The 72,089-nt window shown below is 35.3% G+C and overlaps 2 protein-coding genes and 2 long non-coding RNA genes across 6 annotated transcripts in view; 2 read left to right on the forward strand and 2 right to left on the reverse strand.

Moving 5' to 3' along the window:
- Nucleotides 1-1,698: 1,698 nt before the first annotated feature.
- On the forward strand, nucleotides 1,699-4,276 carry LOC125674971 (uncharacterized). Its single transcript, XR_007370299.2, has 4 exons — nucleotides 1,699-2,677; nucleotides 2,988-3,114; nucleotides 3,366-3,604; nucleotides 3,948-4,276. It is a non-coding gene; the product is annotated as an uncharacterized LOC125674971 (long non-coding RNA).
- A 1,404-nt stretch (nucleotides 4,277-5,680) lies between these two features.
- LOC125674974 (uncharacterized) lies at nucleotides 5,681-7,403 on the reverse strand. The gene is made up of 4 exons (XR_008803119.1): nucleotides 7,202-7,403; nucleotides 6,439-6,597; nucleotides 6,220-6,272; nucleotides 5,681-6,029 (listed from the first exon to the last, which is right to left on the reverse strand). It is a non-coding gene; the product is annotated as an uncharacterized LOC125674974 (long non-coding RNA).
- Nucleotides 7,404-23,163: 15,760 nt separating this feature from the next.
- Nucleotides 23,164-33,017, forward strand: LOC125674964 (coactosin-like protein). Its single transcript, XM_048912380.2, has 4 exons — nucleotides 23,164-23,365; nucleotides 25,912-25,994; nucleotides 30,503-30,660; nucleotides 32,409-33,017. Exons 1-4 carry the CDS (start codon nucleotides 23,292-23,294, stop codon nucleotides 32,514-32,516), a joined length of 423 nt encoding a protein of 140 aa, XP_048768337.1. The 5' UTR covers nucleotides 23,164-23,291; the 3' UTR covers nucleotides 32,517-33,017.
- Nucleotides 33,018-69,062: 36,045 nt separating this feature from the next.
- LOC125674948 (synaptotagmin-1-like) overlaps nucleotides 69,063-72,089 on the reverse strand; it is a 12,453-nt gene continuing 9,426 nt past the window's right edge. For all 3 annotated transcript variants that reach the window (XM_048912349.2, XM_048912366.2, XM_048912356.2), the window contains 2 exons: nucleotides 71,169-71,286; nucleotides 69,063-70,994 (listed from right to left, as the gene is read on the reverse strand). In XM_048912349.2, coding sequence (XP_048768306.2) covers nucleotides 70,684-70,994; nucleotides 71,169-71,286 — 429 coding nt within the window. In that variant the 3' untranslated portion in view covers nucleotides 69,063-70,683. The remainder of the gene's footprint in view (nucleotides 70,995-71,168; nucleotides 71,287-72,089) is intronic.

Below are 72,089 nucleotides of genomic sequence, written 5' to 3' on the forward strand. Positions count from 1 at the left end.
TTTGTACTTTTATGATTCAAATGTTACATGGAGCATGGAAGGTGAAGATAACGAACAATGATCAATCTCTAACTCTTATAAGCAATTAAAAAAAATTGAGAGTTGGGGAAACACGGACCCCTGTATATGCCAGAGGTGGGATCAGGTGCCTAGGAGGAGTAAGCATCCCCTGTCGACCGGTCACACCCGCTGTAAATCTCATATCTTGATCAGGTAAACGGAGTTATTCGTAGTCAAAATCAGTGTGCCAAGAACGGCCTAGCAATCGGTATGAAAAACGCCAGACAGCATTTGACCCAAGCATAGGTTGTATTGGCAAACTAGATCGTTATAACTTATAACATACATGCGCCCCAAACGGTATAAAACTCTGAATTCAAGCTTGGAGTTTCTTCATTAGCTGAAATTCTCATGGGCATTTGACCCCACCCATACTTTTACAGATCTGGAAACATATGGGCGATAGTAGGTACAGTTAAAACATTTAGGCTATGCTCGTATATTGTTAAGAACCTTTTAATTTCGTATTGTGGTAATTGTGCCCAATATCGACGATATTTAAAATAAAGATTAGTAAAATGTTTACTAGAACTTCTCTATCATGAAAACCTGTTAATGTTTGAACTCATTATTCTTCGCTTTATACAAAAGATCATATCATGTGATTCGGATGCATTGTCCAAGTTTTAGAAACATAAATAGCCTTCAACGTCATGTACTTTAAAGAAACACTACATGTATGTCACAGCTCATTTTGCGCAAAAATCATGAAATGACAATTTTCCCAGCGCTTTCTCAATTTTTGTTGCATTGTTGAATGTATGAACTTTGAGAAAATAACACTGATCTAAAGTTCAAAATTCTCGTTTTAACATAAAAAATTATACTTTTTGATGGCCTATACCAAAAATACCAAGTCTCCTCCTTTCGGTCTTCAAACGCATGCTCATTAACAGTAAACAGTGCAGCATGTCGTCCAGTGAGAGAAAGTGTAGCGGATAGATCCAGAATTTTGACAGATTCTGTGTGAAAAGAAGTAAAAATAGAATGAGATACATGTAAAACTCATACGTGAAATAGAATTGACCTTGGGATCAGTATGGCCGTTGGAGAACAAAGAGCTAGGAGAAACGCGTGTAACTCAGTGGCGGATCTAGGATTTCCGAAGGGTGATGTGAAAGTCAAATATTAGCCCAAGTAATCGCCAATCTGGGTGCAAAATTTGGATTTTCACTCACAATTAGTGGCAAAAAAGGAGATGGCGATCCTGCCCCCCCCCCCCACCCCCCACCCCCATTTGCCATTGGGACTAGCCGCGAAGGGTTTCAGTTGAAATAATGATTCATATAATTACTTATTCCTACACAACACCTTTGCTGTCATTCAAAACCACGTGATGTAAATAAGCATTTTAAAGTCCGAGTCAGCATGAAGAAACCTTTGAATTCCGAATGATCTTCAAAGCTCAGTTGAGAGTAAATTGATGCATCCAATTGTTCAAAATTGTCAGTATCGATATGATTTTTATCATTTTATCAATACGTGTTTTAAAAAAAAACACTTTATTAAAATGTGGAAAATGAGCTGTAGTGTCTCTTTAAATAGAGTTATTCGATACATACGGTATATGTAATTTATCTACCAGCGCAATAAATTTTGATAAATTGTATTTATTTATAAACACGTGTAGCTAAAAACCGAGGTCTATTGCCGCAGTGGCCGAGAGGTTAGAGCGTTCGCCCCACATGCGGAAGGCCCGGGGTTCGAATCCCGATCCCGACAGACCTAAGTTGTTAAAACAGATAGTGACAGTTCCATCGCCAAGCGCTCGGCATCAGGTGTGAATGTCACAGGTCCTCGGAGATGACCTTAAAAACGGATGTCCCGTGTCACAGTAGGTGTGGCACGCTAAAGAACCCTCACTGCTCAAAGGCCGTAAGCGCCGAGCATAGACCTAAGTTTGAAGCCCTTTGATGTACACCGGTCTTGGTGACGTCTCCATATGAGTCAAAAATTTTCGAGGGAGACGTTAAGCAAGATCCAATTCAATCTAATTAAAATCAATATATGCACCCAGGGGTGCATGAGCCGAGTTGCATGGGGTCTTCCTAACCTGCTATCCAACAATATAGCCAAGTTTCATTTGATTCAGTTTTAAACTTTTCGAGTTACTGTCCAGAAATCATATTTGTCTGAAGTTTTCAATCTATTTTCGGTCACTGTGACCTTGACCATTGTTCTCCAAAATCAATAGGGGCCTTGTTTTGCTGGTATCCAACACTATATCCAAGTTTCATTCGATTCAAAACTTCGAGTTATCCTTCTGAAACCAAAATTTTTTGGAATTTTAAATTTATTTTCGGTCACTGTGACCTTGACCTTTGATCTATTTTCTCCAAAATCAATAGTGTCTGTAAGTCTCGTCATGTGATTGCCGAGATTTAGCGAGAGTATTAACTTCCGGGTACATCAACATTTCAGATTGCACTGTGTAGAGAGTGGTATACATAGATATAGCGTTATCAATCGATTATGTGGAGGTTTTAACGAGATAAACATGGGAATTGAAGCATTAGTGGAGTGGTCGAGGATTCTTCGCTTCGTGTTTGACGAATTACGTGTAATAACCGCCAGTGTACAAGCATCGACGAGGGTACGTCTTGCAGATAAAGAGCAGGTTGGTAAAAGCATAATTTATGAACTAGAGAGATGTACGATACGTTTTTATATTCTCAAATCATTCCAATTGAAAGTATATTAATACTTGAAAATAAAAACAGATTATGCATAAAACTTGCTTTGTATTTATACGAACGTACTGGGGAGATCGGAAAAAAAAGGGGGGGGGGTGTATAACGATACTACATTTACGCACCTGCAGTGTACAGTTGTATATTCAATAAACAAAGCGCATTAAATATGCCTATCTATATCAGTTACATCACAGATGGGTTAAGATTGTTTAATATTTTAAAAATATTTTATAGATATGCCTTGAATCTGAGGATAAAGGTGTTGTGCAGTCATCATTAATGTGGATGTCTGGTGCCAGTATGCCCATAATGGGGCAGTAGAAGTGTCGATCTTCATATGACAGCAAATTTTCAAAGGCAGGTACACAATTTAAAGATAAAATAATGTCAATACATGTTTGGATCTATATCTATTATGATATAAGTTTATATGTTGTAAACTTTCTTTCTTTTTAGAAATTTCTTTCTTTATAAACTGTCTAGCTGTTATGCCCTCTGTGCCCAAAATTGGAATAAACTTATCTTATCTATACCCAAAGTAGGTAATAAATGGGTTCGAACTGTGAAGATAAAATTTTTACATGTAGATATGCATGTATTGGAATTTTTCAGATATAAGAAGGCAAATAAAACTGTTCAATGTAAAATACGCCAGTAGTTGGATAAAACATCCAAAGTCGGCATAGTCAAAGTTCACAACAACAATGGAGGAATTAACTGCATCCTCATTCCGCAGGGCAACAGGCCATTTTCAGCAACCCCTGAAATTCTTAATTGAGGCTAAGTGCCCATTTTCAGCTCGAACAATGACAATTAAATAGGCCTGTGCAAATGTTGGGATTTCCCTCTTGGTAAGTCAGCATTATAGATTGAACAATTATGTGTATGTGTACCTAATACATATACATTAGCTGTACATATATGTATTCATATATATCATTATGGATGTATCCAAGTTTATTTTAATTTTAAAGTAGCATTTTATGAATGAAATACAAATACTACTTAGGCTTCATTGTGATATTGAACTGCTAATGTTCTTTATAAACTTTACTTGCATCAAGTTTTGAATACTGCAGTACATCTATGTCAAAATAAGTATGCATATTGCAGTATAATACTTTCACCACTAATCAGAGCACTTGTAAATCATGTATATTTTATCAATACATGTAATGACATTTGCCATTTTAGAATGTGATGCAAGGGATGGTTCGCTGCACCTCAAAACAAAATTTGAATATTTGCATCAGATTCAAGGACAACACCACCTGAAAGACACCCAATGCTGTGATTTGCTAGTGTGGATTCCTAGTGACACTCAAATAATTCACATTGACAAAGATGTATTATGGTCAACCTTTTAAGCGTGATAGAGTTTAATTATAATAATGAAGTATTTTTGCAGTCTAAAACACACACACATAACCACATGTACATATACCTTATTATGATATCAGTGGTGCATCTATCAAAGTTATGTAATTACATGTATATTTATTGAATAAACATTATAGACAGAGTTTTTCTTATTTTAGATGAACCAAATTACATGTATGTATAGACACAGTGTCCAGCTTTACAAAAATCATTCAATTACATGCATTTACTAAAACAATGGATTTTACTTCTTTTTTAATAATGCAGATTTGAAAATCTTCAGAATGAGAACAAAAGGCTTTATGTTTGATTGTATATTGTTTAACGTTCCTCTCGAGAATATTTCATTCTGATGGAGACGTTCCAAAGGGCTTTATATTCATATGAATATAAAAGGCTTTATATTTATATAAATATGTAGAAAAGTTATATTGCATTATGGTATTCATTACTTTTAACTTTAAAAATTCAATGTGGCAGGTATGTGCAGATTTAAGGTATATATATACATGCAATTAATCTAATAAGTTTGTAGGATTTATCTGCAATCTCCTTCAAAAGGGGAACCTGCAATTTCACATGATCCACACAAATCTGAAATATTTTGTCAGATCAATATCTATACTATGATAGAATATGGCTAAGGAATTTAAAAAAAAAAATATTCTCTCATTTTCCCATCCAACATGGATTCTGCATCTGGAAATTTTATAGCAAAGTTGTGCATCCTGTTTTGAGAAGTGCGATTTATTTGTAAGAAAGAATGGGATATTAAGTGTTATGTCGTTTGGAAGTTTGTCAAACATACAAAATCCTTTGTCCGCCAGGAATATATCACCAACTTGCAACTTCTCTAAAATGCCACAATGCCAAATTAGATTTGTATCCAGCATACAGATTGGAAATAAGCTGCATTAGGTGTAATACACATTAAATCAATATTATGGAACATAATAGCATTTATGTTTAAAGCGTATATATGTGTCATTTGCCCTATTGGGGACCTCGTATAACTTTACCCCGTTGGGGGCCTCAAGTTTGTTAGCCAATCAATGGCTTGGATAGGCACGCGATAGCTTGTGTTTTGCACACGTTAGCCTTTTCATATACATGGGATTCAGTAAATACAAATTGTAAAGCGGATCAAAGTTTTTTCATTTTATTCAACCCTCCACCACCCCAACTTTCCGTCCTCAATATGGAGGTTTACTCCGGTGCTATGCAATCTTTTTATATAGGCTTTTAATCATTTGGGTTGGCCTTATTTGTTCGCCATCTTTTTGCTCTGGGTTTGTTTTGATGAATTTTTATTTGTCATCTTATAGCGTAGCATTATTTAAGTTATTTTGTCTTCTTTGGGGGAAATCAGACTTTGAGTAATTTAGCTTTGCAGGTACTTTCATGTAGAATGTATTATCTGATTTCCCCCAAAATCTTATGTTGAAGATTTCTTTCGTCATTTGGTATTGTAATAAATGACAAAGGCCTTATTTGTTCGCCATCTTTTTGCTCTGGGTTTGTTTTGATGAATTTTTATTTGTCATCTTATAGCGTAGCATTATTTAAGTTATTTTGTCTTCTTTGGGGGAAATCAGACTTTGAGTAATTTAGCTTTGCAGGTACTTTCATGTAGAATGTATTATCTGATTTCCCCCAAAATCTTATGTTGAAGATTTCTTTCGTCATTTGGTATTGTAATAAATGACAAATTTTCAATCGTAATACACATTAAGGTCTTTTCTTTGTGGCGACTCTTGTCATTACTGCAAGCGAAAAACTGGCTATTCATATCAATTTGGTCATATTAGGTCACTTCTGTTGCATCCATTGCAATCTTCAATTCTTCTGACTTTTATATTTCAGTTGAATGAACACTCCCAACAGTGTTCATGATCCCTTCAAACACAATTTCATGAATATATGAAAAATATCCACAGAAAATGGTGTATACAGCAACATTTATACCCCCCTAAAATTACTAGGTAATTGAATATTGTGAAATCTGCGCTGACCTATGAAATTGATAACTAGTCAGTGTATAGAAAGTGCATTGTTCATTTTTCCTTAACGAACCGCTAAAACATACCTTTCCAGGGTCTTTCAATTATGATGTTACCAGTTGTCAAGGATGGTTTCAAGCTGTAAGAACAAAAGCAATACCATTATAGTATTTGGTGTGCATATAAATTTAGATAACACTGAAATGTGAATGAAGAAAATACAGAAAAACCACCTGACACTAAACTTAACAACCGTTGTAACTTTCTGGTTTGATGTACTAGAATACTTGTATCGTACACTGTACCTTTTTAAATGTTGAGGGTTTGGTGCTGTATATTCGTGATCATGTAGATGCACTTCATTGTTGTCTGGTACAGATATATTGGTAGCAGTATCAACTTCGGTTCCTACATGTACGTTTGAAGCAGATGCTTCTGCTTCAGCAGGTTTCGTAACTTTGTGTCTATGAAAAAAAAAAGTCATATACCATAAGTTGCTGTTTTTATTGACTTAAAGTGGCTCACTACACAACAAAGTTGTAGTTTCTGAAATAAGCACAGAATATGAGTGTTACAATCATTCTTTTCAAGGCCATGTGTCACTTTTAAATAATTATACAATAAAGATATATGTCAGTTCTCTTGAAACACAATACAAAATTTAATCATGCAGGAGCCTATATAAAGGCAAGTAGTATCAAGGGTGTCCTGTCAACCCTTTCCCCTTTTCCTAGCAAGGTTATTTTTTCTATATTGATACAATAAATAAGTGTTCCTTCCCCTTTTCAGACAGAAGGGAATTATGTAGTAAAAGATGTTAATAAATGTTGAAATCAATAACGAAGAAAAACTTACCCCCCCCCCCCCCCCCCCGCCCATTTATGAAATTGTAGTACATGTAATTTTTTGCTCTTATTATTTTATTTTTATCAGTTCGTCTGTCAAAATCTGTTGTAGGCCTACCCCCTCTGAAATATCTAAACAACACGTCCAGTATATTCTGTCAGTTTATACACACGTGTGTTAATTTGACATGATTATTCGTTGAATTGTGATAATATTACGTACCTACATCTTTGTATCCACCGCTTCCTTACTGTAGCATCGACTAGGAACCTAAATAAACTACATGGCAGGGTTTTCCCAGTCTCATGTATGAAGTCGATCGCTTAACAATACTCCAAATTACATATTAGTGCCGATTCTCTGTTACGACTTTATATATTCCACATGTTGTTGTACCCGGAAGTAGTAAAACCGAAAGTGAAACCAAACGAGACTTACAGACCCTATAGGAGTCTTCCTTACCTTGTACATAACAATATCTTTAAGTATCATTTGATTCGAATTGAAACTTTCTGAGTTATTATCCGGAAACGAAATTTTTCTGAAATTTTCATTCTATTTTCGGTCACTGTGACCTTGACCTTTGACCATTTTTCTCCAAAATTAATAGGGGTCTTCCTTACCTGGTACCCAACGATATCTTAAAGTTTCATTTGATTAGATTGTAAACTTTTTGAGTTATCATCCGGAAACCGATTGTTGACGCCCAACCGCCCTCCCAGCCGCCCGCCCGCCCGCATCACCAAACCAATAGATGAGTTCAACTTCGTTGCAACTCGGCTAAAATTAGATGTTAGATCCGCTCGCGTACTTGCATACATACGAGTACTCGAGCGGATCTAACATTTAATTAGATTGGATACAATCAATCAATACAATCTTTTCAACGTTAAGTGTAAATGTTTGACAGATTGATCGTATATTGTTTATATCCTCTCGAGAATTTTTCACTCATGTGGAGACGTCACAATTGCCTGTGAAGGGCTGATATTATGTTATATTACACTGCATATAAGGTGTACATGAGATAAAAGGACCATAATAGGTACATGTATATAGTTTGATTGATTGAAAATTGTTTAACGTCCCTCTCGAGAATATTTCACTCATATGGAGACGCCACCACTGCCGGTGAAGGGCTGCAAAATTTAGGCCTAGATGCTCGACGCTTACGGCCTTTGATCTGTATCGTGCTACACCTGCTGTGACACGGGGCTCCGTTTTTGAGGTCATATACAAGAGACACGTGACTTTCGCTTTTAATGCTGACTATTTGGCGAAGGGGCAATCGCTACCAAAAGTTTACGTCTTGGCGTTAGCGGAGTCAAATTCACGACCTCCTTGTTATGAAGCAAACCCTCTACCACTGAATTACCGGGACCGGTCAATAGGTCAAGAACACGTGCTTATCGATTTACATTTTCGTGTAGTTCGACAAGCAAACTCCCCGAAAATTTTCGCGGGAGTCGCCATCATGTCTGTCGTCCGTTCATCTGTCCGTCCGAGCTCATATCTCTTAAACCTTTGATCAGAAATTAATATAATTGACCACAAATGTTCCTTAAGACAAGGACTTTTGGACTAAGATTATTTTCGAAAGGTCAATCAGAAAGTACAAAGTTCATTATTTCAACAGTTTTTGAACAGGTATTGATCACATATCACACAAATAAGTAAAAGACGAATGGATTTCAGAGAAAGGTCACTCAAGGTCATTTTGTAAAAGTGAAGGTTACTCGGAACACGTACCTTATATATGAAAGAAATACTTCATTTCAACAATATTTAAATATTTATTGATCTTTGAGACCAAGGTCTCTCAAGGTAATTTTGGAAGGGTCAAGGTCACTCGGGACATGTACCCTGTATTAAGAAAACGTGTCTTTACTTATTTCAACAGTTTTAACAAGTATTGATAATATATCACATGAATAAGTGAAAGGGAAATGCCTTTCAGACAAAGGTAAGTTGATTTTGTAAAGGTCACCGTAACTCTTGTTGAACATACCTTATAAATGAAAAAGAAATCTTCATTTCAACAATATTTCAACAGTTATTGATCATTGTGCGAGTAATTCGTTATATGAAGTAAAAAAAAATTGGTTAGATGCATTTTGGAGAGCATTTATCAGTTCTTCTGATATTCTTGTTTAGAATAACACGTAACTACTAAACTAGTACTAATTTACCAGTTCATAATCAACATCGTTTCTGAAGTAACTGCTTCTTTTATATATCATGTGCAAGAAAAGGATTAGGCTACATAGGCGAAGTCTGTCACCTATAATTGTGTGAAATAAAATAGTGTTAAACTTTATTATACCCCACGCAACGAAGTTGCGAAGGGTATTAATACTGTTTTTATTTTGTCAGTCTCTCAGTCCCTTTATTTCTTCAGCTCAACCTCTCTGAGACCGCTCAACAGAATTTCGTGAAACGTTGTACATGTAGTTAATAAGGACACACTGTGTAGATATGCAATGTCCCAGGAAATTCTGATTCAATAATTTTTCTGGGACTTTCGAACTTAAAATTTCAAGCCTGTCTGTCTTGTTCTTGTCAGCACAACTCCGACGAGGCCGCTCAACCGAATTTCGTGAAACTTTGTAGTTAATAAAGACACACTGTGTAGATGTGCATCTTCCCAGGAAATTCTGATTTTTCTGGGAGTTATGTCCCTTTTGAACTTAGAATTTCTTTCATCTTATTTTGTTGAAATATATTTTTTGACATACATGTACATGAATAAGAATTGCAATTCTGCTTTGTTTTTTAAGGGAATCGAGAATGTCATGATAGATTGGGGCACCATATGTAAATATATCCTGTTCTATTGGACCTGACCATTCTTTATTCAAGTTTAATGGCATAACCATCTAAATAAGATGAATAGTTGAATAAAATTAATGTAATTACATTTTACAACCATTTCATATAATAATGCATTTCGGCGAAAATGATCCACATGAAAATACCACAGTAACCAAAAATATGTTGCCAAAATTACCAGTCATTCCATACCTAAAAAATGTTTGTAAGTTCAGATATTTTCATGCATGAGCTTTTATTTTGCATGCAAATTGAATTCCTTTTCAAGGTAACAAATCAAATGTAAGTATCTTTGTTTATCCTCTTAATAACTTGAAGATGCTGCAAGATGTTTGACAATACATGAATGTATGTTAATTAAATCTAAATGTCTGGTGTATTTCTATGTGTAGTCTATTATAGCTGTTTGTGTATTGCTGTTGTGTATTATTCATTGTGTGTTTGCACGTATTAATTTGCATAGTATTCACTTGTGTGTGTCTGTGTGTAGTATTGAATTGTGTGTGTTAAATTCATCCATTCTAATTGAATATGTAGTCTTTGTTTTGTTTTAGTTTGAGATTCACAAATATATTTTGTCTGTGCTGTCAGTGTTCGTCAAATTCTTTTAAAGCATATTTATCCTACTGATGTAGCCTGTTTTGACAACAGAATGCTCCATGACAGCACATGCATTTTATTTCATTTTAAAGTTATTTTACTGCTTTGCTCATATGCAAATATATGCATATAAATTAATCCAGCTTTAATTTCTATAGTCTGCACTAAAATTCTGTTTTAAAAAAAACGGTTTAAACTATATTCTTACATCAGCACCGCATACGTTTTCTTTCTGTGTCTTTTCTCACTAATCTGAGAAAGACGTTATGGCTTTTAAGACGAAAAAATTATGCCCAATGTGTATTTTTTCTTACAAAAAGTGCCAGGTTGTTTAGGTCTTGGTATTTAAGGAAAGATAACTCTTTTATCCGGAATTTTTGTTTAATGATTTTTCAAAAGTTGTATAGACCTTTGCATACATGTGCATTTTCTATTTATAAATGTTGGTACAGATTTACCTGCCAGTGTTCAAGGAATTGGAGTTTAGTGTAAATAATCAAGAACCCATTTTTCCAGAAATAATAAAAAATAGTGTGATATCAGTTTTGCTTTGTTGTATTTTAATTCAGACATGGTAAACAGGAATATCTCAAACGACAAAATGGGGAGTTCTGTAGTATATAATTGAAAATTTATTAAATTCAACTTCCTTTAAAAAGTGAATGATCTGGGGTCATTACAAGTGTTCTATAATGTACATGAGGAAACAAAATCACCTGGTGTGTCATTCCACCTAGCCGACAACTTTGTTGTTTGTTCCAGTTCAAAGGTTTAGTCTACACAAAAGACAGTGTATTGGGAGTTGAACTTTGTTCAGCTTCCTTAGGCAATCACGCACTGCGTGCATAACTATATTGCATAGGACTTCACGTCCTTGTCATGTTTGAAATAATGTATGGCCCAGAAACGTTCTACAAACAATATATTCCTATATTCAAAAGCTAAAGTTCTAATTTAAAAAGAGCTTATTTCAGATTATGAGCACTATATGAACAGATATGTTCGTTTTACAAAATGAAAGGAAAAGATATATTCATACAAGTTTTTATATATTTGTAAACAAGCTTTGCACATTAGGCACTATATGGACGAGTTCATCGAAGGGTTCAAGACTAATATGGCATGTCAAACGTTGCAATATTTGATCTTTTACATTTATATTTAACTTTTTTTTTTCATTTGTATTGTATGATTTTCCATTTATATTCTATATTTTCCATTTGTATTATATAATTTTTTCATTTGTATTGTATGATTTTCCATTTATATTCTATATTTTCCATTTGTATTATATAATTTTTTTATTTGTATTGTATGCTTTCTATTCATATTTGTATGATTATGTTTCCCCTTCCCAGAAAGGGGACATATTCTTTAAGTGTGAATTCTTCTTCTTCCGCTTCTCATACAAAATTTGTCCGGGCCATAACTTTTTTGTCTTTTGACATAGGCCTTTGATAAGACAGTGTGTCACGTGTCATTTGTGATGACCTTTTATATAAAGGTCAAATAATAGAATTTTTTGTCCGGACTATAACTATTTTGTCTTTTGACATAGGCCTTTGTTATTTGATATGTGGATTTACCATGATAAGACAATATGTCACTTGTCATTTGTGATGACCTTAAGTTTAACCTTTTATTTTAAGGTCAAATAATAGAATTTTGGGCATTTTTTTTGTCCGGACCATAACTTTTTTTGTCTTTGAGATAGGCTTTTGATATTTGGGTATACCATGATAAGACTGTGTCATGTGCCATTTTTGCTGACCTTTGACCATTTATATAACGGTAAAATAATAGAATTTTTTGGTCATTTTTATTGTTCAGACCATAACCTTTTTTGTCTTTTGACATAGGCCTTAGATATTTGGTATGTGGGTATACCATGATAAGACAGAGTGTTCATTTTTGATGACGTTTGACCTTTCATGTAAAGGTCAAATAATACACTGGTCTTTTTGTTGTCCAGACATAACTTGTTTGTCTTTTGACATGGGCCTTTGATATTTGGTATGTGGGTATATTATGATAAGACAGTGTGTCACTCTCATTTTTTTTACCTTGACCTTTAATGTAAAGGTCAAATAAAATGTTTGGGCTAGGCCATTGATATTTGCATTGTGGGTATACCATGATAAGGCAGAGTGTCACGTGTCATTTTGATGACCTTTGACCTTGACTTTTTTATGTAAAGGTCAAATAATAGAATTTTTGTTGTCTGGACCATAACTTTTTGTCTTTTGGTATAGGCCTTTGATGTTTGGTATGTAATTAAGTTTACTTTACTATCATAGTTGTTCACAACACTGTTCCTTGTTTGAAGCTCAAGTACATGTATGTGACTGTTATGTAGTGTAACTCTTAATTTTCCACTTTAAAGATGATCCCTAAAAATGTTTTTTTTTTAACTATGGAAAATGGAAGGGGAGACATCAGTTTTAGTATGCTAAAACAATTCATCCTAGTTTTCCATTTGTATTCTATATTTTCCATATATAATATGTAACTAATCATTTGTATTGTATAATTTTCGCGGTGGCCTAGAGGTTAGAGCATTCACCCCGCATGCGGAAGGCCGGGGTTTGAATCCCGGCCGCGACATACCTAAGTCGTGAAAGCAGGTGGTGACAGTTCCATCGCAAAACGCTCTGCATCAGGTGTAAATGTCACGGGTCCTCGGAGATGACCTTAAAAACGGATGCCCCGTGTTGTAGTAGGTGTGGCACGCTAAAGATCCCTCACTATTCAAAGGCCGTAAGCGCCGAGCAAAGGCCTAAATCTGAAGCCTTTCACCGGTCTTGGTGACGTCTCCATATGAGTGAAAAATTCTCTCTCTCTCTCTCTCTCTCTCTCTCTCTCTCGAGAGAGAGAGAGAGAGAGAGAGAGAGAGAGAAACGTTAAGCAAGATACAAGCAATCCATTTGTATGGTAATTTTTTTTAGTTGTATTGTATCCGAAGGATTGTTTATTTTGATTGTTACGAAAGATTTCATTTGTCAACGTCCCTTCGAGAATTTTACACTCATATCAATTGATGAGACGTCACCAACTGTAGGTGAAGGATTTTTTATTATAGAAATTGAATATCAAAAAAAAAAAAAAAAAAAAAAAGCATGTACGTGTATTTTGTCAGAATTCAGTAGTTTCAGGGGAACCCCCTGGGCTCCCACCAAGGTTTTGTCCTGAACTCACTAGGGGTCTCAAGACAGCCCCAGACATCCAGCCGTTTTCTCCCCCCTTTAAGAAATTTCTAGATCCGTCACTGGTTAAACACGAGGTTGATATTCAAGGGAAAGTTTGAATGTCACTATTCGCGATAGGCGCATAAAAGCGATAATGAATGTTTTCGAGGGTGAACTTCACACCATTGCATTTAGCTAATACGATACATATATTTTCCTGGGAAACGTGGCTCCTGAACTTGACCTCGTGTAAACCATTTTGAACACCTCTCGCAAACAATAAGCGACAAGTTAAGATTAAACCAATGCAATCATTTATAACAAGCCAAAATATACAATCCTCCGGATACAATACAAATGAAAAATTATACAATACAAATATTTAAAAAAAAAAAAAAAATGCAAATAAGGGGATATAGAATACAAATAAAAAAAATTATCTCTACAACAGAAATGAAAAATTATACAATACAAATGAACAACAAACCTAAGACGTTAAATTAGGTAGTGATTGCTCCTTCGCCAAACGCTTGGCATTTAGAGGTGAGAATCACGGGTCTTTCGGGTAAGACTAATGAATGTTTTTTTTTGTTTTTTGTTTTTTTCTGCAGTTATACAATCAAATGGAAAAGATTAAATATTGCAACGTTTGATATGCCTTAGGTTAAGACAAACTCCATCTCTGCATCTAGTATATAAATGAATATATAGATCTATTGAACTAGATTCTCTGTATTTAGTAAATAAATAAAGATACACATTGTAAATCCAATCTTATAACTGCGCAAATTTAGTGAAAATAAATAAATACTACTGAATTTTGAAAAACGCCAGGATTACTTTGATATATTCAGAAATTGATATTTTTTTTTTCTTTCAATATGAAAAAGTTCAACTCCCATTAGTACAGTGTACGTTCTGAACATTTACTTTTGTGGCAATAAGCGTGGATGTGCTTTAGTATCCAATTTGACGATTCCAGTTCGTTCATGAGTGACGAGTTTTCACCTTCACAGACACTTACAGGAATTACATATCTGTCGATTTTTTGCAAAGAGGTATAACTCGAATTCATATTCAAGTAGCTGTTAAATACTGAAGTTAGCAGCATATAATGATGCAATTTCTCTATTGTTTTTTGTGTTATTTATCTATCATAAAATATATATATTTCCTTTAAAAAGGTTAGATTGTGAACTTTCTGAAAAGGACAGTTAAAAAATTAGTTTTGTTGCCGTGCAACAAGAACTGAGTCATACTCTGGAAATTCATTTTGAAAGCTACATTTTAAGCTTTTTATGAAGCAAAATGTTCCAGAAATGACACAGTTGCCATTGATGTAATGGTCATTTGGTATGGTGCTACTTTAGTTGATTTATTGTGAGCGTGAGCCAGACGGGGTTAAGCTACAAGTACTACTCAGTTTATGCTAAGATGGTAATGATGTCACAAAAATTGATAAACTTTTAATTTTTTGATCAAAGGTCAAGGCCAGGGTTGTGATGGTGCAAATTGTTAAAGTCATGATAAAATGCCTATACATTAGAGATTCTAATGAAAATATATAATGAAATTGTGTACCTTTCAATGAAGCTGAGTAATTCCTCTCTTTTTATCCACCGCAGTATGGGGCAGAATAACATGGAACACTTTTATATTATTTATGCAATATTACGATGAACTGTCACATAAACTAGTGATAAAAATCGGTATCGTTTTCCAAAAGTTGACATTTTTATTAACTGTAATACAAACGACTGTGTTAACGTTGTCTTCCAAGAATGCAGTTTTTCTATCCATAAAAATTGGATTTTAACTTTTACATAAATATATTCACCCCCCCCCCCCCCCCCAATTAAGATGTGTTACACTTTATCAGACTAGTAAAACTATATAATAAGTTATGTGTTTACTACAAACGATAAACCTTGGTGAACAGAACAGATCTTTTACAGAAGTTTTACTTCAGAAAGAAACACACTAGCATTTTAATGAAAACGATCATCTTTTCAAGATCTTGAGTTTCTTTTCTTTTAAGTTTCTTTTTATTCAAGTAAGGAAAAGTTGTTCACAGCCGTCGCTCACAATACTTCTTTGTAAAATGGATTAATGGCTACAGTAAGTATGTAAGTAAGTAAATCTTTTATTATTTTGAGATGTGTAATACAACTTTTGTATTTCAGTAAGATACGTGTTATTATAATTTTACACCTGGCCCAACGGACCTATGTGTCACTTTAAACAATTTAACACAATAAACGATGTCTTCAAATGTGCAGTGATTTGGATGTATAGTACTATACATGTAGATACTTAAAAATTGTGTGGTACCGTAAGGGTAGGATTCCACATCTGAACATTGCCATGGTAGCTCTTAATAGGGGCATGGACACGATTTGAGCTGGAAATTTTCAATTTTTATTTTTCCATTTTTAATGTTTAAAATGCTTAACTATGATATTTCTAATGGTCAGCAAAAAATTGAATGTCATTTGTCGAGGTACATTGGAGATACAGAGCTCACAATTCTTTGTTATGTAAACAAAGCTCGTGCCATGTTTTTGTTTACATATAAGCTATATATACCAGTAAATGCTCGTTTAAAGCAGATTTTCCAATTTGCAAGTCAATTATGAACATAATTCCATAGTTTCTAGTGTTTAGCACATCTCATTTTGTTTTAAACAGGGTATTTTCTATCACGCAATATAAGTGTAAAGAAAAACATGGCACGAACCTTGTTTACATAACAAAGAATTGTGAGTGCTGTATCTCACTTGTAACTGGTATTCAAATTTTGGTTGAACATTAGAAATACGTTAGTTAAGCACTGTAAACAATAAAAATGGAAAAATAAAATTTTAATGGTTTTGGAATGTCCAATGTTAGTTTTCTACATTATAGCAAGATTTCAAAATGGAGTAAGTTCAGAGTTTTGGAACAATTGTAGCAAAACAGAAATTTCATGTACATAGTTTTACAATCTTGATTTTAACTTTATTCATATACATGTATAATTATGCAAGGTAAGTGAATTGATAAACAGTTTTACAATGTAAAACTTTTACGGTACCAATTATGATGCACCAGATGCGCATTTCGACAAATAATGTCTCTTCAGTGATGCTCAGCCGAAATGTTTGAAAATCCGAAATAGCAATGAAGTTTTAGAGTTTGTGACAATGGCAGATTTAAGACAATGGCATTGTCTTATATTTTTACCAGTCTGGTAAAGTGTAACGATGAATTTTTTTTTTACAAATATCTTTAATTAGAAGACAATGGCATTGTCTTATATTTTTACCAGTCTGGTAAAATGTAACAATGAATTTTTTACAAATATCTTTAATTAGAAAGTTATTAAAAGTGTCTGTGTTGAATTATTCTATATTTTCCTTAATTAACTATATTTCCCGCCAAAATCATGGTGATCGATTGGTTGATATATGACACATGACTTGGACCGGTGGACAGGTTTTACTAGTTTTCTTGGGGAGTAGACACTTTGTCCCGTGCCACTTGATAGAAAGGCAGTAGTCATAGGCGTAGCTTGGGTTCGAATATTACCGAGGCAGGGGGTCTGGGGGCGCAGCCCTCCAGAAGCTATCGACATTTTAACAACGTAAAAGGTTTTTTTATTTATTTATTTTTTACCGAGGCAGCTGCCTCGGTTGCCTCAATGGAAGCTACGCCACTGGTAGTAATCTATTCCAATAGGAGTTTGATGGACTTCTATATATATTCAGCATTTGGGTATGTTTGACTCTCATTTCTATTGTGCGATATTTATTTGGTGACGACAGAATGACATAATCCATCCACATTCCCCTTGGACTGCCAACAACGGGGTAAAACGATGAACTCCGAGGAAGTATATTAGCGCCCGGTTTTGAATCATCTCAATGCAGTGATGTTTCTTGTATCCCCAAACTAAGCTGCTATAATCTAAGACAGGGACGACACAAATGTTGAATAATTTTTCGAAAGAATCCAATAGATTTAATTGTATGAATTTTCGGGATGACTAAGACCCTTAACAACATGTAATAACTATTTGCTTGTGAATTCAATTCATTTTAGGATGCTTCCGGTAAGTTTGTGTTACGAGTTTGCAGAGTTTAAGTGATACTTTTACGTGCAATGCGCCATCTGTGATTTGATAATGTTTTTTCAAAGCAGTAGAAACTTCCATAATTCACGGGTGTTCTTACATTGTAAAACGAATTTTAGGTGAGGAAAACATGGTAGTTCGGCAGTGACGACATTTCCCCCAGAATACTTTGGGTAATTCCTAGCATTTTTCAGCTGATGAAGAACACATCCCTGACTCACTTGTGTTATCATCGGGGCGAGCTCTGTAACACGAGCTTCGATCGCTATTAACGTGTCATTTGCAAACCAATCGTACTAATGTCTTACGTAAGCCTCTCGGCAGTTGTTCGATTAAATATTAGTTTCCCCTTTTTATTGATAAATAGAAAAATCCTTTACATCCTTTGACATGTACTTAATAAATATTATAAACTTGCTTTTACCAAGTTGAAATGGAAATGCCAATACAAGTTTACTTACTTCAACTTCAAATAGAACTCGAAACACACATATATGTAAGAATAATATGCTCTCTGATAATTTATCAAAAAACGTACACTCTGTGTCCAGAATGTATATGTCTGAATCTCGGCACACTTCCTAGTCGAAGTGCTTCCTCTGCCTTTTCCCTGCCATCTTCTAATTCTGCCCCCTCCTCTGTCTCATTCTGTTCTTTATTTATCCCCCCCCCCCCTTTGTCCTTTGTGATGAAGAGGCTTTATTTTTTTTCTTGGGGACTTCCTAGAAGCTTTTCCTTTCGGCGGAATTTTATTAAAGAGACACTACAGCTCATTTTCCACATTTTAATAAAGAGTTTTTTAAAACACGTATTGATAAAATGATAAATATCATATCGATACTGACAATTTTGAACAATTGGATGCATCAATTTACTCTCAAATGCGCTTTGAAGATCGTCCGGAACTCAAAGGTTTCTTCATGCTGACTCGGACTTTTGAATGCTTATTTACATCACGTGGTTTTGAATGACAGCAAAGGTGTTGTGTAGGAAATTATTTAAATTCCCCTTCAAGGGGGTCCACACTCACCTTTCAAGTATAAGATTATTCCCTGCTCCTTATAATAAGTAATTATATAAATCATTGTTTAAACAGAAACCATTCCATGTTCCAATTGACCGATGTTTTTACAACTAACACGTGTCGTGTTCAGATAAAAATAGCACAAGTTTACTTTTAAAGCAGTGTCTTCGCGGCTAGTCCCAATGGCAGATTTAGGGGGAGGGAACAGGATCCCCCTCCCTCTCGCCACAAATTGTGAGTGAAAATACAAATTTTGCACCCAGAAAGCCGATTACTTTGGCTAATATTTGACTTTCTCATCCCCCTTCGGAAATCCTAGCTAGATCCGCCACTGAATTACAATCGTTTCTCCTAGCCCTTTCTTTTCCAACAGTCATACTGATCGCAAGGTCAATTTTATTTCACATATTAGTTTTATCTCATTTAATTTTTACCTCTTTTCTTACAGAATCTGTCAAAATTCTGGATCTATCTATCCACTACACTTTCTCTCACTGGACGACATGCTGCACTGTTTACTGTCTATGCGCATGCGTCTGAAGACCGAAAGGAGGAGACTCGATATTTTTTGTATAGGCCATCAAAAAGTATTAAATTTTACGTTAAAACGAGAATTTTTGACTTTAGATAAGTGTTATTTTCGCAAAGTTCATACATTCAACAATGCAACAAAAATTGAAAAAGTGCTGGGAAAATTGTCATTTCATGATTTTTGCGCAAAATGAGCTGTAGTGTCTCTTTAAATGTTGCTCTATGCTATCATTATTTTGGTACCGTGCACGCTTTTTATAAACGCACAAGTGATGTCCACATGGTGTAAGTATGCCGTAGGTTTACCATGCGTTCAGTTTTATTGGTAGGTGGTGAGCATGAGCGACTTGTAGGAAACGTATGTCAAGTGAGATATCATTTCGTCATTCGTACGTGTAAATCATGTAATAGAATTTATTTCACATGCACTTCCAATCCGTGACCGAGTGGTTAGAGCATCGCGCTCAAAATCACACTGCCTCTCACCTCAATCTCTACCCAGAGTTGTCGTTCCTTGCTCTCACTTATACCTCTGTTAACGTCTCAAAATAAGCAATGTTATTCCACATGTAAATCCACTTTTTTTACGGCTAATAAAACTAAGAACTATTTAATAAAATATCAGGAAAATGTAGGACAAGCAACTATTTGTAGATTTTTTCCCCATTACTATATATTCTTCATGTACCTATGTATAGACCTGGTGCAATAGAACTACCCAATATCCACGTTTCAACCCAAATCAATGCTTCTTGTGTCACAAAAAGACTTGACATCTGCTCAATATTTATTTATTTACGTATATTTTTGTAACTGAAGTCAAAACCATACTTTATTTGAGCATACGTGCCATTTTACAAAAATCTTGTAAAATCTTTGAGACGTTGACAGAGTTGTAAGTGGGTGTAAGTAGCAACCACCACCCATTTTTTAAAAATTACCCAAAACAATAAAAATCAGGTGTAATTACCAATTTTGAGTATGCTGATTTCAAATCTGGATTCCTTTTACTCCAATTTCTTATAGAAAATGAGGTATAGTGTCTTAAACACCCCTACCGTCAGGTTGCCAAAAACGGAAAATGTTTCATTTCGCATCAAAAAGTGACCCAACTTTATTTCTTGAAATACCATTACCCAAAACAATAAAAAGCAGGTGTAATTACCAATTTTGAGTATGCTGAATCCAATTCTGAATTCCTTTTACTCCACTTCCTTACAGAAAATGAGGTATAGTGTCTTAAACACCCCTACCGTTAGGTTGTCAAAAATTGAAAATGTTCCATTTCACATTAAAAAGTGACCTGAAAGTTATTTCTTGAAATATGGCATACAACAAAAAAGGAAATCAATTAATACTGAATTGTTCCATGAACATTCTTAGTTGTTTTGGAAAGAATATATCTCACCTCTGGACTTCACAGATACAGGAAAGGGAGAGGAATACGGAGCGGATCAACGATCTTAAATTTAATCAGATTGGGCCATAGCCTAATGAACTGATGAACAGGAGCAAAAGTAAAATTAATCGGAAAACTGATTTATTAAACATCAGCAAGTCTTTTCCGAGAACTTCTGGTAGAGCTGTCGGGGGGGAGGGGGGGGGGGGGCTGAGTTGCATCATTATCAGAATTTACCGAAACAGTGGACTCTCTGGCCAGTCTGGGGGCTGAGCTAGTTGCATCAGAACTGACAGAAGCAGAACTTTTTGGCCAGTCGGGGGGCTGAGTGGTATCAGAATCTATTATTTATTTATTTTTATTTTTTCAAAATTCAGAAATTTAAAAACTGCATGATCAGATTTTTTTGTAACACTAATAATTAATGTCCCTTTATTGCAATGACTCTTCATTCAAGTACAAACCATAATATAAAAAAAAAATGAAATGAAATGATAGATAAATAAAATATTTGTAAGTTACTTTATTTATCTGTAAGTAAGTCTAATTAAGCGTAACTGGTGGCAGTGCAACTTGCAAGTGAAAATTGCATCATCTGTAGCTTATGACCCCTTTTGCCTTGCTTTGTAATTAATATTGTTGAAAATTTCGCAAATAGCATTTTTAACCCCCCAGTCCATACCTCACTTTTCTTTAAACGTTAAAAATCCAACTAATTCAGTGAGGAAGAAATGTCACTACCATATTTCGAATTTCCTCTAGACTATATCAAATTAAATACCGCAGTGCTATCAGTCACAGATTGACACTGGTAGGGGTATGGGGACCTGGTCTGGGAGTGTGATGGAAAAGATTCTGATGAAAATAAAGATTCACTCATCGCTCAGAAATGTATAAACATTGTAATATTGTATACCACCGGTACGTTGTGAGTACGTTAATAATGGGAGTTATCTTTCCTTGGATATCTAAATCAATCAAATACTATATGAACATGGGCAATTATCGTCCATGTTTGACCTCAGTATAATTTATTTATGCATAAAATTTATTGATATGTCACTCTTTGTTGCGTATTTCACCGTTAAGTAAATGTTTACATATACTCGCTCTGCTTAATCGCTTCAATCTCAAAGGGATTTTCTGGAATGTGCCTAATCACGTGAGATACGCTAAATATAGCTATTTTAGATCCGAACGATCAACTTCGCATCATTCGTAGGCTCTAGGTTTATCCATACTAGCCCGTAAAACATAGGGTGGAACCTCGTCCCACTTTTCCTGTAGAAATAAAAATAGAACATGACGCGCCACCTAGCGAGCGTGGTTGTTGCTAGTGTAAGGAACGATAACTCTGGGTAGAGATTGCTCTCACCTCTGGTCGGCGCGGGTTCAAATCCCGCTCGCGACGGTAAGTGAGAAAGTTTCCCAGTTTACTTTCGGAAGTTCGGTGGTTACCAGGTACAATGTATCTAGGTTCCCTCATCTACCAATAACTGGGCGCCACCAGATAACTGAAAAATTGTTGAGTGTGGCGGAAAACAGTAAAACAACCAATCAATCAACAATCAAATCGCACGGTTGTATTATGGGTTTCTTGAGGGAAGCGCAAGTGTCACGTACGTTCTTACAACTGAGCAGAAAATCGTGGTGACTGTTGTGCATGTTCAACGGCCACCGTGCGTACATACGGGAAATGTACGTTCTAGATGCACATACATGTCTCGCAAGATTTTCACCAAAAACTACTCTCGGACCACCCGTAGAAGCTTCAAGTATTCTGAAAGAAGATAGTTGCGATCCCGATGTATATTCCTTGCAACTTTTAAAATTAACACACCTAAAATATGAACTATGGTCATGACACCAGGTTAAAGATTGTAAGCTTGTAGAAAGGTTTTTAATTATTCCACAAAAACTAGATAAATAAATGAACAGATGTGAAAAATTTCATTTTGTAAGAATTTAGCTATAAATACACATTTTATGGTACACGGTTCAACCAAACGAAAACGGAAGAGCGTGTTCATCTGTTGTTGACATTTTTGGTGTTATTATACATGCTATTTATGATATATGATATGCCAACTACAAAATAATGGGGAAGTTATATATCTGCATACATTTTTGTAAACTTCCCATTAAAACTATGTACACACTCCATATATTGCCTGCCATCCTGACTTATTGGTTTACCTGTGGCCATTGCAGATCTTATCTTGAGAGGGACAAATTAAGGTTAATTGTATACACTTAAATAGCAATATCGATAGAAAGTCTCGTTTCTAAAAAAAAAAAAGAAAAGAAAAAAGAAAGAACATTATGACTCAATGTTGAATTAAAGAAGGCACTTAAAACATACACAGTGAAAGTTTCCAAGCGCAAAATGACAGTTTATTGGGTGCCTTTATGACTTACTCCAAAATCGCAGAGACAACACCCTCAACAACGAAAAGGGACCCATACAGCCTCTCGCGTAAGGAAAATGAATTGTGACGACACATCCTTAACACACAGCGCATTTACAATGTGTGACAAGTACAGGCGGAAGTAAGGCTCGCCTCGGCACATCTCTCACCACCGAGTTCCTGACTTATATGTAGGATACATTCGCACACAGGCAAGATCGCAACATGGTTATCGTAAATAAAGAAGTTATTAATCCCGTTTATGAAGCGGTCCGAGACGACGAAAACGACACAAATTGGTGAGTCCACCCGTAATTGTCCAATAATTTATCTTAATACACGCGGGGCGTGGTGGGAACTATGGTGTTTCAAATAGAAATTGCTTCGATATTTGAACGTGCGACGATGATTTCGTATAATGCATATTGACCCCTTGCTTTCAATGTTTTCCCAACTTATTAGTTAAGATTCGGAAGTTGCTAATAAATTCTTGCATTGCAGAGACTTTACTAGGAATATATTGACACTGAAAAAGGTCTATAGTACTTTGTTACAATAAGAAATATGGGGACTGAAAATGGAGTTTTATGCAGTATGGAAGCTTGTTGGTTCAAAACTTGCTAATTCAATGCTTTTGGGTGTGCAAAACTATTTGCTGAATATGCAATTATGTATTTGGATGTGTCAATGGTGTACATTCGTACTGGTAATGTAAGGACAGTGTCAATTACAAATAATTAGTAGGTACATCCTCCCGTCCTTAGTACATGTAGTTCATTGTGCGACCAGAAAGTGAAGTACATGTGCATATTCAAACAAAAACGGACAGTTTACTGTGAAGTTATATGTGGGTGATAATCTGCTTTTATCACTGAAAGCAGACTTGTAATATTTCAAACCTTCAATAACATGCTATTTGAAATAGAATGAATATTTGTGGGTTAATGCTAGTTATGTTTTACGCAGCTACATGTACTATGTAGTGCATTAAAACTCTGCCCTTATATAGACATGTCAATGCATGCTTCCTGTATACAACTCTCTCTCGCAAACACTTTCCTCTTATTCATAGGTGAATTGTTACACTTGACTTATCAGAGCGTTAAGGATGCCGAGAAAGCGACAGGAAATACCCCCTCTGATTGCAGTGATCCCAGGGGTTTTATTAGTCGTATCCGGAATGGACGTTAACCTCGGACAACATCAAATATTTCCTACGACTAGAGATTGTATAAAAACCACTCAAACATTTAAAGCACCGTGAATATTTGCAAGCTTAATGATATTACTCACCTTGATATAAAATGTTTTCATGAAGCAAATGACCTCCATGTTCAGATATTTCAGTGACGTATTATGGATTTTTTAAAAAGATAACAGAAATAATAAATTACTTCCTGGACACATACCATTATTTGCACGGAAAATGCATCTGTTAGTCTATTTCGAGCATTCTTTATACACTTAAAACAGATTGATATTTATTAACAATACAATACTTGTATTAAACATGGAAAACTATATTTTTACATTCCCAATGTTTTTGCCTTCGATATCTTTACCAACTGAAATGAGGAATGTGAACAATGTGCGTATGAATCTTGATAATAGTAAGACTATTTTAACGGCTGGAATTCCGACAGAAATGAAAGTAGACTATAGATATAACTTTCAGTTTTGAAAAATACGTGAGGGTATGAACTGCAACACTTAACGCCAACATACTTTTCATGACGCGCCAACACATGTATGCTGGTGTAAAACGCTGCAGGTCATGCCCTCATGTATTTTCAAAGATGAAATTTATTTCTTAAATAATATCACATGCCTTATATATTATATATATATATATATATATATATATATATATATATATATATATATATATATATCACATTTAAACATCCCTGAAGATGCTGTTATTAAATTTTTGTTTTAGATGTATATATTTTTAACGTCAGCGATGAGCAAAATCAATGAGTTACATAGTGGTTCTTCGATCTTGTATTCAGAATAACAACCCCAGTTTTGTTTTCGGCAGTCGGTGTTGGTTTCAATCTGGGTTTGATTCCTGGTAGAATGTTGTGGGCAGGATTTTAACAACTCTGGTTCGACTGCTTGGGTTTGGGGCCCATACGCCGATGGTCCTTACTGCCTGGGTTTCGTGTCCATACGCCTTCGGTCGATATAGCCTAGGTTTGATACCCATGTACTTCTGATTCTGACAGCCTAGGGTTGGTACCTATGTACCTTGACTATGTTTTGTTGTCGGCGGGATACGCTACGTGCAATACACTTGCCTAGCAACCTGGGTTGGTTCTCGGATGACCATATAATAGTCCGTTCTATTTCCTCTCACAATAGCAATACATGTACTAGAGTTGCTGTTACTATTGAACTTGAATAACCTATTAAATGTAATAAAATTTCTACAACTTGTAACTTGGTGTTGACATTACACACCATGCAGTTTCAATAGACAATATGTCCTACAAAGTGCACTGTATACATCCTTGTTTGCAAAAATGGACTCAAGTGTTTTATCGAGAACTGTACAAAACGCCAGCAATGCCTGAAATAATCAGCGCCCTTAACGATGAAACACTCGCTACACAGAGATATGCTTAGAAAACAGAATATCATAGATAGGTTTAACAGAGGAATAACTGTATTTTGGGACTGGTATTATAACATTCAAACACATGTTGCATTATCGTGAATCTCTGAAATCATAAGTCTAGAGAACAATGTAAGATAACGTTTTCTTGCATTGACTAAAGGATTAAGTCGAGCTCCATATCTCTCTTCCAGTAACGAAAACAGAAACTTTTTTCTCATTTTCCAGGCTTATCTTAAAGTACACTGATACTGAAATCACTGTAGATGCTCAGGGCACGGAGTATGATGACTTCAAATCCAAGTTCCAAGGTAAGTTCAAATGCACTCGTATACCTAGATGTAGGAGTGCTGTAATATGTAGACTAAATCCCATGCTAACATATCATTCATACTGTCATGTTGAAATTTTTGAATTTACACGATGGGTGTAAATACGAAAATTGTCATAGTAATTTTTGGGAGTTGAACTATGTTCAATCTCCCTGGGTCATCACGCACTTTTCTGCGCAGTAATTTGTATTGATTTGTATAGTGATCGTCAGCGGGGGTTCTGTGTCAGCTGATTTACTCCTAGGTAAATCAACATAAACTTTTATAAACATCCGCCATTAAATAATCCATGTAACTTTTCTGAATTAATCTAATTTTGATAATTGACATGTAAGTAAATGCTATGATATTGTATTCAAATCAATTTGAATACAGGATTTCGATCAAATTGATACTGATATACATAGAAAAATAAAAGATAAGGTTGAAAATTGTCGTTTGTAGCGCAGCGTCACCTATAAACATTGATAGGAAAACGAACGACAACTGCACACAAGACCTATTGACACTGTGGCGCGAAATATCGAATATGGTGCGAAACCTCAGAAAATTTACAAGAAATAACTCTACAACATTGTGTATGTGTATATATTTGTTTTTTTTTAATGTGATATAAAAAATGCTTGATGTTACATGTATATTGAATTGAAACACGTCATTCCCAGTCAACAACTTTCGATTGGGATCGGAATACGAAATAAAATTTCTTATATCCGGTTGCAAAGTGAAACTGCTTCATGCTTCAAGTTATTGAATTACGTAGTAATTGCACGTTACACATTAGAGAACTGTTCCTTTTAATAAAGAAAGTCACAAAATAGATACAAAATGAGTGTACCTTATTCATTACTGTTACCGAGCTTTCGTCGACGAAAATCTCGAAATGGCGTGTTTCGCTGCGCTTGATGACGGTAAGGTCCACATTTTCTACGTGAGTAGTGTGATATTTGTTTATGAATTTTTTGTGCTTACATGGTATGTCTCGGCTAGGAATAATGGAAACTTTCTCACCTATGTATGTAAAGACATATTAATCTCTATTTTTAAAAATGTAGAACACTTTTATCAAATGACAATGTTTGAAAACGCTTAGAGCCCCGATGTCAGAATTTCCTTTTCCAAGACATCAATATGTCAAATTCATTATCCTTTTTTAATAGTATGTACCATATTTTGTACCAGTTATTCATTTTGAATCCCTATTACAATGAGATTTTGCTGCACTCTGTAATGTTTGAGTGGATGTCATGAGTGTGTGTCAAACAGAAATTTTAAGAGCATGGGATAAGGTGCTGCCATGTATGACTTCACTATCAAAGTTTAATCCAGTTGCCACAATGTTGAATTTATGCTGCAAAAAGGATTGGAAATTGCTCTGGTCAAAACACATTGTTTATTTGTCTACAGATGAAAGAGACATGAGGATTCTCCCTCACAAACTGAAAAAAATAGTTATGGATCTTGTACATGTATAGTTTATTAATCACTATAGATTTCCAACATCACAAGTCTGATTCCACTATATTCTTCCCATTCTGTCAGGTTCATTCACCCCCTGTTTGAGCCACAGTATAATATCCCAAATACCTTGGCAATAAATAACATTATTTGACTACTGTTTCATTTTTAGCGGAGTTGCGATGAAGTCGAACTCGGCTTATGATCTGATGAAGTGCCTTTGGACGGGCAGGCGGGCACGCATCAACATTGCATTTCCGCACCATAGCTCTTGAGAAAATTATAGGATCTCATTCAAACTTAGATGCATTGTCACCCTCAGTAAGATGAGGAAGCCTATAGATTCTGGGGTCACTAGGTCAAAGGTCAAGGTCACAGTGGCTATAAATAGACTGAAATTTGGAGAAAATTTTGTTTTCCGCACCACAGCTCTTGAACGAATCAAACGATCTCAATCAAACTTAGATGGATTGTCACACTCAGTAAGACCAGGAAGCCTATCGATTCTGGGGTCACTAGGTCAAAGGTCAAGGTCACTGGCTATAAATAGACTGAAATTTGGAGAAAATTTTGTTTTCCACACCATAGCTCTTGAACGAATTATAGGATCTCAATCAAACTTAGATCGATTAAGTAAGACAAGAAGCCTATCGATTCTGGGGTCACAAGGTCAAAGTCACAGTGGCTATAAATAGACTGAAATTTGGAGAAAATTTTGTTTTCTGCACTATGATTTTTTAACAAATTATAGGATCTCAATTAAACTTAAATGGATTATCGCCCTTGATGAGACAAAGAAGCCTATTGATTTTGGTCAAGGGTTAAAGGTCAAGGTCACAAAGGATTTAAGTCGGCTGAAATTTATGTACGCAAAATTTTGCTCCCTGCTTGATAATTCTTGCAAACTTTTCTGCCGGTTCCCTCTATGCCCATTCCTTGCGCAACTCGGCTTGTGCATTTCCGATGCCGGACAAATTTTAATTTTTTTGCATTTCATTTATTTTGAGTTATTATACAATTATTTACCATTCCATTGATCCTCTACAGGACTATAGTATACTCAGGTGACAGTTTAGCATATTGGACTACCTTTTCAAGTAATGAATCCTTAGAATTAGCTACAACTAGGATTAAACTTGAATATATATATACAGGGGAAAAAACTTCTTCATAACTGCAAGCCATTGAAAACCATATTGATTTGAATGTTTGGGCCATAATATGTGGTCACATTTTTCATGAGAATATAAAGGGGTGAAATTCTAGAAAACAACAACACGACTTCAGATACTCGAGGAGCGTTGTGGCCCATGGGCCTTCCATTATCCATGTTTGCTGTTGTAACGCTTTGAAAAACAACAACAATTGATTTGTATCTAAAATCATGATAATATTCAGTCATTTATCCCCCTACCCTTCCAGTGCTATCTGTTCTAACTGAATTTCCACAATGTTCAACTCCCACGAGTACTTTACGTACTTTGATTATATTTACACCCACCCAGTAATATTCATAAATTACAATATGACAATACCATAAAAATCCGACACAAATACAAAAATAGGTTGAGCGGAAGTCCATTGTTTTATTTCCTTCTTTTTTGGAGGAAAAAACTCAAAGTACATGTTTGGGGTACAAAGTTCCAACAAAATGTTCCCAGTTGTATATAAATGGGGGAATACCAATCTAATAGGGGCCCGTGGGGACCCAGGTTAGAATAGGTCCTCAGTACCCCCTTGCTTGTCGTAAGAGGCGACTAAATGGGGCGGTCCTTCAGATTAGACCGCAAAAACCGAGGTCCCGTGTCACAGCAGGTGTGGCACGATAAAGATACCTCCCTGCTTAAAGGCCATAAGCGTCGAACATAGGCCTAGCTTTTGCAGCCCTTCACCGGCAGTGGTGATGTCTCCATGTGAGTGAAATATTCTCGAGAGGGACGTTAAACAATATTTAATCAATCAATAACACACTAAATGGACTAGCAACAACACGCAGCAGCTTTAATGTTGTAACAATACAACGTACTATAATTGCATAACATGTATATACAAGTTGGATTAGTATGAAATTTTGCAACCCTTCACCGGCATTGGTGACGCCTCCATATATGAGTGAAAGATTCTCGAGCGGGACGTTAATATGGCATTTTCGATATTTCTGGATTCCCCGCCGTTTATGAGCTAGCTAGTGTAATGTAAAACTTATATTGATGCACCAGATGCGCATTTCGACAAATAATATCTCTTCAGTGATGCTCAAGCCGGAATTTTGAAAATCCGAAATAACAATGAACTAGTAAGAACTAAAAAGAAAAACAGAGTGCCAAAGACCCTAGCCAAATTCCTCTAAGGGTCAGAACTATGCGTGAGGGAGATAATCCTTAATTTTGAAATGAATTTCTAAATCTTATAGCAGCAATTAAATATATATCCGTATTTTCAAGCTAGTAACGAAGTACTTAGCTACTTGACTGTAGAGACCCTCGGAGACTAACAGTCCGCCAGCAGAGGCCTCGACCCAGGAGTCGTAATGTAAAACTTATACGGTACCAAATGTAGCTACATGTATATATTAGTATTGAGTAACTGATCTGATGATAAAAGAAACAGGAGCTTGATGAAGAAAAGGTCTAGCATAACATCAAAGAGCAAAGCCAGGATTGCTGGAGGAAAATGATAGAAAGAATCTTCGAAAAAGTGTCGACGAATTCTAATGTTCAAACCTCATAACAGCATTCTATTCCTTAAAGTTAGTAGAAGTTATCGAGGCAAGCACTTATAAATCAATGTCAAATTAAGTCTGTTGCAGTGACGTAATAAGTGACAGGAAGTCGACCCAATGTGATTGCTTTTACACATGGTATCACAATAATCTAATAATTATTTCAAATGACACTGACTGGTTATAGTGTGTCAAAGTTTAAATGTATATAAATGAGCTAGCATTTTATCTCATGTCACATGTGCAGGGAAAAATCTTATATTAATCATCATTGATACCTAAAATCAATATTATGTCACTGTTGTAGATGACGAGCGTGCATTTGGCTACGTACGGCTGATTACTGGGGATGAAATGAGCAAGCGTGCGAAATTCGCTTTTGTCACGTGGATAGGTAAAAACGTTAAGCCCCTTCTGAAAGCCAGAGTATCAACGGACAAGGCATTCGTGAAAGAAGTGTTGAGGGTAAGTCAATTTAAACAGACATCTCCTATTTTTAGCAAATATATGTATATTTTGCAAAATAGATGATGTTTTTCTCATATGATGGTATGCTAGTATCCTTGAAGCGACATGACCGGTCGCGTGCGCGAAGACAAATTCATCATGTACGTTCTTACAAAAGTCCAACTGATCTCATTTCTAGCGATGTCCAGTTTTTAAAACCCTCTATAACATGTCGGCATCATTCATTATTCATAAAAATGTCGTGAGTGCAAAAAGAAACAGATAGTTTTCTCGACCTCTGTGCTGTAGGTTATAATTAATGAAAATGATATGGCAACAATAACCAAATTCCCAAGAAATAGAAATATTTTTGTAAATACTTTACTTAAGCCACAGCTGATATTTGGCATTTTTTTATACATGGATATAAGACATGCGAATTGAAAGTACATACTTGCATGTACTCTCATTTTCAGTTATTTGTATCTTCTTATTGAAAACAGTTTGACATGTCCACTATTGTTATGTAAAGAATACTATATTATTTACGTCTTAAAGCGTCTATAAAGGCGTTCTATTACTTGGTAATTCTGGCATTGCTGTCTGTGGGTTAAATATTCATTAATTAAAAGATGCAGCATCGGAATTGAAGCATTCATGAAATAAAGACACTTTCATGTATAACATACGATAGTAACATGGTGTCGAGAATGGGAAACACCGGCAATTATATCGCTTGGATTCGAATTTACTGTATAAAACTCTAAATATAGGGTGAAAAAGTTCGCTAATCAAAATACAATGAAACAAATGTATAAAATTCTACTCTGTATTTTAATATATACACATATAATCAATCTACATTACTATCAAAGTACATCCAAAAAATTCATATACTTTACAAGTCATGCAGAAATGAATTTAAAAAAAATACCCTTATTGTACTCGAATTTTAGCTTGACTCTGGCACTGTACCACTAAACAGAATGTTTGTGCATTGCAACAAGCAATGACATAGAATTATAGATATTATTTTTAAGTAAATTTCTTGCCCCAATTCATAAAAAGAAGTCCGTAATAGTTCCAAGTGACTGAACATTGTAACCTCGTCAGTACTTTCACTTATTTCAGCCATTTTGAACGGTGTCATTAATTACAAGTCTTGGAAACTAGAAACTTTCAAACCATTTTAATTTAGACTGGTACATATAACTACACACCTAAGAGATACATGATAAGGTATAGCATTAAAAGTATATATACTCTTGAGGTACCACGACAAATCCAAGAAAATATCTAGACATTTTTTGCTAGATAGTCATTTTCAAAAACTAGCTGAACACCTGTAGACTTTACCTCTATTTCTAGACAGTTTGTAAGACGCGATTGTGTACATGTACATGTATATACTCACGGAACAGCACTGAATGCGTGCCAGTCTGCTGATGGTGGATGAAAACATTTTATTACTATCATTTCTTGATTCCTGATAGTACATAAAACATAACACGTTGTTACATTGTCATAGAAATGTACTGCGTGTTCTTTTTCAGGTTCTTATAATTCGAAGAAATAAAAATAACTGGTCATGTCGTTTTATGTAAAAGTAGCTCGTGTAATCACTGATGAGCATTACATGTACATGTATATGTATTCTTATTTTGAGCCTTTTTGTATTTATCATATTTTCAAACAAACCGATTTGATATAAAATCTGTGATATGATTTTGTTTAAAAATGATTAATTTGCATTTCTTTATTGGTAGACCTTTGCAGTCGAGATATCAGCAGATGACGTCACAGATATTACCGAAAACAAGATTCGTGATTCTGTCGTAAGGGCTGGCGGTGCAAGCTATGGGACCGGGAATTAGATCCTTAGGCAATCAAATTATCTTAAATAAAGACTATATCTCTAACAGGACAGAACATTATTACGAAATTTTCGTTGAGGTGTAGTGAAAAAATTGTGACCTTAATTTCCTTCGTCAAGAAATGTCTTAATCTACTTTTTTGTTTAATAGAAATCTTCATGGTGTATGGTGGGCGTTCATTTAATATTTTCTCTAAAAATGATATTTAGAATGATCCATAACGGTGTTTCATGTGAAATAAGTCTTGCCTTCTGTAAACTTATGTTTCAAGAATTCATGTTCGAATTCGGAAATAAAATAAATGGACAATATCCTTAACAGTTATTCTTTAACTAACACAATGGATACATGTACCATCTCTTGCATACATATTGTACATAGTTATGTAGAAATACTGTTATCATACCCATTAGGATTTCCATTTCAATGTCTACAGTAAATAATCTTGGTTTATATCAAATCCCAAACATTAAATACATGTTACATGGAGTTAAAACATAATTTTGTATATGTGTTATTTGTATATTCAAGCTATCGGTTGTATTGACACGGTAAGAGTTTCCCATTAATTGGTTTCGTTAATGTTTTGAAGGAGTTGAGACATGTCAAAGATCTTTTATCCTCAGTTTAAAGTCACCCAGATCGCTATTCTGTGAAAAGCTATGAATATGTTTGGCTGATGATTTCAGCTTCTGAGAAATGGTTTTGCAGAAATAAAACCTAGCTAAACGACTGTTGAAGAAGGCCATGGTTCATGTACAAATGTTACCGCATTAACTGTATAATAGTAACAAATTATTTTTATTCTAGTGTCACGTACAGATAATACTCACCTTTCAGATAAAAAAGATCCATTACTTTTAAACACCCAGCATAATTATAATATGATACCACTCACTCAGGAGATTCCAGGGCCACGACGCTCACTTACACATCGCATGTCACCATTAATGACCTTGTTCAAACTACATCTACCACTCCCCTCCTCCCGTCGTCCATTTCTCCACGTAATCACCCTGATTCAGTAGGTGTCACTTTGGGATTTAGAATCGTATATACCCGATAAATACATTTATTTTGTGAAGGTTCTTTACCGTGGCGAATTTGGCATACGTTCAGCATGGATAAGGACGATTTTATAATATGCATATGTCATCGATGTGTCAGCACCCTGTTCACAGGCGGAGAATGTTTCTACAAATTATAGGCTGTTGCACCAGTGCTATTACTTTAACCCATCTCCAAGTCATGTAGATCATGATTTCAATAATATTGCTTTTGTCTAGGTTTTGAAGTATATGTTTCCTTTATTTCTCAGAAAATATCTCTTCAATTAAATTAGTTTCCTGGCTTCACGATCGAGTCACGAGTTCTGGTGTACATTTCTTTATAATTACGATATAATCAGATTGATAATAAACAAGTAGGCGTTTCCCCTGTTTCCAACCCATTGTTGGTCGTGTATGTTGTATTTTAGTCAACATGACAGATTATCGCCTGCTGATTCAGTCAACACGACAGGTGATTACCCGCTGAAATATTCATTTTCACAACAACTGTTTTGCGTAAAGCAGTTTAGACCAAAATTCTTATTTCTACGAACAAGTACATTGAAAACAATGGAGAGATCAAATTTGATGAAATATGACTTATCAAATAAATAATGGTTATTATATAATAACGAAGTTGTTTTTCAGTAATATAAGCTGACATGTTGGTCCTCTGTGAGGTTTGGAATTTCCTCAACAGAGGGTGATGGAGTGAACACGGTAGCATCAGTAGTTTGATGGATGAACGCAATATAGGAAATGATTTCATGAATTGAACACAACACCGCAAACCAAGGACACGACGTTCATTAAATGTTTACCTAAATGTATCTCTTTATAATAATATGCAGATTGAAAATTTGACAACCCATTGATGCAATCGTGTTTATTCCATCACCCTTTGTTGAGGAAATTTCTAACCCCACATAGAATCTAATATTAGTTCAACAGTTGAACTGTTCTCTTGAAGAATGCTGCCATACGTTGGACTAATTCTATGTAAAAAGGAAAATCTAGGAGAAGAATCCCACCAAAGGACATTGTCGTGAAGACTATTGCCAAAGTACCTCCTACATAGCGCGAGGAAGGACGAGGATCCAGAGCACTGGTTTTCCTTCGAATTGTAGACGACAATGTGGCTTTGTCCACTTGAAGTTCCTTCTTCATTTTATTCATTTCATCCAAGACTTCGGCAGTGAGATTTACCACACCATTGTATGTACACGCACAATTACAAGCTGCACCTGAAACATAACCAGAGGCAACTGTCTACTGGGTTTGTTGTTCATTCTATACATATTTGTAAAGACATTGCGAGTTTTGAAAATTCCGCAACAAAATGTTTTAAGTACATGTACCTTAGAATAGCCGTATAGCCACACTCAATACGTGTATCGGTCCCCCCCTCTCTCTCTCTATTGATTTTTCTCTATATATTAGAGTATTACGATACATGTTCATGTAAACCTGTCCATTTCCCTGAAAATGCATTTTTCACCCTAGGGATGGGTATCGTCAAAAATTTTGTATCGCGATATTTCATGATTTTTTCATGACAATATAACGATATTTTAGGACATTCTGTTTTTCCTTAATTTTCTGTTATTTTCATTACTGCCTTAGTTTTACAAAAAACAATGTAAAGCGCAAAAGAAGCCAAGTTCAATTTATTTCAAACATTTTGTATAAGTAACCGTAATAAAACAATTTTTTAAAAAATCGGATCAAATAATAATAAAATGACTCGCAACCTGTGACTAGAAAAGTAAGAATACAATGATTCATCCGCATTTTCACCATGATTGGATGTAATCTTGTTATTTTTTGTTACTTCCTGTAACAATTAATTGAAAACTTAACGCATATACACTGTACGTATTTTTTCTGGAATTTACATGTGTCCATTAATACTGGTTTTTCTCTTCACCGTATCGTGGGACGAATTAACACGATATACCGGTAAAATCTCACATCCCTATTTCCCCCTATCTGAGGACTACTCCCTGGAAAAACAGTGCTGCAGTCCTCCTTGGGACAACTATCTCATTAATAGTCATTGCTATTTTTATCCAATCAAAATACCCGGTATGCGGATCGCTCTCAGAAGTTAATACATGTAGCAGACGTTATAATGCATTAACTATAACGATGACAGAAGTTAATACTTGTAGCAGACGTTATAATGCATTAACTATAACGATGACATAAGTTAATACTTGTAGCAGACGTTATAATGCATTAACTATAACGATAGCAGAAGTTAATACATGTAGCAGACGTTATAATGCATTAACTATAACGATGACAGAAGTTAATACTTGTAGCAGACGTTATAATGCATTAACTATAACGATAGCAGAAGTTAATACAAGTAGCAGACTTTATAATGCATTAACTAGAACGATGACAGAAGTTAATACATGTACATGTAAATGACGTTATAATGCATTAACTATAACGATAGCAGAAGTTAATACAAGTAGCAGACGTTATAATGCATTAACTATAACGACAGCAGAAGTTAATACATGTAGCAGATGTTATAATGCATTAACTATAACGATGACAGAAGTTAATACTTGTAGCAGACGTTATAATGCATTAACTATAACGATAGCAGAAGTTAATGCATGCAGCAGACGTTATAATGCATTAACTATAACGATGACAGAAGTTAATACTTGTAGCAGACGTTATAATGCATTAACTATAACGATAGCAGAAGTTAATACATGTAGCAGACGTTATAATGCATTAACTATAACGATAGCAGAAGTTAATACTTGTAGCAGACGTTATAATGCATTAACTATAACGATAGCAGAAGTTAATACTTGTAGCAGACGTTATAATGCATTAACTATAACGTTGACAGAAGTTGATACATGTAGCAGACGTTATAATGCATTAACTATAACGATAGCAGAAGTTAATACATGTTGCAGACGTTATAATGCATTAACTATAACGATGGTGGTATTCCCAACTACAGCCTATTATCGACAATAAATCAAGCCTTAACACCAAAATAATGATGAAGGCCGCGAAAAATCTATAAAAACTTGGAATTCGATTGGCAAGTGTTAAAATAATGTTTTACACATAATGTCTTTAGAATGTTTTAATATATACATGTGTAACAGGAGGGGGGAATGCAACAGACCTAGGCCTCCTGAATCTCCAGTTAGGGTCATGATTTAAACACATTTCAATCTGCACTTTCTGGGGATGCCTGCTTATCAATAGGAGCATTCATAGACCTGTCGTCAATTTTTTCGAGGTGACGTAAGTCAGCCTCGTATGTCAGACCCCAGCTTCAATGGCGCCCTGTTTTAATCACTACCATTTGCGAAATCACTTTGATTTTTAATATAAGAAATTTGTTGTCACATATGCTAATGCAACGTAAAAGCTGTCACAATTCACTTTGAGATTGATATAGGATCCATATGTTTACCCTCTACGATAAGCGAGTTAAATAAGAATTTATGAAATCGCAATTTTTATCCCTTCGATATGAAACAAAGTCCACACATCAAAAGGAATCGCGAATTAGTGTTTAGGTTTGTAAACAAGATCAAAATTATTTGTCGTTTGCCAACATTTTATTCCACGATCTTAGAAAAACAGAATTGGACTGTAGGAAACGATTTGCATTGCTTCTGTATTCATTCGCGTTTTCACATATAGACGGGGAAAACATGGTCTATTTTTCTCTAGGAATTCTGGGTAAACAGCTGTCTCCTCTTATGTCTGAAAATTATGTTAATTAGCCGATTTATCGCCTATCAAAAAATAGTTCACATTGATACTATGTTCCATTTTTATTAAACTGTTATATATAAATTCTGTTTTATGTCAGATTGAAGAAGTCTTCCTTGTATGTGATCTGTTGTATTTATCAAGCAGAAATTGTGTGTAATTAGAATTTTAATATTAAACTCTGCACTATTTCTCTGTATCCATACGCGCCACGCTATCCTTTTTATCAACAAGGAGAAAACGTCTTGCCTGAGAGAACTGATATATTCTTGCCAACGCATTAACTCAAAGTAATTATCTGAAACCCAATGTGTTAATTTCGTACAATTTTACCAAAATATTTCTTTTGGACGCATTTTTTGAAATTTTAATACTAAATCTGGGTGTAAACATGTAATCTTCGATCGAAAGGGCCGAGCGCCATTTCCCGCGCTCTTTCATGGTCAAGTCAGATAACTGTAAACATTGATTAAGAAATATAAATGAACATGTTTTTGTGAATATATTTGTTATTCAAGAAAAGAACTCCATTGGAAGTAATATATTGGAAATCAAGTTTACATTTCTTTGTCACGAAATATGATTTATCTCAAGAGTTGAATGAATTATCTCAAGAGTTGACACTTGTTTTCAAGAGTTGATATTTCAAGAGTGGAAATTTTCTTGGACTAGTTTAACTTTGACTCAAGAATTGAATGAGTTATTTCAAGAGTTGACAGTTGTTGTCGTCATCAGATATGAAGGGTAGCAAAAAAAGAAAAAATCATGATTTTGATAGTCATCAAAGGGAGAGCCCAAAATCTGTCAAAAAAAAGAAAAAGTCACAATGTAAGAAAAGATCCCATAATTTTGAAATGCGTGTCTGCCAACTTTCATCAAGGGTCAGAAACTTTCTCAGAATATAGCAGAGGTAAACAATGTGTAGCAAATTCACTTGTGTGCATTGCATTTAATGCAGTTAACCAAAATTGTTTGGAGATTGGGATGCGAATGATATTCATTTTGTTCTCGAAAAAGGTGATGTTTTATACAAGCATGCAAGACAGGCCTGTCCACATGAACATCTTAACCCAGAGGACTTGCCCAAAAATGTTTGCACTCAAAATCAGTTGCTTCATGTGTCTGCTTTACCAGTTTATGCAGGGGAAATACAATCCACTTTTAAAGATAACGGCCCTTTCCTCTCTCTTGCTACAGCACTGAATTTATGCTTTGCAAATACCAAAGATGGAGGTATATTTATATGCAATGGCAGTTCTGTTGCTGTATTCTGCTCAGGCAATCTGTTCCATGTTTTCGATCCACATGCACGTGATGCAAACGCAAATGTTAAGGCAGACGGTTGCTCTGTTTTGTTGACAGTCAGTGGTTTTTCAAATTTACAAGCTCTTTTGAGAAAGCTCTTTGGGCGTGAAGAGGGTGCAGCTTTTGAATTGTATGTAGTTTCAATGGCAAATGTAGAAATGATGCCTCTTGTCCAAAGACATGTCCAAAGACAAGCTGAAGTCACTGCCAAACGTCACCTCGTTTCAGTACCTTCAGTACTTTGATTAAAGATTGTCCCTATATATTCCTATGTACACCGTAAACCTTTAATGCCCTATGGTGGCCTCATCCTACCAACGGGCACCACAATTTAAACAAGCTTGAATCTGCACTTCCTGGGAATGCTTGAATATTAATATGAGTAACCATGACCCTATTCTTATAAGGAAGATTTTGATTCCTACGTATCCTCATGTGCAACTGTGGCTCTACTCTACCCTTCCGTGGAGGCCCACCTTAGTATTCTTTGTAAAAACTTCAGTTTCACTCTCAGTACTCTAAGTACCTATCTCATTATCTCCTCAGTACTCTAAGTACCTATCTCATTATCTCCTCAGTACTCTAAGTACCTATCTCAGTATCTCCTCAGTACTCTAAGTATCTATCTCATTATCTCCTCAGTACTCTAAGTACCTATCTCAGTATCTCCTCAGTACTCTAAGTATCTATCTCATTATCTCATCAGTACTCTAAGTACCTATCTCAGTATCTCCTCAGTACTCTAAGTACCTATCTCAGTATCTCCTCAGTACCCTCAATAAAAACCTCAGCGTTACTTTGTATCTCGTCTGTACCATCGGGAGAAACTTCTAGCGTCACTCAATATTCACTCAAGGTACTCAGTAATAGCACAAGTAACATAATTTTCTCGATGTTTCAGTGGATCACTCCAGTTTGTTGTTTTTCGCTTTTAGATTCAAAGTATCTAATAGACTCAGTAGTGATATATTCAACATTCCACAGATGACATGGGAAATCATTCAGTGGATGACAGAAAGAGATCGCAACATATCCCCAAACCTTGTTGTAAAGGGTGGTATAAATGTTAACCTAACTTGAAAGTTTCGTATCAAAATTCCCAGATAAGCATTTCATCGGCATACTGTAAACGTATTATATTTGGCGTGTACGATATTTGGCGGAAATCGTTTTTTCAACAAGTTAGCGTAGATTTGATTTAGCGCATTCCTGAATTACTTTAAACATCTAGATTTACGGATGGCATTTAGCGATGTACTTGATTTAGCGGAAGCTGCGTTCCGCCAAAGGCGCTAAATAGAATACACAGCCAAATGTAATACATTTACAGTATATTCTAAGGATGTGTAAGAATACCTTTAGTTGCATTGCTAGGCGGGGTGGCGATCCTTATGGTGGTAGTTGTTGTGGTAACCGGTGACATGGTAGTTGTTGTGGTAACCGGTGACATGGTAGTTGTTGTGGTAACCGGTGACATGGTTGTTGTTGTGGTAACCGGTGACATGGTAGTTGTTGTGGTAACCGGTGACATGGTTGTTGTTGTGGTAACCAGTGGCATGTTTAGCGGAGATATGGTAGTTGTTGTGGTAACCGGTGACATGGTAGTTGTTGTGGTAACCGGTGGCATGGTAGTTGTTGTGGTAACCGGTGAAATGGTAGTTGAAGTTGTATCCGGTGTTGTGGTAGTTCTTTTAGCTTTAATTTGATATGCTTGATATTTTTTATGCTATAAATAAATCAGCCCTTACAGACACTTTATGCAACTTTTACTCAAACATTGTAAGAAAAAAGTGTTTTCAAAAACCTATGGAATACCCAGTTTAAAACGTTGAAGATGTTATATTTCTCTCGTAAATGACAACTTTACAAAGTACTTACACATACATAGGGCTAGGTATTTGGTTACTATGCCACCAGTGTTCATCGCAGTATACCAGTTCACAATATTATTCACAATGTGAACAATAAGAGCGTCATCGTCTGTAGTTGGATTTCCTGGTGCCCAGTATGCCCATGTTTGGACAGTGTTATCCGTCAGTCGCCGAATTTTCTGTTTCTCTAATTTGTATCCCACGTAGAACCAATCAGCTTCTAATCTGTGAGAAATCATATATTTTTTATTTATTCTTGAATATCGCGAGAGGAAAAACAAAATGCATGGCCTATGTGAAGGTTTTGTTACTCAGGCGACCGTTAAGGCCTGTGGGGCACTTGTCTAAAGAGTAAAATCAGACCGTCTCCAACACAGTGTGCGTACTAGTGTGGCTAATCTGAGTTCCTCTATTGCAATGTGGAACTTCAACACAATCTCTCCACTATTTAGACCAAAATAAAATATGCGTGTTTCCTATTTCACTCCTAAACATATTTAGATAGGGTTGGTAGGTAAACATTTTATTTCATTAAAACATATTATTTGAAATCTTAGCTTTTGATACGTTTTCAATACAGGTCTATATACATTACAAATACTTTTCACGTATTTTGAAGATCAATTAATAGTAGTATTAATGTAAATCAGAGAAACTCGAATGCAAAAAGAAAAAAAAATCCAAATTCAGGATTTTTATTTTCTTGTATATACATGTATATTGTCAAAAATTATTTAGGGTCGGCGGCAAAAGGGTAGGTAGGGTCTGGAAACCGGAAACACACATATATATTATTTTGGCCTTATTAGAAATATGTGTTCCATGCAAACGGTGACTGGATTTTGGTGCAAACACCCTACATCTTTTTCAGTTGTATAAAGACGATTGTCCATTCCTTTTTTTGTTGCTATCATATTTTGGTCGTATTGCCCACTGCAGCCTTTTTTATTTTGGTGTACGTGTATGTTGTAACTTTCTTTTCGGTAGGTGTAACCAGAGTTTACTTTTTCTTCTTGTCATCACCCTGCAGTTACTAGTAAAATCAAACATAATTGAACTGACAGTCTAAATTAAATTTCAAGCCTGAATATCTCAAACAACAAAGTAAATTTTATTCAGTAAAGTTTGCAACTCGTTGATACTCTCATTTACATATATTGAATATTTTAACATGTAAATACAGTGAAATATCTTTTCCGTGACAACGGTACAATAAGCGTAGCCCAAAAACAATTTCCTTTTACTTAGAAGAGAGGACGGAAGTTGACATTATCATGCAAATAGGACTTCCCTTGATGGTCTAGTTCCCTCTGACGCTTGTTTAGGAAGAAAGGGGGGTGGAAGTGAATCCAGGGCAGCGTACAGCCCTGCAGACAATAAACAGGTGTGTGGTTTAAGACAAGTTGACACGGAGAAATCTTTTCTAAAGAAGAATATTCTCCGAAATAATAGGCGTAGTTAGAACACTGCCTTGAGCGTCAGCACTGAGATGACCTCCTCCTCCCTCTTGCTTAGGCTCCAACCCACTGTTAGAGTTTTGTCAACCATTGTGACACCATTGAACATTTATCAATACACAGAACAAGATGTCACTGTGAGCGTTTGACAGCCAACGGCAAAGTAACAACTCAACTTTATGACAAACGGGATGATTTCACCTTCTCCATCGCCAACTTCCCATATCCATATAGCGATATTCAATTATCACCTGTATATGGTGTTTATGTCTCTCAACTGATTCGATACGCAATAGCTTCCTCTGCTTATGGTCAGTTTTTAAATCGAGATAGGCTACTGACAAACAATTTGATGGTGCATGGGTTCCAACAGCCTTGTTTAAAGTCAGCATTTCGCAAATTCTGTGGTCGTTATTACGATCTAGTTTGCCAATACAACCTATCATTGTGTCAAATGCTGTCTGACGTGTTTCATACAGATTGTTAGGCCGTTCTTGGCACACTGATTTTGACTACCGATAACTCCGTTTACCTGATCAAGATAAAGGGCTCATGGCAGGTGTGACCGGTCGACAGGGGATGCTTACTCCTAGGCACCTGATCCCACCTCTGGTATATCCAGGGGTCTGTGTTTGCCCACCTCTCTATTTTGTATTACTTATAGGAGTTAAGAGATTGATCAATGTTCGTTATCTTCACCCTCACAGTATTCCTACACACACGTGTTGGTGTCAATTCAACTGTAAACTTTACTTATAACGTAACATATACATGTACTTTAATACAATACATTAATTAGCACAGGAACCAGTAATTTTGTCTTTTATAATAATAGTAGGGATCTACATGTATATCATGCATATGTTTCTTTTATTAGAGGGTGATATGGTATAAAGCCCTACTACATGTACATGTATTATTATCACAGACAAAATTACCGGTTCCTGTGGAATAAGTGAAATAGTCATGTTTAACATTGCAAAACAATAAAATATACGCCAATAGAATTGTTCGAAATCCATTTCTAAAACATTTCCCCATTCAAAATTTACCGCCAATCATAATATTTACAATTTTTAACTTTATCGACCAATGAAAAGAGGGCTATCCCGAAATAATGTCAACTTCCGTCCTCCCATTACCGATTTTTGCATTTGAGAAGCAGTAGTCGATATTTGATGGTTGATCATCGCTCATCAATGGACTTTATCTCCAGTTCACCAGTACGATGAGAGAGCTAAAGACATCGAAAGAGCTGTTGCTTAAAGGTAGGTATCTAATTATTGTATTAAATTGGAACTTTTTAAAAATAATACAGCATTTGATCGTACATGTATTTTATTTTACCCGCACACAGTATTAAAAGGTATTTATACGCTGCATCATGTTAAGAGGACAAACTTTATTTTAAAAAAACCACTTACATTTACACCTTATATATGAATTAAAGATTCAATGCAATAAAATGACCAAGAGACATGAATGTATATAGTTAATCTACATATGTATATCATGCATGTTGAACTGGACATCTGCCGCTTTGCGACAATTTACATAAAATACCAGTTCTTGACAACTTTCGAATTTAGCTAAAACATCACAAACTTCAAATTCCAAACTGGTTTAGAAAAGCCAAAGAAGTTATTCTGAACATTGAACTATTTTTCTCTGCAGGTACAACCTCGTAAACAAACCAACATAAAATCGTGCGAACTACTAATACCCAATCCTGTGAATGTTCTTTAAATAAGCCTAATCTTGGTGATCTAACATTATTAGTGGCGAGGTTAGCTCAATCTTTATATTCAAGCATTGTTAGTGACGAGGTTAGCTCAATCTTTATATTCAAGCATTGTTAGTGACGAGGTTAGCTCAATCTTGGTGTTCGAGCATTATTAGTGACGCCATTAGCGCTATCTTAGTGTCATTTGCATGGATATGTGCAAATTCAACTAAAAACTAGGAAGAATTGTTTTAGCACACTAAAACTGATGTATCGCCATCCATTTCCCAATTTTTTAAAAAACATTTTAGAGATAATCTTTAAAGTAGAAAATCAAGAGTTATGGTACATAACTGTCACCTATATGTACAAGGGCTGTTCGATATGTAATGTGCATTGTACGATATCTCAAAAGCATTCGACTCAAATAGTGAATTGAACATTACATCCCTTCAAAGTATTCTCCACGGTTTGAAATATAGAATTTCAATTTCTGAATCCATTTCTGAAATGCGTCGCGGTACGCTCATTTAGGTAGACTTCTGAGGCATGACTAATGGCTGAGCAAAGGGCTTGTCGGGACTTGTTACGACGACCAGATAAGAACTTAAAGTTTTGGAAAAAGGAAAAAGTCGCATGGGGCTAGATCTGGAGAGTATGGTGGGTGTGGCAAGACGGTAACCTTCTCTGACTTCAAAAATTGCTTCACAAGCTCAGATGTATGTGATGGAGCATTATCATGAAGAAGACGAACATGTCTAAATCCTGACACAGGGCGTCGTTTATGATAATATTTCTTGAGCTTTTTTAGTATAACATCTCGGTAATACCAACCTATAACATTTTTGCCCTTCGGCACCGGAATCTGTACGGCTATACCATCACATGAGAAGAATATGTAATAAAGAACCTTCTTTGTGCTTATGGTTCTTTTGGCAACTACAGGCCTTCTACCGTGTTTAGTTAGCCATATTTTGTTTCCAATTTTTCTTACTGGTTCGAAATAGTGAAACTATGTTTCGTCATCAGTAACAATGTTTGCAAATTATTTTTGATTGAATTTGGAAAACATTTTGAGCAATTGCTTAGCGGTTTGTACTCGTCCCCGTTTTTGGTCACCTGTCAATATATGCGGTACCCATCTGACAGAAATCTTTCGTACTTTTGAAATACGCTTCAAAATGAAATGCACCCGCGATAGCGATATACCAACGCTTTGGAAATATCATGAATCGTGTATCTGCCATCACTTTCAATTATTTCTCTGACTTTGAGACATTTGCTTTGCCAGTTACAGTCAAATCTCAGCCAGATTTCGCTGCATCTTTGACGGACTTTGTGCCAGTCAGAACTTTCTCCACCTACGAAATGTCTCATAAGATACCTTATCAAACCCATAAACTTCCCCCAATTCAGTCAAAATATGCATTACCGAAAGACCGAGTTTTGTGCGAACTTTTATATAAGCTCTAATTTCTTCAATATTCTCAACCCGTTTCCCAACCATTTTTACAACAGTGGTCAACGACTGGGCTCTATTGAAATGACTATAAGTTTACAACTATGTGGAGCTGAAGGCTCGTGTTTATACCGTTGGAAAGGTATTAAATAGAGCTATTCAAGAGTATCATCATCCATAAAATCGTGCAAAGCGTTATCGCGCTGTGGTACAATACACATTACCATTATCGTACAGCTCTCGTATATGTGGTTCAACAAAGGAAGTGTTGTGAACACATGATAGTAAATTAAACTCAAAGGCCTATGTCAAAAGACAAAAACGTTATGGTCCGGTCAAAACCTTCTATTATTTGACTTTTATATAAAAGGTCAAGGTCAGAGGTTGTAAAAATGACACTCAGGTGGAAGTTAATGCAAACGATTACTTCTACTCTCAGTTTTGTTTGAAGGGGACATTTAATGGGTCAACTTGTATGAAGAATAGTGGCGGTGTTACTGCAACATGCTGACTTTACAATTAATGCTTTCTGCCTTCTCTCAGACATATGCAAATCATGACAAATTGACATTATCATAAAACTGCGTGTCCCAGTAATTGCACCCCTGCCCTAAATAAAAGAATATTTTGTAACGTTTTGCATCAGATGCGTTTCTTGCGAATTTTAATCAAATCGACATCATCTTAAATATTAAATGCTGAAACAGTATCAACAACTGTTTGAATCTCTTTTGTACTAGTTGTGTCTTGTATGATAAAAGCCAGCATTACATTGTGAGGATACCTCAATGAAATTGTTAGAAAATATTTCAATAGGTATAAACAATTACATTTAAATGAGGGAAACTGATCGCCCTCCCACTTTACAACATTTTTATCATATGAAATCAGTCTCCTAATTTTATCCTAATTTATCCTAGTTTATCCTAATTTACAATGTACTTTTCGCATCCCCTCCTCTTTAGGAAAATACGGACTTGTTTAACCTTACAGTAATCAATATCGGTGACTTTTTCCTCAAAGTTAAATCTTACATATTTCATAGTTTTCTTAATGTAAAATAAAATCTATGATTATAATTATTAAAGCAGAATACCGTATGTAAGTAAGAGCTACATGTTAAAAAGTTTGAAGTCGTTGTTTCACTGTAGGACAACATATCTGGAGAGGAATCAAGAGATTTTAGAAATTAAATTACATGTATTCAAACATTGTCACACTTCGTGTGGGTTAAAGCTTTGTTCAATCATTCTTCTTTTGTATGCCATTGAGTGGGATGACTTTATTTCTCCATAACCTGCAGTTATTTATCACGTTTGTGCCCTTCTTCATTAACATATAATTTTAGGCATTTACATGTACCGTAATACTGCACTGAATAAATTATAGAATTTATCTTAGGCGAAATTGGATCATGAAATTGTTCAATTTGGTCGAATCCAGATTTTTCAAAATCAGAGAGGAACATATTCATCAAAGTTTATTTTAATTGTATTTTAAAAACATATTTTTCCTTGGCTTCCACACAGCTAGATGTTCTTATCCCATATGTATCAGATAGTGATCAGACCCCCCCCCCACCCCCCCCCCCACCCCCGCTTTCTATGGGACATGCTTTCTACGGGCCAATCTAAACCCAGCGACAATTGCAGGATCAAACACGGTTCACTTTTCAAAGAGGCACAAACATTGCACTGCATCCCTAGTGTATATAGTACATACAAGAAATAACAAGCATTGTCGTTGACTTGTAGTTTCGGTCATATTCAAAGTTTATGAACCTTGAAATAAAGATGGCAATCTTTTACATGAAATGAATTTGATTGAAATATTATATTATGTTTTTCATGCATATCGTAACCTATCAAAAATCGAATTTCGAAGCTCGTAACTTCTGGGCTTTTGTAACTACAGTATATTTCCTTAAGTCAGAAGGTAATATAACCTTTAATTCACCAAATCTAATTTGTCTGTTTTAATTACTTACAATATGTATGTATGTTTATATTTATATATGTCTAATATTGTCTATATGTTATGTATGTATGTTTATATTTATATATGTCTAATATTGTCTATATGTTATGTATGTATGTTTATATCTATATATGTCTAATATTGTCTATATGTTATGTATGTATGTTTATATTTATAGATGTCTAATATTGTCTATATGTTATGTATGTATGTTTATATTTATATATGTCTAATATTGTCTATATGTTATGTATGTGTGTTTGTATTTATATATGTCTAATATTGTCTATATGTTATGTATGTATGTTTATATTTATATATGTCTAATATTGTCTATATGTTATGTATGTATGTTTATATTTATATATATCTAATATTGTCTATATGTTATGTATGTTTGTATTTATATATGTCTAATATTATCTATATGTTATGTATGTATGTTTATATTTATATATGTCTAATATTGTCTATATGTTATGTATGTATGTTTATATCTATATATGTCTAATATTGTCTATATGTTATGTATGTTTATATTTATATATGTCTAATATTGTTTATATGTTATGTATGTATGTTTATATCTATATATGTCTAATATTGTCTATATGTTATGTATGTTTATATTTATATTTGTCTAATATTGTCTATATGTTATGTATGTATGTTTATATATGTCTAATATTGTCTATATGTTATGTATGTTTATATTTATATTTGTCTAATATTGTCTATATGTTATGTATGTATGTTTATATATGTCTAATATTGTCTATATGTTATGTATGTTTATATTTATATTTGTCTAATATTGTCTATATGTTATGTATGTATATTTATATATGTCTAATATTGTCTATATGTTATGTATGTTTATATTTATAGATGCCTAGTATTGTCTATATGTTATGTATGTATGTTTATATTTATATATGTCTAATATTGTCTATATGTTATGTATGTTTGTATTTATATATGTGTAATATTGTCTATATGTTATGTATGTTTATATTTATAGATGTCTAATATTGTCTATATGTTATGTATGTTTATATTTATAGATGTCTAATATTGTCTATATGTTATGTATGTATGTTTGTATTTATATATGTCTAATATTGTCTATATGTTATGTATGTATGTTTATATTTATATATGTCTAGTATTGTCTATATGTTATGTATGTATATTTATATATGTCTAATATTGTCTATATGTTATGTATGTTTATATTTATATATGTCTAATATTGTCTATATGTTATGTATGTTTATATTTATATTTGTCTAATATTGTCTATATGTTATGTATGTATATTTATATATGTTTAATATTGTCTATATGTTATGTATGTTTATATTTATATTTGTCTAATATTGTCTATATGTTATGTATGTATATTTATATATGTTTAATATTGTCTATATGTTATGTATGTTTATATTTATAGATGTCTAGTATTGTCTATATGTTATGTATGTATGTTTATATTTATATATGTCTAATATTGTCTACATGTTATGTCTGTATTTATATATGTCTAATATTGTCTATATGTTATGTATGTTTGTATTTATATATGTCTAATATTGTCTATATGTTATGTATGTATGTTTGTATTTATATATGTCTAATATTGTCTATATGTTATGTATGTTTATATTTATATATGTCTAATATTGTCTATATGTTATGTATGTTTGTATTTATATATGTCTAATATTGCCTATATGTTATGTATGTTTGTATTTATACATGTCTAATATTGTCTATATGTTATGTATGTATGTTTATATCTATATATGTCTAATATTGTCTATATGTTATGTATGTTTGTATTTATATATGTCTAATATTGTCTATATGTTATGTATATTTATATCTATATATGTCTAATATTGTCTATATGTTATGTATGTATGTTTGTATTTATATATGTCTAATATTGTCTATATGTTATGTATGTTTATATTTATATATGTCTAATATTGTCTATATGTTATGTATGTATGTTTGTATTTATATATGTCTAATATTGTCTATATGTTATGTATGTATGTTTGTATTTATATATGTCTAATATTGTCTATATGTTATGTATGTATGTTTATATTTATATATGTCTAATATTGTCTATATGTTATGTATGTATGTTTATATTTATATATATCTAATATTGTCTATATGTTATGTATGTTTGTATTTATATATGTCTAATATTATCTATATGTTATGTATGTATGTTTATATTTATATATGTCTAATATTGTCTATATGTTATGTATGTATGTTTATATCTATATATGTCTAATATTGTCTATATGTTATGTATGTTTATATTTATATATGTCTAATATTGTTTATATGTTATGTATGTATGTTTATATCTATATATGTCTAATATTGTCTATATGTTATGTATGTTTATATTTATATATGTCTAATATTGTCTATATGTTATGTATGTATGTTTATATTTATATATGTCTAATATTGTCTATATGTTATGTATGTATGTTTATATTTATATATGTCTAATATTGTCTATATGTTATGTATGTATGATTATATTTATATATGTCTAATATTGTCTATATGTTATGTATGTTTGTATTTATATATGTGTAATATTGTCTATATTTTATGTATGTTTATATTTATAGATGTCTAATATTGTCTATATGTTATGTATGTTTATATTTATAGATGTCTAATATTGTCTATATGTTATGTATGTATGTATATTTATATATGTCTAATATTGTCTATATGTTATGTATGTTTATATTTATAGATGTCTAGTATTGTCTATGTGTTATGTATGTATGTTTATATTTGTATATGTTTAATATTGTCTACATGTTATGTCTGTATTTATATATGTCTAATATTGTCTATATGTTATGTATGTTTATATTTATAGATGTCTAATATTGTCTATATGTTATGTATGTATGTATATTTATATATGTTTAATATTGTCTATATGTTATGTATGTTTATATTTATAGATATCTAGTATTGTCTATGTGTTATGTATGTATGTTTATATTTATATATGTTTAATATTGTCTACATGTTATGTCTGTATTTATATATGTCTAATATTGTCTATATGTTATGTATGTTTGTATTTATATATGTCTAATATTGTCTATATGTTATGTATGTATGTTTGTATTTATATATGTCTAATATTGTCTATATGTTATGTATGTTTATATTTATATATGTCTAATATTGTCTATATGTTATGTATGTATGTTTGTATTTATATATGTCTAATATTGTCTATATGTTATGTATGTTTGTATTTATATATGTCTAATATTGTCTATATGTTATGTATGTTTAGATTTATATATGTCTAATATTGTCTATATGTTATGTATGTATGTTTATATTTATATATGTCTAATATTGTCTATATGTTATGTATGTATGTTTATATTTATATATGTCTAATATTGTCTATATGTTATGTATGTTTGTTTATATTTATATATGTCTAATATTGTCTATATGTTATGTATGTATGTTTATATTTATATATGTCTAATATTGTCTATATGTTATGTATGTATGTTTATATTTATATATGTCTAATATTGTCTATATGTTATGTATGTATCCTGGTTGGTCATAGTGGTAGCGAATTTATGTTCTCGCTAATTGAGTTGAACCGTGAGTTCGCCAAATAAGTACTCGCGTAATATTACGAATCTATGGTAATCTACGAGATAAGGCGTGTATAATATACGATTGAGGAGAAAATAAGAAGCAAAAATAGTAATAGGAACGGAAGAGTGGAAATACATGTATAATATCACGACACTAACCTCTTTAGCATAATCAGGTTCGCAATGTGGACGCTCATTCTTTCATCCAGAATTAGAGCTAGACTACCTTGGTTATTTCCGCAATTGTCTGCTGCATCCGTTGCAGACTTGGTATGAACAGAGCTTATCCAGAAACACTGCTGCTCACCACTAGTAAATGTATACTTATAGCCTCCATTTTCACACGACAACATATCTATCAAGAAAATGTATGACAAATTTTAATTACATTTATAGTGGGAAATATATACCACAAATCTTATAATAATTAAGATGCAATACATTAATTTTGAAATCGCAACAAACTCCAAACACTCCTTTTACAAATGCAAAAACTGTCATTACATGTACATGTATACTGATGATATATAATCCTGGACCCGGTTGTATCAATATTTAATGTGACATTAAAGCCTCATTAAATTCAAAATATGCTTTGCGGCGGAACGCAGTTTTACTATTTACTACATGTACCATATAACTCTGTCCCCTCTCTGTTTTTGAGCGTTCGCTTTGTAACCGGTGGTCGTGAGTTCGAGCCCCGCTCGTGCCATGGCCACCTCAAACCTAAGATGTAACCATACATGTAGGTAGTGACTGCTCCTTCGCCAAACTTGACATTTTGAAGTGAGAATCACGGATCTTTCGGATATGACCTTAAAAACGGAGGTCCCATATCGCAGCAGGCGTTGATACGTTAAAGAACCCTCCCTCACTTTTACTGCCGAAGCGCTAAACATAGGTCTAAATTTGTGGTACTTCACCTACAACAGGTGGCGTCACATTATGAGTGAAAAAATCTCGACGGGGCGTAAAACAAAACATATAACTACTTATCTATTTTATGATTAAGAAATCCAACCACTTACTTGAACGGTCGGTAGGACTGCTACTGATCGTGGTTGTTTCTATCGCACAAAACACCTCAACATCCGTGCAGTTATTTGTTTGGTAGGCATACATGTAGGTAGTGCACGACTGTAATGAAAACCATGGTTAGTACTGAAACCAATTCAATCAATAAAATGTTTGTCTCTTACCACTTCTAGTCGATGGATAGATAGTCAGTGAAGAAGACATACATCGTTTAGCACAATTTGGAACGCAATGGAGCGCATTGACTGTTTTGAATTTGTCAGTTCGATTCCATTCTAAAGAGATTCAGATCTGATATAGGGCTCACGGCGGGTGTGACCGGTCGGCAGGGGATGCTTACTTCTCTTATGCACCTGATCCCACCTCTGGTGTATCAAGGGGTCCATGTATGCCCAACTATCTATTTTGTATTGCTTATAGGAGTTATGCGATTGATCACTGATCGTTATCTTCACTTTTCATCTAATGAAATTAAAGGCACCAGGACGTGCTTGTCACTTAACATTAATTGGTTTTTTAAAATTAAAAATACTAAAATGTTCTTGTTTATGAAACATTTCTGATTCCGATAAACAAGAAAGCTGACTTTTTTCCCTATGTGCATAGTCACGTGCTACTCGTTTATAAATATAGGTCGCGTCATCAAGTTCCGTTGCAATCAGAATATCGCTCGGTCTTTTCCGTCAAGTTTTCTCGACTTGACAAAACAAGGCCGAGCGATGTTCCGTTTGGTTCCGGTGAAAGCATACACTTGTGCATGCGCAAGCTGAGTTCTCCCCATAACATACGGTTGAATCTTGCCTATATCTTTTCTCAGAGTCCACACACTCACGACGATATCTTTAAGATATCTGATGACAGTTACGGAGCGAAATCGCCGGTCTTTCGATTGAAACGACTGAAATTGCTCATTCTTGCACAGAAATTTTCAGTCATGCTGCACGGGTAATGACTGGGAAATCAGGTATAACTAGTGTCATGTTGTTGGATAAGCCTGAAAGCAGCAAGTGTGTGATTCCACGCTGTAAATACAATATCTGAGGATAATATCCTTAAGTACACTGAACTTCTATGAAATCCCAAAGATATAAATTGGTATAATCTTAGAAAGGACAAGTGCAATGTCTGCTTTGAGTATAGCATGGGTTTGTGGCTGTTGAAGGTAGTTTCATGTACGCACATACGAGTGTTGCCTATTCATGTAAGCACCTGGAAACGACAAGGACAGTTCGGAGCACAAACTAATGACTCATTAAAATGAATGTCTAAAACCTTCTTGTCATTACCTTTTTGTTGAACAAGTAGTGAGTACCCGAACCTCTCCATTCAGATTTACAGAACGTTAGTACCAAACGAAAGATCTTGTCACAAGGAAATTGAAGGAATACATGCAAGAATCATGAAAGATATATTACTTACCATACAAACGTTATGGGCAAGATGAACGTTTCGGTTAAAATTTTGAAAAATGGATCAAACTCCAAGGTCAAGGTCAAACATAAAATGACATTTCTTGCAATAAGGCATTTGTATACTAAATATGAAAGCCCTACCTTCAATAGTTCAGGATACATGTATGTTGCATTTGTCAGGTTTTCTTAAAAGTAGGTCAAACTCCATCGTCAAAAACTTTGGTTTCAAAAGCAACGTCTAGTTCAAGGAATGCACATATGAAATCCTTGTTACTCACCATTCGAAAGTTATGAGCAAAGTTAAAGTCTCAAACAGAGAGACAGACATGACAAAAACAATATGCCCCTGAATTTAATCGTTGGGGCAGGAAAAAAAACTTGAATCCACGCAACCCAGAAACGTTGTAGCCCTGCAACTCTTTAAAAGAATTTGTAATGATTGAATTGATTTCGTGTATGAGTGTATTTCCATATCACTTTAATCTCCTATTGTGGTCCCACCCAACCCGCTACAGCTTCCGCGAGCTCACAATCTTTACGATCGTGGCTTGGTCTTGGAAAACATAACTACCCTCAATGTGAAGTTAATCGCGACGCTGCTACGCTCCTAGTATGCTCAATATAAACATAACTTTGATTTACTCACTGGAGGAATAATTAACATTGCGTTTCCCAAACTTTCTTCTTTCATTCCACCACCTAATTTACCAGTGTCGATTTGAACGATACCAGAAAAGATTCCACAATTATTCAAAACTGTATAACATGGTAGAGTGGTCACATATGTACGTGAAGTGAAGAAACATCTCTTGTTATCCTCGTAACAGGTGTGTTTAAAAATGTCTACGTCCAATTCCATGAGATGTGAGTTGAGCGAAAAATGTTGGGCGCATGCATCGATTCCGTATATTAAAAACTTGACCGGCATATGTTCATGTCCACAAAAGGAGGTTTTCGATATACCCTGTTCTTGGGGTGTTAAAAGTGTGTAAAATTCTCTACCGGCGTCCACAGAAACAAGAATAGGGTTGTTCGAATAGGCTGTTATTACTGACCCTGGTGGGAAATACATTTCATGCAACTCTTCTTCATTTACAAGCGAATGTATCTCACAGGAATCATTTACAGATATCGCTATCGTAGTGTTGCCGAATGGGGCGACAACCGTCACATTGCATTCCTCAACTGAAACATAATCGAAGCTTCTTCCAAGACGAGTATCGTCCATGATATGTTCAAAATTATGATAAAAATGGTCGGTATTTTGTGACTTTGAATATTCTGTGTAACTGAAGTCACAACCGGCAAACACCGAGACAATATCGCTGGATAATACAGTTGTTCCTGACAAACTATTCGTGCTTGTTAACTGTAATACAGAATATTCTCCCAAATCCTCATTTATTTCGTCTCCACCGTAAAAGCTCTTTCCATCCAACGTTAGAATATGTGTATGCTTTTCTCCTGGAAGTTTGACTTGGACATACGTTTTCACAGCAGAAGAAACAATATGCACCTTACTGTATGTGTGAACGGTACGGCATCGGGTGAGTATCGAATATCGGAGTCCTAATTCCACGTACGGAAATACCCCTGTAGATTCTTTTGTCAACGGCTGGATAGTATTTATCATGTTTACCTTGATGGGACTTGTGGAGACTAATTCAAACCCAGTGTTAGCAAATTGTGATGCATTGTCTAATCCAAATGCTGGAGGAATATGAATCCTTGCGACTTCCGTTGATGCGATCGTCCACTCATCGCCATTAATGGTGGTGGTCAGATTGTGTCGTGCTGAAACGTTAACTTCTTTTGAATGCGGGTTATGTATAAGAAGCACACTCTCCTCTGCGGTACTTCCTTGGCGAAACATGGACAATATAAAACGAGTTCCTTCATTGGATGCGTCTAGTGGTGTAGACAAACCTGGCAAAGTAGAAGAAGTGTGTTTACTTTTTCAGAATACATTGTACTTGGGAAATCATAATAAGCGTAAATATTTTTGAGTTTCCCCCCGAAGGCAAACTTTTTTAAACAATGGTATGATATAGAGAGACATAGAATACGGAAGTAAATACCAAAGAATTTTCATGACTGCTGAGTTTTGGACTTTGATTAAAAAGACTTTCCCCTAGCATTATTCATAAAATGTTATCAATATGTATTCAGCTTTGTACACTACCCTGCTAGTAAAACAGATTTTATTTTATGCAGTTGCCGAAAACATTCGGATAACTAACATATTTGTTTCCAAATAGCTTCGAAGTCTGTTTCTTATTTCAACTGACAAGAAACCGGTTGCTTATTGTGAGGTGGCTCCCTTCGTAAAGGGGGGTCACGAGTTTGATCTCGGCTGGCTGCGTAGGTAGTGACTGCATTCCCCAATAATCGGTCTTTTGAATGAAACACATTAAGCGTTGACACGGTAATAACAACCTACAGCGCTAGTGACGTCCCTATACGAAATATAATGCAAGAATATGAACCTAAAGAATCTGACAGTATTAAGGGTTATTGTTTTGCTGGTGTAAAATTTGACAAAATTTAAGGATAAAGTTATCGGCAATTTCATTACTGTTATGTATCTACTATAAATATATTATTATTGTCGATTATTACTTAGGTGATTTGGAAGTTATCATACTAGGCACATGATTTCATGAATGTCAACGATGACGAAGGGCGTTGGTTGAACAATATTAATACAATTTGCATCCACACGAAGTCGGTCGCTTCACCTTACTGTATAATGACTTTTATAGTGTTTTGTATGACGTAAAGAACCGTTAAGTAACAATCGACAAGTGTTATTGAAGTATTTGAGCTTTTCTTATAACTACATGAATGTATTAGCAAACACCCCGCAACAGAGAAAGACCTTTTTCTTTTCTATTGAGGGCTGACCGATAATTGAGCAGATTCAAGTTGAAAAGGTGTGGATTTACATCTGAGTGGATATTTTATAGAATTTTTAAGCGGATGAAAAATAAATTATTCGTATAAAATAGGATACATATTGAAAAGTGTTAATTATCATTTAGGCTAACTTCAAAGAACTAGACCTAATGGAGATTGCGATTAGAGCTAATTTGACGTATGCCTATACCGAAATTTGAGTAGGCATGGTAGAGAAAGTTTTAGACTTCTCATTAAAACAGGGGTGTCAATAATATTAAGTACATGTGTACATGTATATGTAAATAAATCCGATGGGGACTTGTGTGTGAATATGGTATGGATATTTTTTATACGTTAAGTTATTTCTGTATTGAATTCACTTCATCAGTAAAACACTCAGAAACACAAATATTCACAAATAAACAAGACAACTTACAAAGACTAGACGAATACTATTACCCAATCAGTGGCGGGTCTAAAGGGGGCTGCTAAAATAATAACGCATTTTGAGGGTGGGGATGGGTGAGGCCCAGTCCCACTTTGAAATCCAAAATTAGACCCACCCACCTTTGAAAACCAAAATTAGGTAGAACCATCCTTTCAAAAATTCACGGATCCGCCCCTGCCATTGCTGCGCTCTAAGAAACACTATCGCTTGCCGTGAGAGTTCATGGAGAAAAAATAGAGTACCATGTCCGACACCGGAGGAGCCCGACCAGATATCCAAATATATTTCCCCTGTTTGGAGGAGGAATGCCCCCCATTTGGATACATTTAACCCACAGCACTATGGTATACAATAGATACATCCAAAGTACACAAGCAATCTTACAAATTGCAGTGAATTACCCCCTTTGATTTACTTACCGTAAAATGGCTGAAATATTACCAAAAACGGCGTAAAACTGTAATCAATCAATCAACCCATGATAAACAACATCATAAACGTTATAACATCACAAGTTACACATTTCAACGCATCTTCACAACATAGAATGTCACATTTACAGAGCGCATGACAGGAACTCCACGAACAAAAAAAATCCCAACCAGACCAAACTCACCTGGAACGTCACACACAGTCAAAATCATCGCCACACGCACACTACACGAGATGACATCAGAGCTTTCAGTGACGGAATACCACAAGGAGATACTTCTGCCTACCAACGGCGGGTTTACTGCAGACTTAGCTATCAGCCCTGCTTTTCTGATATCTTGGGTATGGATGATATGCAGTGATCTCTCAGGTTCCTGGGAAATCTGTCCTCAAGGCACCTGACAAATGTACCGCTGTAAGCTGGTCAGGTGGTGGTCATGCTGTGTGTGGGTCCTCAGGGGGTGGTGATGACCCCGTACATGCGCTGGTGGTGTTTTTGTCTGTGTGCGCTCGGTCTTGCTGATAATTGGTGGGGTAGCAGTGTTCCCTCTCACACCGAGAGGCTTCCCCCTAACAAACCTTTACGTAATGAGGGTGATGGGTTTGTTGCTGGTGGCTTCGCGGGTTCCCACTGGTGTTGGGGTGATGGCTGTGTCCCATGTTCAGGTGGCACTCAACCAGGAACAGTCGAAGTCCAGTCATCGGAAGGTAGTACGAAAGAAAATATGGGTGAGTTGTTCCGTGAGGGGTATAAACTGCAACCATGACTGCGGCATCTGAAATGGCAAAACTGCGCCGCAACTTTATCTCTGTGGTACCGACCCCCCCCCCCCCCCCCCCCGAGAATTTACAGAGCACTTGCCCCCACTTACTTCGAGATCCAGAAACAGACAAACCCGACTCACACTGACTAAACAATTTAGGGTCATCCTGATCCAACACTATGATACCTTGTCCCATACCAGGCTGCTTCTCCTCGGGATGACAATCTACAAACTGAGAGACAGCTTTAGGATCTCTCACCTCCACAACATCAGTACTACACTGTAGTCATTTCTTGGAATGCCATATAACAACAACCTGGGACAACTGCACTGCACCAGAATTGATGTTCCATGATGACAACCCAACATCACACCCGGGCTTCACGACAACACTTATCTCCTGAGTAGGCTAGAACGGTCATCCTGAACCGAGACCTCTGAAGCACCAATCCTGTGCTTCACTTCACTCGTGGACGGGCACACACGTTCACAAACGACAAACGCCCTGGAATTCCTACACTACTAGGTCCACTGTCAGCCCTATCGCCGATTAACATGCTTAACCAATGGAGACTGCGCCTTTGACCTGCTGTGATGTCGTATCACCTGTTTGACTGGTGAGGGACCATATAACATTTCCCTGTCGACATTGCTCATAGGCCAAATACCTTTGACATCCATGGGAATGTTCATTATTGAGGTGAATAAAGTCCTGTGAGACATGCACACCTGGCCCACATGATTTCACCTGAAGTCGAAAACTGGATGACTGGAGAGCACTAGTAAACATTATGATTGGGGGGTCATACTGGTGGGAAACCTGGGGTGGTGCATCCTTGGGCAACGGAGCGTAATCGTTCTAAGTTCAATACCACCCACAGTTGAGCTAAAGTATCGGGATCCTCCTAAAGTGCCCCTCCTTCACTTGTGCGGAAATCTGCTTGATCCTAGGGATCACTCCAATCCCAAAGTTGAGTTACAGAAACCCCTATCCTCGAATGGGCTTCAAGGATTTCCCCCACGCCTGAGTGACAGACACCCACACTCGAGGGAGCAGTATTCTGAGGCATAATATTATTCTATGCGAGACTCGTAAAATGTGTTCTTCCACGGTGCCATCTCTTTACTGCTGAGGGCTCTAGGATGTGGTGCATACACCACGCTAGGATAAACAACCTGCTCGCCCAATTTAACTGGCTGCGTTCTCCCAAGACAATACTCTATCTAACCTACAGGCTACCCCAACCTCGATTTATCGGTGAAAACCTCAAATCACCTCTGAACAGAGGCCCTGAGGAAGAGTTACCTACATTCTCGTGATACCCCGCTAACTGCTGGATCACTAACAGGAACTTGTCGCGATCTATATACATGTCTGTTCAGCTACTTCTAACAGTTCATCGGTCAAACTCTACATTTGTGCCGTCTGACTCCTGAATACGGCACTCACGCTTCGACCCGATCCTCGAGCTCCCACGACACATTAACAGTCCCGGCGCCCTGTTCTGGGCTTGTAGCCTCCTAAGGATAAATTACTCCAGGTTGTGGTTTTGGGTTTGCCGCCATCCCGGACTTTCTTGTCCTCCTATCCTTCCCCCGCACCCTGAATAATGAACAAGTCCTCTTGTAGGGTACTAGTAGCATTCCCTTCCACTGGCGGGGGGTGTTACTGTATACGGATAAATTAAAGGGAGTGACTAACCCAAAAAGTTGATATTCTATCAGGACTGTATCCCTCCTGTGGCCCTGCGCCCCTCCCCTGGGTGCTCGCTACGCCTTCCTGCCTAGCAACCTCACCCCTCTGGGACGCTCCTGCCACCTGCGGAATACCTCTGCCTAACACGAAAGACTATAGTATCCAACCCATCTCTATGCCTCCTTACTAACCACTGAATATTTCACATTAGTTTAAAAAAGAATAAAAGAAGAAACTGGTTCTCATATATGTGGACAACAGAATCTCTTTATAATCCAATTTGGGTAAAACAGGAAGTTAAAAGAATATTAATAGACCAATTTATTGCCCCCCACCGCAACGCGGAAGGGGACATAGAAATACCGGTGTCCGTGCGTCCGTCCGTCCCACTTCACTTTGTGGACGCAACTCAGAAACCGCTCAACAGATTTTGTTCATATTAAGTAGGATTGTTAGTTACTATGTGTAGTTGATCATATTTTGCCGGAATTTTGATTCGACAATTTTGACAGGAGTTATCAGACTTTGTTGAATTTGTACATGCTACACTATAGGAACACTTTATGGACGCAAATCCGAAACCGCTCAATGGATGTTGTTCATATTTTGTGGGATTGTTAGTCATCATGTGTAGTTGATCATATTGTGCTACCATTTTGATTTGACAAATTTTTTAGGAGTTATTGAACTTTGTTGAATTTGTACATAGTACACTATAGAAAAACTTTGTGGACGCAACTCCTCCGAAACCGCTCACCGGATTTCATTCAAATTTTGTAGGATTGTTAATCACGATATGCAGTTGATCATATTGCGCCGTCATTTTGATTCGACAATTTTTACAGGAGTTATGGGACTTTTGTGCTTCAACTTTTTTTTGCGGTGACGGGGGACATGGCTACGTGTATCAAAGATTCAAGAATGGAGGAGTAATATTTATCGTTCTCCCAAATGATATTACATAATAAAAAACCCAATGTGACCGATCCATGTTGTATTTCCTGGGCATCACACTGGTCGAAAAAGACCTCCCGATATCTCTACCGGCGACGCCAATTAAGTAATTTCTGTATTGAATGGAATATATCAGGAAAAAAACACTTATAAACACATATATTCACGAACAAACAGGATAACTCACAAAGACGTTCATCTTCTACTTGATATTGAAAACGTGATGAAAGTTGTGTATTTGAAGACAAGTATCAAAATTTATTTTAGTGTGTCTTTTTTAAAACAATTATGTAATTAATGAAATAGTAGTATACTTGAAATGGACGATAGTGTTAATGCATTTGTGTTAATATGTGTTACATAACGTTTACGGCTTTTCGAAGCTTTAGAATTTAGAAAACCCATATAGTTATATAGATAGTATCTAATTCTTTATATTCTATAGGTTTCAAGTGTTAACTCTCTCTCTCTCTCTCTCTCTCTCTCGTTAATTTCAATATTATTTCAGTAATAGTAAGCGTGAATAAAGTGCACAATATGTCTGTTACAATAAAAAGATACATGTACATTACTCGACATTGGGCAAATGTGACGAACTATACAAAATGTACATGCTTAGTAATGCCTGGATATATAGATTTACACTCATTTCAATTTTTTCAGTGTAGAATTTTTTTTAAAATAATTTGCTATTCTGAATTACTGATATCCACACAGGTAAAGTTTGACAAAATATTGTTCAATGTGTTCAATCAAATATGTCAGTAGAAATTAATGTCGATCTGCCTGCTCTATTGATATATAGAAGTCTATATAAAAGGCGCTTTAGAATTTCCTCCATACATGTACATATGTCTCCATCAAAATGTGAAAACTGTTTTCATAAAAATGCATTACTTTATCATTTCATTTACCCCACTATTTTTACTTCTATTTTATCATTAAACCAACTCTGAGTGCAACCCACACCTTTTCCCTGAAAGGAATGGTGTTTTTGTTTTAAAAGACGGGTTGTATTAATCCTCTCTCCGATTTTCAAAAGAAGAAAACGTAATAATTAGCACATACTATACAAGGTTCATGATTTTTTTTATGGGGTGTTGACAATTCTTAGTGGCAAGGGTCTGGGGGTCACCTTTAGGCCCGTAGTGAATCCAGGGCAAAGCCGGAGGGGGGGGGCTGGGGGGGGGGCTGGAGGCCCCCGCGTTCTTAAGTATCTAGCATAGAATGAGCTGCATTTTTCGTACATGTGATTTTAAACACTTATGAAAAAATGGTTAAACTATATCCTATAAAGGTGTACACATAGAGTTTACTCAACATAGGGGGCATACTCTTTCCTTAGACTGTAAGTACTAGATATACGATGCGTGAATATAAAAACAGACACCAATATCAGTCAACTATATGTGATACACATGCCCTAATATTAAAATGTATGTTAGACTACAGGTGCTTCGGAATCCAAGACTAAATCAATCGTTATCACTAAACGTTATTACGGATGGTACATGAGAAAATGTTGAAATTTCAAAGGTAATTTACACCATTTTATGTCCGGGTACATATAAGTTCTTATCTTTGAAATTTTCAGTGGGTGTGTGCCCAACAGCCCCCATTTAAACAGGTTGGAAACACTTCTCCTATATAGCGAGATCCTTTCGCTAAAACACGATTATCCCTCTTTAGCGAGAGAGTAAACATTACCATTTAAACAGGTAAAGGTTTAATTAAGAAATAAGGTATCATTTAAAAATATTTATCGGGATATAAATACGGGTTGGTCACGTGATCAAATTCCATAAAGTCCGAAGGGCTTTATGGAAAATTTGATCATGTACCAACCCGTATTTATATCCCGATAAATATTTTTAAATGATACCTTATTATATTTACATTTTTGGTCGGTAACATTGCTGAATTGTGTTAACAACACGTTTCCATACATTTCAAATTGTTGACGTCCACAACGAAGCGTCATAGATGTTCAAAATGACGACAACACAAAACAAAGTTCTATAAAATGAAGAACTGTTTTAATTATTAAGACGCTAGAAAGCAAGTATATCAACATATACTTATACATTAACTCGGGAGTATATAATGGAAAACTCTTCCATATGTCTAATTTTAGGGGGTGGGGGAATTATGATTTAAACGGGGATGCGCAGTGTTACACTTAGAGTTGTGATGCACTTTGATTTTTGAAAAGTGAAGACGTTGAAGACCGACTTTGAAAGATATTGTGTGGATATTACGGAGTTAACAGAAGACTGAGGTGGAGGAACATGAAGAACAGGGCAGCAGTCGTCAGGTGTAGGCAAATCATTTATAGACAGGACAGAGGACGCAGCTCAGATGAATCTCCGGAAAGAACTGAACATCGAAGAGAATGTGGAACTGCACGAAGGTAAGGGACGTGGATATGTAATTGTTGATAAACATGAGCTCACTGAACGCTTCTTTTGACTCGATAATTTTTTGTAATAGGTTTTTAACGACGCCTCGCTTCGATGTCCCGACATAAACTTGGAAACCGACATCAAGTACTATGACTGCTGTGGCACGGAAGCAGTGTGGTGTGTAGGTCTTAATGCACTTTGACGACTTATCGGCCATACATCCTGTGAATGACCTTTTTGCTAAAGCCTAATGTCATCGTCTAGCAGTAGGTACAATTCCGCATCACCGATGACCAGGGTGAAGTTGTAGCAGACGAAATTTTAGACATACAATAGGCCTAGTAGGCTAGTAACTAAAGACATTGTTTACAGAAATGCTTTTATCAATTAATGATGAAAGTCCACTGCTTGGAATACAAATAAAACCGTAAATACATTTTGTGATGTTGATTTCATCTATTGAAAGATTTCTGTAGTGAGTGAGAGCGATTGCTAGATGTGTATTGCGTTAGTAAAAGTAGTATCTGTTACCTACTTTTAACAAATGTTCATACGCACAGCCGTGACCTCTGTTGACCCCGTAGTAGATTTATCCAGAAATAAATACGTATTATGTAGGAGAAAACAGTTGCAAATGTAAATATTTGAAAATAATGGCAAATTCCGTGCAATGCTTGGTAAATGCTACATACACTCAACATGAAGCGAATTGTCTCTATAAAATCGAGAACACAGTCAAGAAATCCCATATCAATGATATGCTGCGTAACAGGGAAGGAGGCTGAAATTCAATGCACATCGTGAATGTTTTTGTTTTAATTTATATATTTGCAGAAGTATCAGACATTTTAGAGAGTTTTTGTTTTAATTTGTTCCTAAGAAATAAATTTCGTTCCCACGAAATTAGATTCGTTCCCATGAAATTAATTTCGTTCCCACGAAATAAAAATTCGTTGCCATGAAATTAATTTCCTTCCCACGGAATATAATTCGTTCCCACGAATTTTTTAAAAATTAATATTACGTACGTTAACTTTCATTACCTATAGATCAATCGATACTTTAACAAAACTCATTACTGATACAAACTTATCTAAAACACATTATCATATGTCTTGCAATTATGCAATCCACAATAAATCTGAAGCAATTTTACAATTTTAGTAACCAAGTTCATGTATTTATATATTCATCAATTATACACTACTTACATCCTCATACTTTGATAATGTTCTTCGTGTAGATGTTACACGACTTATCGTTTCCTCAGCAGCATCAACTGTTGATAAAATCTGCCATTCTAATGAAAGCACTAAATACCCGATATATTTAAAATCTCAAATACCTTAAAATTGATCAAAATATTATTCTTGTGATATTGCACCTAGAGAAGGAAATTGAACATTGTTATTTTGGCTTTCTTGATTTTTTGTTTTTGTCATTTAGATTATTTTTACCCATTTTCCCCTTCTTTAGAGTTTAGGTATTTCGGGTCTTTAGTGCGTTTCTCAAAATGGCAGTTAGAGTCAGTTGATGTTTTGTAAAATAAGCAACCCAGATACGGCGAACATAGAGAACTTTATCAAAGTGTGAGGAAGTAAGTAGTGTATAATTGATGTAAAATTAAAATTGACAGGTCCGAAATAAATCTTCCACAATAGTCTGAATTTCGCTGCTGGCATGGGTGAGAAACGACTCCGTGACCTGGACCGGTAAATGTCCTTAGCTAGTAAAAATAAACAAGTGAAATCGAGAGAACGATGACATCTATTTTTGTTATTTTAAAAACCTGTGGCTTGAAATTTGGTATGCAAGCAGTTAAACATTAATCTATGCAAGGAAAACGACAAATTACGCACAACGTATCTAGTTTAAGATTTTTTAGGCATTTGAAGCGAGTGGGTATTTTTTTTATCTGGGTCAGAGTTAGACCCCTTTCTATATTTATGGTATCACAGAGTTCGCACCTAAAACGGATTTAGCTCCAGTGACGTTAAGCAATATACAATCAATCATTGATCATGACCAAGCGCGCTGCCCTGGGTTGATTTGATTGATTGATTATTTTTACGTCAATCATCTCATATTGAGACGTCACCAGATGTAGGTGAAGTAACATAAATTTAAACCTATGCTTAGTGCTGGGCCGTAGCAATGAGGGTTCTTTATCGTCCCCAACGCCTGCCGCGACACGGAACCTCCATCTTTAAGCTCATATCCGAAATACCCACGATTCTCACTTCTAAATGCCGAGCGTTTGGCGAAGGAGCAATCACTACCTATTTTAACGTCTTAGGTTTGACGCGGCCATGGCACGAGCGGGGCTCAAACTCACGACCTTCTGGTAACGACGCAAATAAGCAAACACTCTACCACTGGGCCTAGTCATCCATACCATATTCATCGTTGAGTATCGGGCTTAGTTTGTCCTGATATCAACCATCAAATTGTGCAAACTTTTAGAAACCTGTTGTGTGAATACCGAGTGACTAGATGAAAGGTGCGTTCTCTACTAATGCTATATTACAGTAGAGAAGCCATTGAAATTGCAAATAACTATTATGTTTTCTGTCTTCCTCTATATTTGATGCCATAATATTTTCGGATAGAGCACGAAGATGCATACATTATTGCTATTTCTTTTATGTAACTTTACTTTTTTGTCTTCTTTAAACTTTCCGCATATTTCACTTCGTTTATTCAGAAAAAGTATGTGCTTATTCGCGGGTTCGAACATAGCATAACTTTAAAGGGTACTGTATAATTTGGTTCCCCAATTCTGATCACTCTATATATAGGTTACTAAGGAATACTAGTGCAATAGTTATTTCTTCGTGTCGTCTTTTTTGAAATATTCCATTTGATGAAAATAAAATATGCGATGCAACTGTTTAGAATAGTTATGTATTAATATTGAAGATTTATTTGTAAAAATGGCCTTTGCTGGAAAGGAACAGCATCTGCCCATATATTAAGTGAAAATCGTTTGTCATATACATTGATGAGTCAGTTGCGCATCTCTGCATTAGGTATACATGTAAGAAATGCTAAGCGACTGATCCGCGGATCACGTACGCCAGGTTTAAGGAGGTACGCTACACCAGAGAAATTTGGTATGGATGAAAGGTGGAGGATATGTACAACATTTTGAAAATGAAAACTTTCAACTTTACTTTATCTAGTAAAAAAATGCATTTTTAGTTGAAAGCAATCTGAGAAAAATTTAAACCCCTGTTGGACTCGAACAAGCGATGTACAGTTCAGCAGTCTACATGCTAACCTAATGAGCTACTCATCTAGGCGGAAAAAAATTAAATGAATAGACAAATATTGCTGATATCTATATTTTCATCCATCTTTTAAAAGGAAGTCGGCCATTATGACGATGTACAGTACCTCCTCAAATGCACCGGCTGAGTCGGATTTACTTGAGAAGGAATTCTTTTGCATGCAAGGTGAAGATAACGAACAGTGATCAATCTCATAACTCCTACAAGCAATACAAAATAGATAGTTGGGCAAACACGGACCCCTGGACACACCAGAGGTGCGATCAGGTGCATAAGAGGAGTATGCATCTCCTGTTGACCGGTCACACCCGCCGTGAGCCCCATATCCTGATCAGGTAAACGGAGTTATCCGCAGTCAAAATCAGTGTGCCAAGAACGGCTCAACAATCGGTATGAAACACGTCAGACAGCATTTGACCCAATGCGAGGTTGTATTGACGAACCAGATCGTTATAACGACCATATAATTTGCGAAATGCTGACTTCAATCGAGACTGTTGAAATCCCTGTACCATCAACTTGTTTGTCAGTAGCTTACCTCGATTTAAAAACTGACTATACCCAGAACAAGCTCTTGCATATCGAATCAGTCGAGATACATGTATATAAACACCATATGCAGGTGATAATGGAATATTGCTACATAAATGTGGGAAGTTGACGATGGAGAAGCTGAAATCATCCCGTTTGTCATACAGTTGAGTTGTCAGTTTGCCGTTAATGTCTACTTTCAATAAAATATCTAAGTATGAAGCAGAAGTGGACGACTCTGTGGTGTCCTTTATTTCGAGCTCACAGGGATATATCAAATCGACATATGAATGAAAGCTATCATTGTTAATAGACAAAACGTCATCGATATATCTAAAAGTCGAATTGAAGGTCACAGCGAGAGATTTTTTCTTCTCACGTAGAAGTTTTTGAATAAATTCTGCATGAATATAAAAACAGGTCAGCTAACAAAGGAGCACAATTCGTGTCCATGGGAATTCCAACAGACTGTTGGAAGACCTGATCACCAAAGACCACGAAGATATTGTCAATGAGGAACTCTAGCATGTTTTTTATTTCAACTTCAGAGTACTTGTGCGTGGAATCAGAGTGGTGTTTAACAAAGTAAGTTTTTGAATGACTGATCACTAGATACGAGCATTTCCGTTTTCCGTTTTTATTGAAGAAGCAACTGTCTATGATGTCAAAAAGTCTAGTCTTTAATTTATCGTGAGGAATGGTCGTGTATAGTGTTGAAAAGTCATAGGTTTTAATGCTATTGATTTGGGGAAAATTCTGTGATTTCAAGTTTACTAAAAGTTTTTTAGAATTTTTTAGAATCCACATTTGATTAACAAATTGTTATAAAACTGAGTAAGGAACTTAATGAATCTCAAAAGGATATTAATTAAAACAAACACAACTAGGAAGAATTGTTTTAGAAGAAGAGGAATTCACACCAGAACAATACGTGCCCCTTCTGGGAAGAGGAAACATACACGTACATGTAAATAAAAAATACGCAACCGGTCATTAGTGTATATTTTTAATGTTATGTCTCAGAATATTTATAGAGTTAAACACAATTCAGATTTTATGAAGATACTCATAATAGATAAATTCATTTTTGAGAGCATGGCAAAAATAAATGAGGAAATTCAAGCCTTTCTCTACATTACTACTTGAATCGTACTAGTCAGAGTAAGAAATAATCAAAATGGCATCCGTTCTCGTTTTCTGAGGTGACAAATGGCCATATTTTAGTGAAATGATAATACCGCCATCTTTTGATTGCGAGGGTTTGCAAGAAGTTTAACTCTCGAAACTAAATGCAAAATCAATTATATATGCCGAAAGCTGTTATAACAAAAAATGCTTGGCCATCTAAAATAATTCTTTCTCGTTATTTTGTAACTATATAGAATATTGTATTTTGTGTTTAAATACTGCTATGTTTTCAGTTTTGTGTTGTGATAGTAAATTATCATACAAATTCCTTTACATATTTTGTTTTTACTTTCAGGTTATGAATTTACATATATATATATTTTTTAACTTTAGTTACGAAAATCTTCATGACTGGTTTTTTAAAAAAGGAAATGCACTACTACAAATACTCACTAATTTATTGTAAGTTATTAAATTTTTAGAGTCACACTAAAAATCATTAATTGAAAAATCTGTTAAAAGGGGAAATTGTCTAACATTCGTATCAAGTATATGTAATGCAAATTTTTTCTTTATTCGAACACCCTCAAAACAGATTTCGTATTCACTTGAATGCCGTTTATCTAAAACTTGAAAGCATATATACTACTGGAAATGAATGCAGACTATTGGTATCCACATATTACATGTATTGTATATAACATAGTCGTGTATTTGATAATATTTCTTTCGCCATGCATTAATACAATCAACGACTTACCGAAAGTGAAAACAAACCAGAATACCCCCGTACACAAACAGTGAAATTTAACCGCCATTATCTGTGTCATTGACAATTAACACTGACAGTGGACAGAACATACTCGTTCACTGCTACAGTGAAAAATTTGATTCTGGATTCTATATTGCAGCAATGTTGTTAACTTTGTTGAAATAACATTTGTCTGAAACACAAATGGACATTATTGACGTCCTCTGATTTCATTGTTTGTTTCCTCCCGAATCACCAAATTCAATAATAGTAACCCTATCCATTGCTACATCTTCAGGGTACAGCAATTATTTAAAAAGGGAGGAAACAACACATTATAATGGAATGTATAAATCACAATTGTTGTTTTTTCTGGAATAAACAGTATACTCCGAAATTCCGTTCGCTCGGGGACGAACTCTGGACTCTAGTGAACGGTATGTGGGGATGGCAATTGTGTACATGTGCAACAACAGCAATATTAATCAATATGTAATATAAAGAGTACCCGCTAAAACATTTCAAGTTCAACAATTTATTTTTCAATTTGTTTGCTCCTTTTTATACATGTATAAAACAACGAACCCTAATTCGCCATTTATGCATTCTGACCATCTAATGTAGATCTACAATGTAAACACACGGAAACACCTTCAATTTCTTTTTTTTTAAAGGTAGGTGAGATATTATGATGATTTTAGCTATTATATAATAAACTGCAGAGATGGATAAATCAAGACACAAAAGTACAATGATATCTTCTTTAAACTTATCAAGGAAAATCGTACCCGCGTCCTTTGCGATGAAATCAAGTAAACATTTTTAGTCACAAATATGAATCATCCCAAAGCTTACCAATTTTAATTGGTGAACGAAGGCTTTTTTCAACAGAAAATAATTTTAGCTGTTTTCATTTGATACGAAAATGAACTGAATGCCTCCTGGTGAAATACGCGAATTTGTGTTTGGCAAAACATAGACGTATAATTACTAATGTACTTGGCTGTTGTACAATGAATAATGTGGCAGTTCTAGTATTTAGACCAAAAACTACATTTATACTCCCCTTCAATGTTCTAAGAGCCGCATCAACACAACCATGAAATATCCCGAGCCTGTGAAATCTGGATAGGGCCACCCTATTCCTTTTGCGATAACCTACTATCGATCACGACGTTTATTTTCCCAAACATCAAAATAGACGTACTATATTTATGAAGTTTCATACGCGCATTTTTCACAACTACAGTGCATCCATGAGGAACTTACTATCATTATGATTTGTAGAGAGGTCAATGGCAAAAAACATTAAAAATGAAAATAGAACGTTATGAGGATGACATGATAACGATGACGTCACTGCATCAATATGTAATCAGCCCCCGAAATCTATGCGGCCCAATCAAGGTTCCAAATAAACCTTAGTGGCGTGTGCTCTACTTTTGGATTCTATCTGCCATGAAACATGACAAGTAAAGCTGACCTAAATGCTATATAAAGTCTATATGAACGTGTGTATGTAGGATTCGGAAACCTACATGTACAAGAGTAGCCGAACAAGACCAGTTCTGTACCCCACCCCCCTCCCGATCACGGTAAAGTCTTAAATTCATTGCGGTAATCTTTACATGTGACCTCCACCCTTGTCTTGAGAATACGTCATTGACCGTTCTAGTACCTACATGGAAATTATATCATGTATATCATACAAGTTATGACTGATTAATAATTTCAAACACGTGAACAGAAGACCTTAAACAAATACTCCCATTAAATCTTAGAGCCTGCGGATGTACAATAATTTACAATTTCAGTAGGAAGGAAAACACAACGTTAAATTGTCAGGCTGAGCACATTTTAGCCATAAACAACCACAGGCTACTAAATTACACACATGTTTGGCATACACATTTCACGCAATCATTGCAATGAGATGTAAAGACTAATAGAACGTTCCGTATATGAAATTGAAGTATTGCTTTGATAAACATTCCACTGATTTCTTTCTTTCGTCTTTTTTAGTTTCAAAACACTGACCTAATGTGAAACGTAGACTACATCAAGGCATTTGGAATTATTTCCTTAAAACAATTTTCTTTAAAAGGACGGAATGAGAGACAGATAAATGTAAGCAGTATTTTCACTGTTCAGTGAGCTTATGTACGTGGAAAACTTGATTTCTTGGTGATCTGATCATTTCTGTCCAGTGTTCCTGTGCCTGGCCACCAAATGGTAAACCCACATAGATCCTGCCCAGTAATTTCTGTTCAGAGTCCTCCGTCTTGGAACATACGGCGCTGATAGCTACGTAGACATTTTCAAGTTCATGATGGGGGACATCAAACGCGAAGGATTCGTTGAATTCAGGATTAGCTTCATTTGTCTTGGTCCCGGTTTTAGTTTTTTTGAGTGGTTTTCCGTCATGCATTAAAACAACTTTGATATTTGTATCTGTAAAAAACATAATTCACATGTGAACTGTCTGTTACACAATGACAGGGGCGGCAAAGAATCAAACATTAGAAAGCATTGGATTTAATGTCTTGAAACATCAAACTTTACTTTAAAACGTTATAGAATACAAAATGAGCGCCGCATTTTTAGTTTGTTGACTATGATACGTACCAAGAATATTCTGTGATCTATTTCGCGTTTTGTAAATTTTCATCTTAACTATGTTGACATGCAGCTTTTCTGCCGTGGGGAGGTAGGTCAACCCAACAGAGACTTCCCCTGCCTCTTCCTACAAAGTAAATTTATACGATAGCAAATGTTACTCCTCAAATTAGGAGCTTTTCACACTGTAATACAGCATGGTTACGACAGTCTACGCGATAATGAATATAACAAGTTCTTGTGCTACTTTCAAACTTTCCAATCTGTCCGACATTTTATAGTCTCAGCAAGACAATAGAGAGACCGCTACCATTTGCTGATGACTTGCAATAATTGCACACGTCGTTTGTACAAAATACAACAATACGAGCTACCGATTATGTACACAATTTAGATGTCATCAATTACACACTCCAGCTGTTGACTAGAAAATGTGTATTCGTTTGTTTTATCGATCTAAGTATTGCTAGAAGCTTTGCGTTTGTATAACAATTACGATGTCCTAACATAAATCAAATAAAATTTGCATACGTGTTCGATACCCTCTAAGAAACATAAAATCAACATATACTTTCTTCAGAAACCCAATTTGGGCGTTGATGAGTGACAGTTTTACTCGTTTGTTACTTTATAGTACCCCTAAGCATAGACTAGCCAATTGTCGCCTTATACTGTAAACGAATGAATTTCATTTTCCCAAAGGAATTGTTTTCTTTTTCATGGAAACCTCATTTACAAGATGACTGCGACATCAAGATATAGCTGTAGGACCCTTGTACATGTACTTCTTATATAGACCGTTCTGTTTTCCTTTGCTTGAATTTTTTTGAAATACCTTATCTCTTTTTTAAGGATGTATGCCACACCAGAGAAATTTGATATAGATGAAAAGTGGAGGATATGTACAATAATATTTTGAAATTAAAACTT

The sequence above is a fragment of the Ostrea edulis genome, chromosome 1, assembly GCF_947568905.1.
Source record: "Ostrea edulis chromosome 1, xbOstEdul1.1, whole genome shotgun sequence".
Classification (NCBI taxonomy): domain Eukaryota; kingdom Metazoa; phylum Mollusca; class Bivalvia; order Ostreida; family Ostreidae; genus Ostrea; species Ostrea edulis.

Bases quoted from the DNA above. Each gene is read 5' to 3' on its own strand.
- LOC125674964 (XM_048912380.2), top strand. From the start codon at position 23,292: ATGGTTATCGTAAATAAAGAAGTTATTAATCCCGTTTATGAAGCGGTC. The intron at 23,366-25,911 runs GTGAGTCCACCC...CTCATTTTCCAG, and splicing joins GACGAAAACGACACAAATTG to GCTTATCTTAAAGTACACTG. The intron at 25,995-30,502 runs GTAAGTTCAAAT...TCACTGTTGTAG, and splicing joins CTTCAAATCCAAGTTCCAAG to ATGACGAGCGTGCATTTGGC.